The 60,948-nt window shown below is 43.5% G+C and overlaps 1 protein-coding gene across 4 annotated transcripts; it reads right to left on the bottom strand.

Moving 5' to 3' along the window:
* Nucleotides 1-7,427: 7,427 nt before the first annotated feature.
* STUM (stum, mechanosensory transduction mediator homolog) lies at nt 7,428-49,101 on the bottom strand. Of its 4 annotated transcripts, none has more exons than XM_081904529.1 (3): nt 48,565-49,094; nt 11,879-12,067; nt 7,428-8,573 (listed from the first exon to the last, which is right to left on the bottom strand). In XM_081904529.1, exons 1-3 carry the CDS (start codon nt 48,770-48,772, stop codon nt 8,539-8,541), a joined length of 432 nt encoding a protein of 143 aa, XP_081760655.1. In that variant the 5' UTR covers nt 48,773-49,094; the 3' UTR covers nt 7,428-8,538. The 4 variants fall into 4 exon arrangements, with proteins under 4 accessions (XP_081760655.1, XP_081760654.1, XP_081760653.1 ...); XM_081904528.1 differs by having other exon boundaries at nt 7,428-8,473; nt 48,565-49,082; XM_081904527.1 differs by lacking the exon at nt 7,428-8,573 and adding an exon at nt 9,328-9,407 and having other exon boundaries at nt 11,888-12,067; nt 48,565-49,101.
* Nucleotides 49,102-60,948: the final 11,847 nt, after the last annotated feature.

Raw genomic sequence — 60,948 nt, 5'->3', positions numbered from 1 at the left:
GCCACCAGCACCAGGTCTATATATTCAGCTCATCACAGCCTGAAATGCAGAGTTCCATTCTAATGCTGATCCATACTCTGTTCACCAATCTCAGTGAATTTTCCATGAGAGGTGAGTTTTCAGCAGAAGCATCTATATTTCTAGTCAGCTTTGCACAAATTAATGCTATAAACACCCAAATGGCTTTGTGGTACTAGATATTCAAGCAAAAGGAACAAATTCCTTTGCTTAAAGAAGGAAAGAGTGATGTGACAGTTTGACTTGCACCGGGGAAATTAAGTATAAACAGGTAAAATAATGATCTTAAAACATACAGCTCCGTTCCAGCTAGGAGGCATGTTTACATGGAAAAGGATTCAGCATGTGTGTCTCTGGCAGAAGCTGTGTTCACACTCCTGTTTACTCTGCATTCAGTTTCCCCCCCACTGGTTTGGGAATTGGTGTACATATGTTAGCCCCAATCCACGTCTATCCTGTATCTATCCTGTTCTTTCTTATGAAATACAGTCATACCTCAGGTTAAAGACACTTCAGGTTGCATTTTTTCTGGTTACGGACCTGGGTTTGGGCAGTTGCTCATGTACAGAACCGCTAAATCGCGCTTTGCGCATGCACAGAAGCACCGAATCGCAACTCATGCATGTGCAGACGCGGCGCTGTGGGTTGAGAATGCTGTGGGTTGCGAATGTGCCTCCCGCACGGATCATGTTCGCAACCTGAGCGTCCACTGTCCATTTATACCTTTCCCTTCAAACCAGTTTAGATCTGAACTGTAGAAAAGAATGACCTAGCTGCATTTTAAGCCACTAAGGGGTACACAACCTAAGTGAGGGTGGGTGGTACCAATGGCCTGTGAGGAGGCACATTAACGCAGTAGTAGAGAACAAGCATTGCATGATGAAGGCACCAGGTTCAATCCCTGACATCTCCAATTAGGGTACCACGTGCTGAGAAAGAGACCCTGCAGACCCACTGCAAGTCAGAGAGGGAATATTGAGCCGGGTTAATCACCGGAGCTGGTCTAAGGTATGTTCTAAATCCAGGATGGAGGGCTGTGGCTCTCCAGCTGCCGTTTAACAGTCGTCCTTCCTGATCATTGGCTATGACGGCTGGGTCTAATGGAAACTGGAGTACAACTGCATCTGGTGGTTCCCCATCCTTGTTCTAAACAGATGCTGCATGTGCAGGCCTCCCCTGTCTCTAGCTGCTGGCGTGCTGTGGTCTAAACCACTGAGCCTCTTGGGCTTGTCGATCAGAAGGTTGGAGGTTCAAATCCCCATTATGGGGTGAGCGCCCGTTGCTCTGTCCCAGCTCCTGCCAACCTAGCAGTTCAAAAGCATGCCAGTGCAAGTAGATAAATAGGCACCACTGTGTCGGGAAGGTAAACGGCATTTCCATGTACTCTGGTTTCTGTCACGGTGTTCTGTTGTGCCAGAAGCAGTTTAGTCATGCTGGCCACATGACCTGGAAAGCTGTCTGTGGACAAACGCTGGCTCCCTCGGCCTGAAAGAGAGATGAGTGCTGCAACCCCATAGCTGCTTTTGACTGGACTTAACCATCCAGGGGTCCTTTAACTTTACCTATGTGTATGCATTGCTGTCAGAAAATTAGTGATAGGGACTGACTAGCAGTGGCGGAATTTGGACTCTATGCAATGCTAAAATTTGGTGTCCCCCCGCCTCTCGCACTCTGTTCTGCAGAATTGTTTTGGCACCCCCTGCAAGGCAGTGCCCAGTGTAGCTGCACGGTTGGCACCACTCTATCGCCACCTCTGCTGACCATTTATTTGGTAGGGATTGGATCTGGTTCCTGCCCCTTCTGCCACTCCTTCCTGATCAGTATTACTGCTGCTTTTTCTAACAGATAATTCCAAGGGTTCCCTAGTCCCATTATGCTGTATTTGCCACTAGGAAAGAGACAACTTCATTTCATACCAAACTGAGGAATCCACTTGATGACAAGTTCAGGACCAAATACTTCTAGACTTTTTTTTTTAATTGGCATGATCCCACCTATTGAAACGAATATGTATATATAAGTGCAACAGCTATAAGATTAAAAAATAAGAGACTGAAACCACTTGAAAGAAACCCACATCACAACCCCCCTGAGAAAACATCAAACCACCAAAGACCAAAGACCATCAGAAAGGTCACAGCTAAATTTATTATTCATAAAGGGAACAAATGTAAAAATAAAGTAAGAATCGGCATGGATTTTCAATTCCCTTTTAAGCATATGGCATATTTCTGGAATTGGAATAAAATCCAAGATGGATTTGGGTGGTTCCTGCTTAGGCAAAATAATTCAAATAATTTAAAGAAAATAAAGCTAATTTGTAATAAGATTGGAGGGATTTCTTGGGTAGGCTGAGGGTGGGATAGGATTGCAGACCCCAAATGGACATAAATAATTAGTGCATTATGGTTATTGTACAGATGCATTTTTCTTGTTTTCTGTAAATCACTCGGCCACATATGTAGTTGTGGAAAATGTGGCATACTGTATAAATAAACTGGACTCAGCATTATTCCTTCTGCTCTTCTGGTTTTGAATGAAGACGTTTCCATTGATGAAGGTATAGAACCAGCTGGCATCTGTCTGTCTTAGGAGACAATGGAGGAGTGCGCCTTTGGGGGTGAAGTCAATCTGTTGGAAGGTTGGAGCGCCTGCTGTGGCTGCAGACATGTTTTGTTGCAGCTGGGGCAAATGAAGGCGTCTGGCTGTGCTGCTGCAGATGCACCACAGCCTTTTCTTCTCTCTGCGCTCCTCCCCAAACTCCACTTACATGTCTTAATTGTGGGAGCTCTAAGGGAAAAAATCTAATTCTTTTATTTTCCTTTGGCAACTGTGGAGCCTTATTCAAATGGCTAACAGCGTGAGGAAAGATTCAGGCATCATTAATTTAACTTGATTGGACACTCAAATTCAGGCTTATAATTCCCCCCACCCCCACCCAAGAACTACAGGCAAAATCCAATATGCATTGGGCTAAACTATTCCGTAGAATTTTAGTTCGTTCTGTGTTTCAGTCAAGCTGTCGAGACACTGAATTAATACAGTTGGGCTCTGTTCTTCAAAAACCAAACCCACAACAACCCCAAAACAATAGCGTTTACGTACAAATTATACATCCCCGTACCAGTTTGTACTATGCATCACACTCTTTGCCAACACTGTTAAAAGCAATAAAAGCAGCCAACACATAAGCATAATTAAAAGGATGCATTCTTGGAAGATGCAAGCCAGCCCTTAAGAGTTCGCAATTTCCATAGCAACTGTCCCCTGCTTGCTAGAACATACAAAATCACATGACCAAAAAAGAGAGCACCTAATTCTTCTGAAGGCAGGCAAACTCTGTACTCCTGTGCTGTCCTGGGTCATTCAGGAGGTAGCTCTCTCGAGCGCCACACTGCCAGGAAATTCCACAGGTGTATGTGGGGGGGTAGTTGATGGCTATGTTCCAACTCCACTGTCAAGAGGCAGCACGCCTCTCTCTGCATAGTAGTTGCTGGGAATCACATGTGGGAGAGAGCGCTGTTACACTCAAGTCCCAGTTGCAAGTTTCCCCTAGGCATCTAATCCAGGATTCTAGCCTAGTTGGGCCTTTGGCCTGATGCGGCAGTGCTCTTCCTATGTAGATCCATCTCATGCCTTTTAGGAAACCAATTGAAAGTAAGTAAGGGCTCAGTTGGGACACAGGTGGTGCTGTGGGTTAAACCACAGAGGCTAGGACTTGCCAATCAGAAGGTCAGTGGTTCGAATCTCTGCGATGGGGTGAGCTCCCGTTGCTCGGTCCCTGCTCCTGCCAACCTAGGAGTTCGAAAGCATGTCAAAGTGCAAGTAGATAAATAGGTACCACTCCAGTGGGAAGGTAAACGGTGTTTCCGTGCGCTGCTCTGGTTCACCAGAAGCGGCTTAGTCATGCTGGTCACATAACCCAGAAAAACTGTCTGCGGACAAACGTCAGCTCCCTTGGCCAGTAAAACGAGATGAGCACCGCAACCCCAGAGTCATTCATGACTGCACCTAATGGTCAGGGGTCCCTTTACCTTTACCTTTAAAGGCTCAGTAATTGTGAGAGTAAAGGCTCAGTCACACTTCCGTTTGCCCCACCACTTTCCATTGGGAAAACCAGGAATGAATCGGAACAAATGGCAATTGGGTTTCCTGCAGAATGCTGGGCTCCCCCCACCCCAATTTAGCCCTAAAGAGGGGGTTTTCCATGGGAAAGTGGAATAGGAAAGGCAAAACGGCTCAGTCCCATGCCTCAAAAGCACAGGACGAGTGGAAATTGGCACAGTGGAAGGTGTGGGTGAGCCCTAAAGCTCCTTTATCAGATATAGCCTTTGGGAATGACACAATGTGTTTAATGGTTCTTTTTTAAAAAGCCAGTTTTTAATATTTGAAGATCATGATGCAAAAAGCATCATAGATATTCTGAATGTTGAAACCTTGACATTCAAATATTAGAAATAATACTGTACAAGGGAATTGTACCACTGGCTGTAGGAGAGGGGTCGAAAGGAGTAGAGGTAGGGACCAATGGATTGAGGCCAGCTCATTGGCAGAAGACAAGATTACCGAGTTCCTAAAGCAGTGGCAGCACTTATATTGTGGAATTCCCTCTCCGGAGAAAGTCACGAAGCCCGCATGACTGCAACTCTGTATTTTAAAAAATTACATGAAACATCTGAGAACTGGGGCTGCTTCCTGTTCTAATACAATATAAACTAATGGTCATTTATGAGTTTGTGTTGTGTTTTTAATGACTTTTTAATGATGTTTTTGTAAGCCTTTTTGAGCTCAAAAAGCAGCCTATAAAATTTAAATGTAGATAAAACCCTTTTGAAAGTCTCCAAGTCGGATATCACCAGACTCATTTTTTCTTCTTCTACTATGGAGTTGTTCTAACAATTAAAAAACCTGAACCTAAATATTCCACTCTTTACAGCACTGTCAGCCAATGTAATTAAGAGATCACCATATTGCCCTATGTTTACCAGTGCCTGACATTGTCCTTCACGAGAAATTGTGCAGTTAAGTGTGGTGGCATTGAGGTTATGGAACTCTCTACCTAACGAAATCAAGACAGTATAATAAATAATGAGCTCTAGGCACCAATCTAAGAATTAAGTATTTGAGCGAGGCAGCCTTCTTATTAAAATGATTTGTTGTTTTCATAAGCTTCTTGTCAGATGACCCATTTTTGAATTCTCTTTTTTTAATGCATTCTGCTTTGATTTTATTTGTTATATTGTTTTGGTTTTAATTGAGATTCTGCACATAGATATATTTCAATATGAATTTTTGCTATAGAAATGAATAAATAATAATAATAATAAAAGTGGGGACTAAACATATGAGAAAACTATCGAATGCAAGAAGGTAGCTTTACAGAAAAACATTGAGTACAATTTAAAAATAAACCAAACCAGCTAGAACTTCTACATTTTAGTGTTCATCTTTGCACGGTTGCTGAATACAGAGGAGCACCACTGACCACCCTTGTCTTCTGGTGATTGCACTCCAGCCAGGCCCCAAACCAAGGTATGACTGTATGGGAAACCAGCCTAAATTACCCAGGCTTAACTTAAGGTGGAGTAAAGCACACCAGATCCAAACTCCATTCAGGAGTGGGGCTGCTGCCAGATGAGCTGCCCTAAACTTGGCAGAGGGAAACCAAGCCTTGGGGAAAAAAGAGTATTGCCCAGTGTCTAATGAATCCCAGCTGGCAAACTCTTCCCTGTGAAACAGATACTTGGCAAAGTTTACATATACTCTGCAAGGTTTACATTTCAATTCTAGATGTTGCTTTAAAAGCTGGCTAAAAATATTTTAAATAAATATAAATGATATATTCTACGCCTTTTGAAACAGATTACCTTCAGTAATTATTTGTAATGGCACTGGTGCTGATGATCTTACCTACTGGACCTGAAAGGGAGCAGCAGAGGTTGCCTTGAAAATGTGACCTGGGTGCACGCTCTAATGACATGTGTTGTGCATACCTATGAATGCAACCCTAACATAGGATGCGTATGACATCCTTTAAAATGCTTTCACTATCCTTTGGTTCATAATCGGGGACCAAGTAATAACTGCATTTCGGGGCAGGGGGAAGTTTCCCCTTTGACTGGCTACTGACATGACACACCCACACACACACTCCTCCTCCCAGCATTCTGTGGCTTAGATTTACTTGCTTGAATCAGTCAGAGAAACTGGTCTGTTTTGTACCTGTTCCCATCTGAAGGCAGACCTGTTTAGGGAAGCTTTTAACGTCTGATGTTTTATTGTATTTTTAATATTTTGTTGAAAGCTGCCCAGAGTGCCTGGGGAAACCCAGCCAGATGGGCGGGGTATGGATAATAATAATAATAATAATAATAATAATAATGGCGGCTGACTAGAATTTAGATTGTGGGGAACCTTTGGTCCTCCAGAAGTTGCTGAACTACAATTAGAAGTATAGAATCATAGAATTGTAGAGTTGGAAGAGAACCTGAGCGCTGTCTAGTCCAACCTCCTGCAATTCAGGAATCGTGGCCACAGCCATCCCTGGGTGGGCTTGAATCACCAACCTTCTGGTTAATAGCCAGATGCACTGACCCCTTGCACCACTGTAGGTCTTGTTGGCTGGCTTGTGGGCGAACCAGAAGTGTCATTGCTGAGCTGTCAAAGAACCCCCACAGAACTCTGGCTACATTTCCCCTTAGAGCCATTAGTGATTTCCAGTTGCTGAAAGCAAAAAGTATGTTTTCCCACCAGCAGGAAAGTTAACACCATATAAATGAACATCCTTTCATTTAATCATTTTCATAATGGAAAAACACGTAGGAAAAAACATGGAGCCATTTAACAAATCACATGCTTTTCTTGTCCTTCCTCCAAAATCTCAGGTGGCACTCATGGTTTGCACACACATACACTGCCCTTGCCTCTATCTTGTGTTCACAACAACCCTGCGACAAAGACTGGACTGCAGAAAGTTTAACTGGCCCAAATTCACCCAATGGGCTTCATGGCTAAGCAACACCTTATGAGCCTGAACCTGAGATCAGGGGTATTGATCAGCCCTGGCTAGAGGTGACTGAGGGCAAACAATGCCCAAGAAGCTCTAAACAGTGATGGCATTGGTTCACAGATTCAAGGACAGTAAATTTAACTTCCTTTTGAGAGCCAGCGTGGTGTAGTGGTTAAGAGCGGTAGACTCGTAATCTGGGGAACTGGGTTTGTGTCTCCGCTCCTCCACATGCAGCTGCTGGGTTGCCTTGGGCCAGTCACACTTCCCTGAAGTCTATCAGCCCCACTCACCTCACAGAGTGTTTGTTGTGGGGGAGGAAGGGAAAGGAGAATGTTAGCTGCTTTGAGACTCCTTCGGGTAGTGATAAAGCGGGATATCAAATCCAAACTCTTCTTCTTCCTTTTCTCATCTTGGAATGTTGAGGTGCAGGGTTGATTCCTTTCTCCCAATTAATGCTTAAAATATATGTAAGACTATCTGTGTGCACCCTAGGAGTGTTGGGCACATAAGCTAGGAAACAGACAGAAGCCACAGCTCTACTGCACACGGGCTACAGAATGCAATCTGTTGTATATACATGTTTCCAGAGTACAATAACATTTAGTGGCAGTGTCTTCTCAGGGAGCTGGTAGGGGGAGACTCGCTCTTTCTCCACTTACTATACAACAAGACTGAAAGATTTGTTATTAGAATATCTGAGAAACTGTGCCTCCCACTCCCACCCCAGAACAAAGCCCCCACATAAAACCAAGGAGTGATGATGGATCTTGGCAAGAGCCAGCTTCTCCTGTCCTGGCTGACAACAGATCCAAACTTGTTTTCAGCATTCAGCAGGCAGAAGATGGCAGGATGCATAAACAGCTGAGCCTGAATCACCTTAACAATGACATAGAACGTACAAAAGCAGCAAGCAAAATCTCAGGATGGCTGAGGAAAACTGATTGTCAACGAGCACCATTAAAAACTACATACACACACACTCAAGAGAGCAAGAAAGGCCTCAGCTTGAACCTTCCTGCACCCAAGAAATAGTCAAGGGGTGTCTCTTGGGAAACAGGTTGTCCCATCCAACTTTTGCTTTTACATCTATAAATGTATCTATAAATATTTCATTTGCTTCTTTGATATTCACACCAGAGCCGTTTCCTCAGCAAGTCACAAAGGAGGTGAAATGCTTCCAAGTGTTCCCCACCTGCAGATGGAGAGAATGGTAACATCTCTAGCTAGCAGGTCCCTTTCCTTTGATGTTTTGCTCCATTGCCATCCTCCTCGGTGACATCTCAGCTTAGCCAATGGCTCCCCTCCCGCTTTTGGAATGGCTTGCCTGTCACGCCGGAGCATTGGCTGTGCTAGTCCGAAAATCCACAGGGCAGCGCCTTCACAGTGGAGTTGGCTGTCAAAGTGATCAGTGAAGGTCACTCTCTGCCGCTCTGCACCTCCGCTCCGCTGGACAGAGGAAAAAGAAGGACAAAAACGAAGTTATCTTTGTGCTTCGTTGGTGCCAAACCGCATCACAAGTGCTGAGGGATCCTATGTTCGTTGTACCCTGTGAGAGGCAGAAGAAGAAGGTTCCCACAGGTTATTTTGTAGCTGAAACTCAAGTGAAAGCCATCATGCAAAATAATACCAGTAATACTCTTGTGGTCCCTTTGAGCCATAAGACTCCAAGGGACCAGCCCCCTGTGGGATTGCATGGAGCTGGTGTGAAGGTATAAATCAAACAGAGGAAGTGGAAGGCATCTTCAGAGGGATCATTGTGCAAGACGGTGTACATTGCGTAGTTCTGTGACTGCAATGAGTGCACAAATTTTTTGCTTTTATCTGCATGGTTTTGTTTCTTTACAAAGTTTTGTATTAAGACTAAACAGATAAAATTCACATAAGGCTAAATGAGCAAAACATGACTACTACTACTTCTACTATTTCCAGCATAATTCTTTCATGCGCAAGTAATTACTGGATCACTTAGGAATACATTCCAAGTCAGCCAAATGTTACATGATAAGAGTCTTTCAGTGCACTTCTAATGATTTCCTAACGAAACAAAAACTAGTCTGCAACAAGAACATTTGAAACCTGAGAAAATCTTTGGTCGTATAACACTTGAACATATTAGAATAGCTTTTACATTATCCCACAAAAATGTAAGCATTACTACCAGGGAGTAAAATATAACCAAGGGAAGGAAAGCAAAATTACTTCACAGGGTGAGAAATTTGAGCATGTAGAACATGCACATCCCAGTTATAAATTGGGAAGAGGAGCCCATCTTATACTCTAGATTTCTGATGGATTTTACCTTAGAAAACACATTACTAAGTTATCAGTGTACAGTAAAAATAAGAAAAAGAGGTGTGTGGAAGAAACATACCTTGTGAAACTTTTGTTGTTCATTTAGAGAACGTGAAAGAAACATAAAAAGAGAGAAAAGGAAAGACGTAACTATCAGGAATATTCAAAGCACATCAATAATGGAAAAACACAAGCAAGTAAAGTGATAAGCAATTAATCAGAAATTTACTACAATTAGGAATGGGCTTGCAAAACTAATAGAGGAATGGGCTTGCAAAACTAATTTCCCCCCAGCTCCATAAACTGCAAGAACTTACATTTGGTTTTTATGAATGAAGTAACCATGACAAAATTATTAATTTAAAAGCTTGTGCCTACTTCAAGCTAAGACAATAAGACATGGTGCATGGCGCACAACTTACTTAGCAGCACAACTATGTCATGCATGCATTTTAGTTAAGAGAAGTGGACATAAAACAGAAGGTACAGAAGAGCACTACACAAAGTTCACTTTTAAGACCTTGAGCCTATGCACACCTGATTGGAAGCAAGGGCAAAGTGATACACATTAGGGCAAAGAAACACAACTTCACATGTACAGTGATGGTATCTGAGCTGGCGGCAGGGGCACCATCTGGGGTGGCTATGGGGCGCCCCAAATTTTTTTCAAGAAATATTGGAGGTATGTCGTGTTGACTTGCCCTCTCTACAGAAACTGCAAACTTCAGTGTGATTCTTCTTCCCATTTGTAAACAGAGAACAATGACAGCAACACCACTTGGAGAAAAGGGCAAATAACTGAGAAGTGGAGGGTTGTATGTCACAGTATCCAACACGGTTTGAGTTGAAATCACAGAACGCCTTGGGAAGAGAGGGCGCCTTAAATGGCAGGTGTCTCATCAAGCTGAACTTTAAGCCCCAATGCAGAGCTGCCTTTCCCCAGCTCTTAAATAGGCACATTCTCTTAACATTAGGTCTACCTCTCAGACAGAAAGTGAAAACAAATGCATGTGGCTGGAAATTCACACAATGCATCATTTTTGGGTCTGTGCAGAAAGTTGGTGTGAGGTAGGTAGCAAGCTTCAATGCTCCTTCATTTCAGAAACTTCCTGCAAGCAGAAAGCTAGAATGCGCAAAAAAAGTAAGGTCATCTTTCTTGCTAGCTTTCCAGGGGCAGATGAAAAATTAAAAAGTCATTGAAACGTGATATTCTCCTTCTGAAATGGTAGTGTAACCATGTGTGGTGCTACCACACATGGATATCAGCACATAGATCCATATTGCATGCCCCCTCATAGTGGATGCCATTGAAGGCATTTTCTGTGGCAGTTCCTAAACTGTGGAATTCCCTTCCTGAAGGTGCATCTGCTGCCTTCACTGTATAGCTTGTATCATATCACTTTATTCTGCCCCTTGACACCTGAAATACACATTTTTAGGACCCACTTTGTTTTCTCTGATTATAAATTACTTTAACAAGAGTTTAATGTTGTATTTTTATATTGCTGTACTCCACCATGGAGACCTTATTGTATAAAGTGAGTAAGAAGTCCTTTATTCTTATTTTTTCATTATTGTTAATAGCAACAATGAATGCTTGAATGCACAGAGGCATGGCAAAGCCCTTCATTTGCATGCCCTCTAGAGGCCTTCCACCTCCTGTCCAATGAAATGATCAAAATACTTAGAAAGAAGGCAGAAACTGGGTTCACTAATAGGCCAAATTTGTTTTCTGATCTGTTTCTTTCCAGCTGACATATACGAGTGATACAAAATGAACATTTTTCTTAAAAAGAGAAAAAGAAAGATACACGAGCTGCTTGCATACAGAAGGCTTAGTCAGGCACAGTTTTAGACAGATAATTGGTTCTATTAATTCATTGTGTGTCTCTTATCAAAAGTTGCTGTCCACCCACCTTCACACATGAAAGGGTGGCAGACCTGTGTTGCCGTGGCTCTCTGGAAGAACAAACGTGGGCATGGGCTTTTTGAAGCTCCGTACAGTCATAAAAATATAGCAGCCCTGTAATAGCTGTCAGGTTCAGACCTACGATTACCCGTTAGCACCTAGCTGACACTCTAAATCAGTGTTTCCAAAAACTGGATCTCCAGCTATTTCTGGACTACAATTCCCATCATCCCTGACTGCTAGTCTTGCCAGCTAGGGATGATGGGAACTGTAGTCCAAAAACACCAGGAGGTCCAAGTTTGGGAAACCCTGCTCTAAATAGTGGGGAACACAAAGCACGAACTCTTCCCACTCAAAAATTCTGGCCCCACTTTGAAGTGGGGTATGTCCCTCTCAAAAGCAGTTCTGTTAATCCTGATGTTGCACCCGATTGGGAGAGCAGAGTAGGTCAAACCGTGCGCCTTTTATCAAGGAGAAGGGAGAGTGGATGGGGCAAGAATGCAAACCCTATATTTAGCCCTTGCAATCAGATCCCACCAACAGGACAAACTACAAGATAATAGCCTTAGCTTGTTGTTGCCAGATGGCAAAGCGGTTAACTTCCACAAGTGGATGCCCATAAAAAGAATGAAAAAAGAGGCTATTGCAACTGTACTCACTGGCAAGAATGACCATGTCCATTCCCCAAAATATACTCATGATCCAGCCAACCATCACAATCGCTGTGAGGATCTGAATCAGAGCTGCTGCAATGTTCAACCAGAACACACAGCAGATGTGCCTGTCGGGGAGGTCGGTCCGAGCTCCACACAACACCGTGAAGGCAGACACAAACGTCCCTGTGGAAAGAAAGAGCATCAGTGAGGATGTGGAAGGAAGCAGAAGAGGGTCACATGCATGCCAAACAAAACGAGAACATATCAAACCAACATCATTTCATTTCATTATTTCATTTACATACTGCTAGTTTGTTTTATTTTAAAAAAACCCCACCACAGTTTACAACAGTGGTACATAAAATCGCTTCTCGGCCTTTTGGCTAAGATCAAGTGTGTGTAATAAAATCATACCATAAAAACTATATAGAATTGTGGAGTTGGAAGGGATCCCCAAGGGTTATTTAGTCCAACCCTCTGAACTGCAGGAATCTTAACCAGATCATTACATAATAATAATAATAATAATAATAATAATAATAATAATAATAATAATAATAATAAATTTTATTTATATCCCGCCCTCCCCAGCCAAAGCCGGGCTCAGGGCGGCTAACAAAAATAAAACAGTACAAAGTACAGTACATACAACACTCTAAAATCATTCATTGTAAAATTGATTCAAATCAAGCCACTGGCAACCATTGTGCCAGAGCTCCACGAAGATTGCCGAGGGAGGGAGTCAGGCTGTGCCCTGGCCAAAGGCCTGGTGGAACAGCTCTGTCTTGCAGGCCCTGCGGAAAGATGTCAAGTCCCGCAGGGCCCTAGTCTCTAGTGACAGAGCGTTCCACCAGATCGGAGCCACAGCCGAAAAAGCCCTGGCTCTAGTTGAGGCCAGCCTAACTTCTCTGTGGCCTGGGACCTTCAAGATGTTTTTATTTGAAGACCGTAAGTTTCTCTGTGGGGCATACCAGGAGAGGCGGTCCCGTAGGTACGAGGGTCCTAGGCCGTATAGGGCTTTAAAGGTTAAAACCAGCACCTTAAACCTGATCCTGTACTCCACTGGGAGCCAGTGCAGCTGGTATAGCACCGGGTGAATGTGGTCTCGCAGCGAAGACCCCGTAAGGAGTCTCGCTGCAGCATTCTGCACCCGCTGGAGTTTCTGGGTCAGTCTCAAGGGCAGCCCCACGTAGAGCGAGTTACAATAATCCAGTCTGGAGGTGACCGTCGCATGGATCACAGTGGCTAGGTCAGGGCGAGAGAGGTAGGGAGCCAACTGCTTAGCTTGGCGGAGATGAAAAAATGCCGCCTTTGTTATAGCTGCAATCTGCGCCTCCATGGAAAGGGAGGTGTCGAAGATTACACCCAAACTCTTAACGGATGGTGCTGGCACTAATTGCACCCCCGCAAGAGATGGGAGTTGCCCCCCCGATCCCATATCGTCCCGTCCCAGCCACAGGACCTCTGTCTTCGAAGGATTTAGCTTCAACCGGCTCCCACGTAACCATCCAGCCACAGCTTCCAAACATCTGGTCAGTGTGTCTGGGGCCGAGTCAGGATGGCCATCCATCAACAGATAGAGTTGGGTGTCATCAGCATACTGATGGCAACCCAGCCCAAAACTCCGGACAAGCTGGGCGAGGGGGCACATAAAGATGTTGAAAAGCATTGGGGAGAGTATCGCACCCTGAGGTACTCCACACACCAAGGAGTGGCACGATGACAATTCCCCCCCAAGCGCCACCCTCTGTCCCCGACCAGAGAGAAATGAGCGCAGCCATTGAAGGACTGTGCCCTGAATCCCCACGTCGGCAAGGCGGTGGTCCAGGAGTTCGTGATCAACCATGTCGAAAGCTGCTGACAGATCTAGAAGGATCAGCAGCCCCGACCCGCCTCGATCCAGCTGTCTACGAAGATCATCTGTTAGGGCAACCAGAGCCGTCTCGGTCCCATGACCCGCGCGGAAGCCGGACTGGAATGGATCCAGAACCGATGTTTCATCCAGAAACCTACCAAGCTGTTCGGCAACCGCTCTCTCAATCACCTTACCCAGGAAAGGAAGATTCGAAACCGGGCGGTAATTGGATAGATCTAAAGGATCTAATGATGTTTTCTTTAAGAGCGGGTGCACCACTGCCTCCTTCAGTTCCACAGGGAATGTCCCCGTGCCAAGGGACAAACTGATGATATCCCCCAGGAGGGCCCGCACCTCGTCTGGACACGCTCTAATCAGCCAAGACGGGCACGGGTCGAGAGGACAGGTGGTGGGCTTTCCAGCTCGGAGGAGTCTGTCCACATCGGCTGGGGATATCCGGTCGAAGTGGTCCAATACTGGACCTGAGGACAGTCGAGGGGCCTCCAGTTCCTTTATTGTATCCAAATTGGCAGGGAGGTCATGGCGGAGCAGCAAGACCTTCTCCGCAAAAAAGCTCGCAAATGCCTCACAGCTATGTGCCAAATTGTTATTTAAATTTTGCTGTCCCTCAAGGGACGTTAAAGACCTGATTATACTAAATAATTGTGCCGGGCGAGAGCTAGCGGATGCAATGGAGGCCGAGAAGTAAGACTTCTTAGCAGCCTTCACCGCCATCTCATAGGTTTTCATAAAAGCCCTATAAGATGTTCTTGAGGCTCCGTCACGGGCACCCCGCCATACTCGCTCTAGCCGTCTGAGGTCCCGCTTCATTTTCCGGAGCTTTTCGGTAAACCAGGGAGCCCGGTTTCTGCGGGGTCACAGAGGGCGCCTAGGTGCGATCTCATCGATGGCTGCCAGGAGCTGGGTATTCCAGCCCTCAACAAGCTCAGTCAATGAGTCGCCAGGGGGAGCAAGGTCCCGCAAGGCTTGACGGAATCTATCAGGGTCCATCAGCCTCTGCGGGCGAGCCCAAATTGGCTCGCCACCTAAGCAGGGTGGGGGTGGAAAGTCAATCCTGGCTTTCAGAGCGTAGTGATCAGACCATGGCACTTTCATTGAAGGAGACATGATCACATCTATACCTACGCCAAAGATCAAATCCAGCGAGTGGCCTGCTTGATGTGTGGGGCCCGAAACAAATTGGGAGAACCCTAGTGTCGCCATGGAAGACACCAGGTCCAGAGCCTGTGAGGAGGGAGTGGCATCAGCATGGATGTTGAAGTCCCCCAATACCAATAGTTTAGGGAACTCCAAGGCCCAGCCAGCCACCGCCTCCAATAGGCCTGACAGGGTGGCTGCTGGTGCGCTAGGTGGCCGGTACACCAGCCAAACAGCCAAGCTCTCCTCGGAGCCCCACACTAGGCCAACACATTCAATGCCGGGGATCGATGGTGATGGTAGAGCCCTGAAAGGACAATCTTCCCGGATTAATAATGCCACCCCTCCCCCCCGGCCCACAGTCCACGACTGGTGGAGGACGGAGAAACCCGGGGGCGCCATCTCTCGTAAGGTAACTGTTGCCCCTTCGCGCACCCAGGTCTCCGTCACACAAGCCAGGTCGACCCCCTGCGAGGTAAAGAAATCTCGCAGGGTGGCGGTTTTGTTGCCTATAGACCTGGCATTGCACAACACCAGTGACGGAGGTGAGTAATCCTTGCTCACCCTACCCTCGTCCCTAGGGATGGGGCGCAGATTGGAAGGGGTACGAGCATATCCATATCTCGATCCCCTTCGCCTATTACATCTGCCCCCACCGCCATACCTCCCTCGCCCCTCCACGGTAGCAATCCCAAGCCTCATAGTAGCCTCCATTGATGGCAATTGATGTTATTCTTTCGTAGCCCAAAACAATAAAAACAAAAACAACCCAGAAAAACAATAAAACAATACAAACAAAAACTACAAAAATTACAAATTCATCAAAATCTAACAAATTCCCAAGCCCACCCACACATCCCTCCCACCCCATATATAAAAAATCTAAAGGAAAAGGGAAATTTTAAAACATATTAAAACATGTTAAAAAGAACTCTGCACCCCTTCGGGTCCTCCTGGGCAGTAGCAGCATCAGTGGCATCAACCGTCCTTGTGAGGCCCCACCCTGGGCCAGATAGTAAGTGGCAGGAACAGTCCTTGTGAGGCTTCAGGCCCCACCCTGGGCCAGATGGTGAGTGGCAGGAAGGAGCAGGGCCCTCAGACTCTCACTCAGGAGAATCCTCCTGGGCAGCAGAGCACAGCAGTCCTTGTGAGGCTTCAGGCCCCACCCTGGGCCAGATGGTGAGTGGCAGGAAGGAGCAGGGCCCTCAGACTCTCACTCAGGAGAATCCTCCTGGGCAGCAGAGCACAGCAGTCCTTGTGAGGCTTCAGGCCCTGCCCTGGGCCAGATGGTGAGTGGCAGGAAGGAGCAGGGCCCTCAGACTCTCACTCAGGAGAATCCTCCCAGGCAGCAGAGCACAGCAGTCCTTGTGAGGCTTCAGGCCCCGCCCTGGGCCAGATGGTGAGTGGCAGGAAGGAGCAGGGCCCTCAGACTCTCACTCAGGAGAATCCTCCTGGGCAGCAGAGCACAGCAGTCCTTGACAGATGGTCATCTAGCCTCTGCTTATAAACCTCCAAGGAAGGAGATTCTGCAACCTCCTGAGGGAGTCCATTCCACTGTCAGGCAGCTCTTACTGTCAGAAAGTTCTTCCTGGCGTTTACTCGGAATCTCCTTTCTTGTAACTTGAAGCCATTGTTTTGGGTCCTACTCTCCAGAGCAGGAGAAAGCAAGCTTGCTCCATCTTCCATGTGACAGCGCTTTAGACATTTGAAGATGGCTATCCTATCCCCTCTTTTCCAGGCTAAACCTAACTACAGTAACTCCCTTAACTGTTCCCCATAAGACTTGGTTTCCAGACCCCTGATCAGCTTGACTATCCTCCTCTACCAGGGAAGGCTGGCGGGTACAGGGAATGGAAAACTTTTTTGCAGGTAAAACTGAATCCCCAAATGTGTTTGATCATGTTAATAAAACACAGAGCTCTGTAGCTGGATTATATGAAGAACTCTTTGTCACTTGGTCACAATCAATTTTAATTTTACAGGTAGGTAGCCATGTTGGTCTGGCGTAGTTGAAACAAAAAAATTCCTTCCAGTAGCACCTTAGAGACCAACTAAGTTTGTTATTGGTATGAGCTTTCGTGTGCATGCACACTTATCTGAAGAAATATCTGAAGAAGTGTGCATGCACACGAAAGCTCATACCAAGAACTAACTTAGTTGGTCTCTAAGGTGCTACTGGAAGGAATTTTTTTGTTTTGTTCCTTCACAAAGGTTAATACTCTGCCCGTAGAAGATACATTTTACAGGAACATGTTTTTGATATGGTGCATTTGATACAAGTGGTACAAAACATACAATAGGTTTTTTTAAAACAACAACAACCCTGAAGAAATTGTTGGGACACCTTAAACTTCTGGGGAAAGGAAATGGAAAAGCAGAATCAATGGACTGGAAGGGACACCCCTGCCTCCATAAATTTCAGCCATGGCAAACCCATGAAATCCACAGTCTACTGTCTACTGATATCATGAATATCTAAGCATCCAAGGAACATACACAACATTAGGTTGAAGACATGGACTAATCTAGCGCTTTAGGTTCTTTATTGCTGCTATGACTTTCGGTTATCGTTGTTTTAATTCAACTGTCCTGGAAAAATAGTATCAGAGGCGGCTTCAATCTTCTAGTGCTCATTTCCTAATATAGCAGAGAGGCAGGTGGATGATCAGGCAGAGGTGAAAGCAGTGTTGGATGTGAAGCTTCAAGCACTTTAGTTTTGGGGGAGGTGGATGCTCGTCTCCCAGGCCTCTTGAGAAAGACAACCTACCTAAGAACTCCCACCAGCGAGAGGGGGGAAATTGTGCCATCCCTGCCCATTTAAAAAACCCCCAAACCTTTTGCAAACTCAAATTAAGTTGCTTTCTTCTATTGTATAATATCTCAAGACACTCCCCCCCTCTTTTCCTGCTGTTGCCTTTATTTCCAACTCCCACTTTCTCCAAACTCTCCTCAAGCTAGTTTAGAAGCACTGCAGAGAAAAAGAGTGGGTGGGAGCCGCTGAGGTCGAAGAAAGCAACTCTATATTGAAGCTGGAAGGTGGTAGTGGGAAGAAAAGATGGGGAGACTCTTCTTTTAATGAGACAATATCCTTGAGGGCTTCATTTTCACAAGACTGAACAGCTGTAGAAGCCCAAGGGTGAGATGATGCATTTTATAAGCAGTGCCTGCTTGTAGGCGGGGGGTGGGGGGAGGAAGAAATTCAATTCACTTAATATTAAAATATGAATTTACTTAATTCGCACTTCCCGAAACAATAAGCGAATCAAAACACAGCCGTTCTTTGAATTCCACCCATCTCCCAATTTTGCGGTGCAGTTCTCCAGACACATAATGTGTACAAAGAAATGCACATACTAGGGTAAAGTGTGCATAAAAATGCGTGTTTTAGCAGAATATACATATGAATGTGTTAACTGTCAAAATCGTTTTGCAAAATTAGGCAAAATTGCACACAAACATGTATATAAGGGGAAATGTGCACTAAAATGCAGGTGAATTTTCATGAGAAAAACAACAACAAAAAGCAGAATTTTTAAAGGCAGAATCAGGAATTCAAGACAACCAAGCTGCTTTAAACTGTGCCCCTAAATGACTATGTGTGCAGGCTGGGAGTTTATGATGTCATATTGTGTGATGTCATATTGTGTTTTTACTACTTTTTGTTGGGAGCCGCCCAGAGTGGCTGGGGCAACCCACTCAGATGGGCAGCGTATCAATTATTAACAACAACAACAACAACAATACTTGAAATTCAGTGATCAGTGAGTGAAATCAGAGCTGGGCTTGGTAAGTGAATTGTTTGGACATCAGGCAATAGGAAACACAGGGGTCCTAAAGATGTACCCCCCTTTGCACTTTAGTGCACTTTCCCTGCTTTCATTTTATTTTCAAGTCCTTGAAATCTCCATAGCTTGCTCCTTGTTCCTAGAAGTTATTTTTTTGCACAACACTACACAACAGTAAGTATGGGTGGGTTAAAGTATCCCCACCACCACCACCAAAAGTGAAATGTGAAAACTTTGCAAGGAGGCTTAGCCATGTGTCTCCTGCTGTGGATAAACCAGAAGAGTTGCTGGTTTTATATTGCAGAAGGCATGGTTCATAGTTTATCTCATGCCCCCCACAGCAGCCATTTTGTGACTGATGCCCACAGCACTCAAATCAAAATTTGAGATATACTGTACCTACTGGCCCAAAAATATTGTTGATCCTTGTATAGAAATTCAGTCTTAAAAAATGTGTCCCATTATTACCAACCTCATAAACAAACATCTGTTTATACCTTGGAGTGGGGGAAGGGAAAAAAAGTCATGGGGAGGTTTAAAAAGAATCTTGTTCTTGTTTGGTTCCAGTTAGGCAACATACTACTTCACAAATTGAGAGGTTATACCTTTGGAAAAAGAGGTAAATGAGATGCAAAATGCAACACCTAATTGCTAACATAGTGGTAGGTGTTACTGAATGACTCAGCTACTGGCAGTGAGCCAACTCCCTGGTTCTTTGACCCAGTGCTGCAGTTTCTACTTGATACCATGTTTGGTTATATTGCTGTTCTAAATGTTCGTGTTCTTACTTCCCCACACGGTCACAGCAAGCTAGAATGACAAGAGCTGGTGCAGACTTTTCTGAAAGGCTTCACTCATATAAATAAATGTTTGTTCCCCTAACCTCCACAAATCACAGAGAAGGAAAAGTGATCTTCCACGAGTGTCGCCCTTACACAGCTCATGTAAGCAGACTCCCTCCCAAGAGGAGTTATTTTCTTGGGTATGCTGGCTCCAGCTCTAATGAACTTTTCAGACACCAGCACTTCAAATGTTATTCTTATCGGTATACTAACGTTAGCTGATCCAGAGCCAAGCAGGGCATTCTGTCATTCCCACATAACGCTGGAGAGTAGACTTGCAAATGTTTTAGCACTAAAAAAAAGTAGCTTCATAAGCACACACACACATATTGTGTGGTACAGATGAGCTACACTTAGCCTCTGAAGAAGTAATCTTTCAAAAGGTTGGACTCACCCACGTTTAATGTGTAATATTGTGCAAAAAAAAATAACTTCTAGGAACTACCTGATCACAGATGAGCCCACCTCAGGAAAGATTCTTTCAACTATCAGCTGTGATGATACGGTAAGGGCCCCTTAAGATGACCTGTTTATTGAACATTCATCCCTATTTGCTTGCAGAAAGCTTGTGAGGTTATATACAATGCACGTTCTCTGAGCACCTGTCCCTATTTGTTTTCAGGGAGGTTATACAACAGGGAGCATTCATCCAGATTTGTGTACACGGGGGTTGTTTGGCTTTCCATCGACTGATTATTTCCCCATCATATCCAGAATTCTGTTCTCGGAGTGGCTAACCTAACATTTCCAAGAGCCAGACATGATTGCAACCCCCCAGCAAGTGGTACTCAGAGGCACACTAGTCAGAGTAGCCATATTGCCTTCCGTAGATATAGTACATTTCGTCTCTGATTCTGGAGGCAACATGGCTGTCATGACTAGCAGTCACTGGTAGCCTTATTTCTACCTATTTGAGGATTTGGCTAATCCTCTGCATCTTGTGGTAGCAAGATGTAAGCGTGGTGTGAAGCCACACTTACTTTTGTCTGTCCTGAATTGCCTCAGTTATTGTTTTTATTAACTTACCATATAGGAACATCCCCTATATTTGCTGTTTCCTGGCTACTTATGGCTGAAAAAGGATGTCCTAATAACTATCACTGCACTGACAGACAGATCTCTCAGGTATTATCTACAGTGGTACCTCCGGTTACGAACTTAACTCGTTCTGGAGGTCTGTTCTTAACCCGAAACTGTTCTTAACCTGAGGTAAAGGTAAAGGTACCCCTGCCCGTACGGGCCAGTCGTGTCCGACTCTAGGGTTGTGTGCCCATCTCACTTAAGAGGCCGGGGGCCAGTGCTGTCCGGAGACACTTCCGCGTCACGGAAAGCACATCACAAACTGAGTTAAAACATTAATAGCTCAGTCAGCAGAGCACGCGACTCTTAATTTCAGGGCCATGGGTTCAAGCCCCACATTGGACAAAAGATTCCCGCATTGCAGGGGGTTGGAATAATGACCATGGTGGTCCCCTCCCACTCTACAATTCTATGATTCTATTATATCTAAGAGTCAGTGCCATAAGAAATACAGATAAAAATAAATTATTAAGTGAAGTGGAAAGTGGGGAGGAACCCAAGAAGAAAAAAGTACCTGAAAAGATTTGATGGATTCCAGGTGTTGATACTAAAACCTCTTTCCGGGGGTTTGTTTGATATAAATCTAGGTGTCTTTCTTAAAACAAGATCAGTCAAAAGTAAACAGAGCACAGTGGGGGTTTTTTTTTTTGAATGGAGCCGTACCCTGTGCCTCATTGTCTCCTCACACACAAGCAGCCTTGAGCACTTTTTAAAATAAATACGTAATGTAAAGGTGAAAGAGAAATGCTAGAAAGAATTAAAATAAATAATCCAAAGTTTGAATGAAGATTTCAGAATTTATGCTTCTGCTGGCTTCATCCCTATGTCCCTTCAAAAAGCAAATATTGATATTGAGTTATTTTGAATTGCCTATTAATATAAGCTCTATAGCAGAAGCCTTTACACTAAATGTCAGAACTGAACATACTGAATACAGGCATCCACCCCACTTACTTGCGATTGACTTGCACAATGATCATGTATATGCGTGGCACTGGGGAATGAATGAATGAATGAATAGATCCAAACCAGGAAATAGCAGGAGAGTGCTGGAGAGTCCTTGTGGCTCACGAGGAGACCTTCTACAGAGCCCAAAGAGGATTTCAGTGAGAGCGGAGCAAGCCTCAAAGACACCAAAGGCACAGCGGGGCTTTGTTTAGGCTGCTCAGCCTCCCTGCCCAGCAGCTGATGCACAGGATAGCGCAGCAGCAGCAGCAGCCGTCGCTTTTCAGCATGACCTCCAGCCTCCAGCCTGCCCCAGAGCTTCAATGGAGCAAGAGAGAGCAGGAGAGCAGAAAAGAATGGGCATCTAAATAGTCCTGGAGTCAGCAAATTATCCATCCCTGAAAGAAAATGGCACGAAGATAGTTCTTTGTTGTTGCTGTGGTGGCGATCCATCTGCCTCAAGCGACAATGGAATGCACCTCCTGGGGTGAAGTCAAACAGCTGTACTAACAGCACTGAAGTGACCTCCTAGGCAGTGTGTATGGAGGTCCTGGGCAGCCCGCTCTGGGCCTTGCTGATGTGGTCCAAAGGAAAGCAGAGCAATACTCCAGCTTGGCTGCAGGAGTTGGTGGAAGGAGGCATATAAGGCGCCATCCAACCATCTTAGGGTCTCCACTCCAGATTTGTGTAGGCTTTGCTCCTTAGCCTTTTCTTCTCCAGTGAGCAGTTGAGCTGCCAAATTTTGTTCTAACTGCAAAAGTAGCCCCACAATGCTACAATATTCATTTTAAAATGCCAATAGAATACCACATTATTTAAAATAAAATGTTGGTACTATATGAAAAAGTAGCATGTTGTGTTGTCCGGCAGACTTGGTCACTGCTAATGTGCGGCTGACTGATTACCTCTGTTGAATGTTGACTGAGAATGGAGAGGCCACAGGTCCTGACCAGATTCCCTCTGTATCTCTTCCATAAGAGATGTATCTCTTCCATAAGTCTGTATCTCTTCCATAAGTGCCACAAAATCTTTTTATTTGAGCTGGCTTCCAACAAATACATTTAACCCCATAGTGCAGGATGGAGTACCTTTTTCAGCTCCAGGACCACATGGTGATCACATGCCGGGGGTAGCTGTGACTGAAGGCCAAAGTGACACATACAGTTGTATCTTGGTTGACGAACGCCTTGCAACTCGAATGTTTTGGCTCCCGAATGCCGCAAACCCAGAAGTGAGTGTTCCAGTTTGCAAACTTTTTTGGAACCCCAACGTCCAACGCGGCTTCTGCTGCTTCCGATTGGCTGCAGGAGCTTCTTGCAACCAATCGGAAGCTGTGCCTTGGTTTTCAAACGTTTTGGAAGTCAAATGGACTTCCAGAATGGATTCCATTCGACTTCCAAGGTACCATACTTTTGTTCAGGAGGCTACAGTCCAGCCATGAAAAAAACGCCAAATATAAATCAGAGGTTTATATACACACACACACACAGCTGGGAAAGTAAGACACATTATGGCAGTGCAAGGGCACACGATGACAGGAAAAAGCATTTGAGCAAGGTGTGGGGCAGGCAGGGCCAATGTGGGCTGCCCTAGAGGAGGGGTGCTGCTGGGACAGAGTCCCAAGGGTTAGATAGAAAAGTCTGGAGGGCCACATTCAGCACCCAGCCTTGAGGTACCTCACCCCCATGGCAGTGATTTCTAGATGCAATCCGTTATCTTAAAACCTAACAATGTTCTGAGTTTCTTCACTTGAGATAAATCCCAAATCCATATGGTGGGAGAATTCCAAGTCCAAAAACAAGTACAACCAAGAACTTCCAGCCAAAATATGCCACCTGGTGACTCTTCCTTTTTTCTACGTTACCAAGGAAAAACATGGGTTAAAAGGAAAACAACAAAGATGTGGGTATCAGGCAGGGCCATGGACTTTTACAGAACCTGCATCAGTTTGTTGTTAAAACAAAGCTTCTTCTCCCAAAAGTCAATAGCCCAGCTGGCAGCAACAATGAAACACAGAAGAATTAATGATAGGAGATCCATTTCCAGAGCATGTAATCTAAAGGATAGTTCCTGTATCTGCTTTTCTGCATGAGAGAAATGCCTTCCCTGCAGCCCCTTTGTGGTTATTATCAGCCATCTAAATGTCTCTGTTTCATGAAACTAACAGCCCAGATGACATTCTATGGCTTATAGCCCATCACAGCCATCAGATCCCAAAATGTCTGTCCTATTACAATTCACTGCTGATAAAGGAGCTTGTTTCTATTTTCTCCCTTTTTATAGCCCACAGACCTCAATCGTTTTCTACTGACAGACATCCCACTGCTCTGATTATGAGAACACTGTTTTACAGTTTTGCTCTAATAGCCTACTTGCTTTAAAAACAACCACACTTACATGCCCCCTTCCATTTAACAATGCTCAAAGCTGCTTCCAAAAATAATGTAAGAGCCATTTAAAAAAAAACCCTTCCAAAAATGTTAACAAAAAAAGCAGAGCCAGTAAAAAAAAAAAATTGCCAGCAACATTAATATTTAATTTATTATTTGAAATGTTTACAGGCCACCTTTCAGAACTGAACTGTCTCAAGGTATAACTGGATGGCATGCTGGAAGGGCTGGGGAAATAAAAAAACATTCACCTGGCACTGTAGGAACATCAAGTTTGGCACCAGTCAAGCCTCCCTAGGGAGGCATTTTGCATTCAGAGCACCGCAATTGAAAAGGCCGTCTCCCCAGTGCTGCCCTGTCTAATGTCAGAAGATGGGAAGACTCGAGGCTTCCAATGAAGATCTTTGCATCTAGGTTCATGCGGGTAAAGGCAGTCCTAGAAATACTTTATAGATAAGCACTTTAAATGAGGCTTTTTCAATGCATTGGACAACCAGTGTAATGCCCTAACCCACCCTGGTTGGGGAAAAGTCAACTCACTAATATAAAGAATATTAATACACACTTTAGATTCAAACACAGGGTGTGACCTATGTTTCCACTGTGCTAGCTTATGTTTACTTTTAATTTGTACAGCAATCTACTTTTGTGTGGACCTTCCAAGACCTTCTACATCCCCCATGAAACTTCTCAATCTTTTTTTATCTTAGATTCTCTGTCCCCAATATTGGTTTTCATCTTTTACAGGGAAGAGTCAGAAAAGAAAGGTGGGCAGATGCATTCTGCTCTTGAACAACTCACCTCTGGACTTTTGATTCCTAAGAAGTATGAGTAGATGCGTTATTTTAGGGTTACTATATTTCACAAAGTGAAAATCTGAACGCAAAAGTTGTTGATTTTTTTTTGCAAAATCGCAAACAAGACTGACTTTTAGAGCTATTTTAAATGAAAATCTGCAAAAACGACACTGCTGACATGGGTTGCCATATGTCTGGATTTCCCCCGGACATTTTTGTCACTTTCTGCCCAGACAATGCTTCCAACTGCAGTATTCTGGGTATGTCCAGAAAATTCCAGATGTATGGCAACCCTGATGGCCCGTAAGATCAGAAAGACTTGGAAGTGAACAGCCTCAGGCTTAGTAACTAAGCCTAGGAGATCAACTTTTAGAGATGAAAATCTCAACGCATTATCTGGGTCACATCAGTTTGATTCTGGAAGATACTAGGAACTGTAGTCCCAGTCCTTCAAAACTGTAAAGCATTCATTTATGTTATCAGTACTGGAGTTCCACTTATCTTATAAAGGCTTTTATTTTATGCAAGTACTTTTTAAAAAGTGAAAGTTAATTTCTAAGGTAAAAGGGCATTGGAAAAGGGCATTCTTAGAAAAGGATACAGGATCAACATTAAAGTGTAGATTTAAGAAATTGCTCAAGGGCAGAACTTTATATCTTGGCAAACACATGCTGTGTTTGCAGAAATGTCATGTGAACTGGGGATAGGGGCTTGCAAGAGAAGATGCTTAATCGTTTCTACACCAGGAAGTCTTTCCTGCAAATAACCCCCAGCCTCAAGAATCAGCAACACAAAAAATAAGGTTGTAATTCCTTTGTTTCTTCCTATGAAGGATCTGCTTTAAGATTGCCTGAATTAATTACTGACTGTGAAATACCCTATAGGATACTCAAAGATTCAATCTTGCCTGTAGAATAGTGGGTAGACATGGCAGACGACACAGCGATTTCTCCAAGCAGCTCTTTATTTTGTAAGCTGGAACAGAAGACTGAACAGCAAACAGCTCAGCCGGCCTGCTTTTATAGGCAGCTGGCTGTCAACATTGTAGCAAGAACAACCCAGGGTTTCCCGCCTAAAATAACTGACGTGGACCTGAGTGAAAACTACATACACAATACTCCTGGTGGCCAGGGTAAGAACTTCAATACATAACATTGCCTACAAAGCTTCCCCTCCACCCCCAAACAAAAAACCTATATATGCAATCTTTGTAGGAGTTCTATCCTGTGCACTGAGAACCCTTTTTCTGCTGGCTATTCCAGTGTGTATCCCATTCCCCCTTAGGACACACTACACTGGAAGCTCAGAAATTATGGAACCTACACAAACATTATCTTAGAAAAACCCATATATGCTTTGTTTTTAATACCGTGCCTAAAACGTACTAGAAGCTTTACAGCTTTAGGATCCTGCCCAGGCCACTTGAAAGGCAAGGCAGATAGTAAAACATGAGACTAAGAAAAAAATATTAATGTACAAAAATACACCCACACACATGGGGAAAGTATATGCTTTCTTGTTAGGCAGCCCAGTCTAGAACTAATCCATGCAACATATTCCAATATAAACAAACAAAAAAAGGACAACCCATTCTAGTGGATTGTCCTGAAATGAAGATTTCCTATTAGGGTTAAGGAAACTCAAGCAAAATAAAGGGGGCAGATATTTATCAGTTGTTTTCTTTGTTTAAAGCCAGAGGTCATTATAAGCCTGACCTTTAATCAGCAGCACCAGACAAACTGTACATATTCATAAATATATCTGGCTTGACTTCCTGGAAGAATTTCAACACTGAATGGAAACTGATTAATGAAAAAATTAAGATATACTTCGGGGTCCATTGTTGGGCATGCTAAAAAGAAAGAAATAATTGCAGCTGTAGGAATGTTCCATTTGTATGAACATTTAACAGTATACAACTGTTTAGCGGTAAAAACAAATGTCTGGAATAGAAATCCATCTTGCAGGATGCAGACTGAAATACAGATATACAACTTTCATGTACCTGGTTTACCTTCCTTTCATTTGAATGGTATATGCCTGGGGGTTTTTTTGCATAATCCAGGGCAAATGTGTTTTAATATTTGATATCACTTCTCATTCATTAACCTCTTCGTTATCTAAAATATGACAATTAGACTTACATCAAAGTTACCAAAAGTAAATCCAATTGGCCAGACTGCCCATAGTGCTTGGCAGCTATACAATGATGTCACTGAGGACAAATTATTATTATTATTATTATTATTATTATTATTATTATTATTATTATTATTATATCCCACCCATCTGGCTGGGTGGCTTGCAGCATATTTAAAACATAGTAAGATATCAAACATTTTAAAAACTTCCCAATACAGGGCTGCCTTCAAATGTATTCTAAAAGTTATGTAGACTAATAACCCTCCCACAGTCCCTCATGTCCAAGTATGGGTGGAAGAGCAGAAGGAAGGCATTCCCAAAGCCCAAGAAACTGGGCTGTTTCTGTTAGGATATTTCCGTTCCACCTTAAAAGGGAGCAGGCTTTGTGAGTCACAGAGTCCCTGCCATGCTAGATTATAGAGGCAGTTTCAGTGCCTACTCTAGTCACACATAGTTATCAACCAGTGACAAGTTGAATGAAATGAGGATGCACATCCCATTGAAAGAAAAGCAGTGCAAATGAGCAACTTTCAGATGTATATCCCCTTATCATTTTGATTCAGCTAGTCAACTAAATACAACTAAATAAGGTGAAGGAGAATCAGCTTAGTTGCATCAACAATGGGGACACATTCCACCTTCTCTACCCTTAGACACCTGCCTCTTCACAAATTGTTTTGCTCCCTTTCCAAAATAAACTTGTGAAGTCACCATAAAAGGGGACACATTTCACAGGGAGACTGAAAAAAAGGCGTGGCATGCACTCCTGTTTTGGCTCAGATCTACACACATAGATGTCAAAGGTAAGGCAGCATCAGAAAGGATGTGGCTACAAATACCAAGGGTAACATGTGAATCTGGCTATTTTCCTACATACTTTACAACCTGAATATTTATTATTATTCTTATTAGTCCTTTTTCTGGGGTTATGCAGGAGTACGCATACCCCTAAACATTTGTGAATCTAAGTTTGGCCTCAATGAGGGGCGGTATTTAAATGTGAGTAGGAAAATGAGAGTATCCCTAAACATTTTTTAAAGGAAAAAAGCACTGATGATGATGATTAATTTATTACCTGCCCTTCACTCTAAGGTCCCAGGGTGGGTGAGGGGGCTGGAATTGTTCTGCAGTTACTCTAGGGCTGAATGGAAATATCAAATAACCATGGCGCTGAAGTTAATTCAACGGCGTTTTCTTTCTTGTTCTGTGAACAGAATGGGGTATTTTCTTCCCATCTGACTACCACAACCACACACACACAAACACACCAAGTAGACTTCTACTCGTTATATTAGATGTTTGACACCATGGAACTGAAGACACTAAATTATAGTTGATGTCAGTGGGGCTTCTGAGACACAGATGACAAAGAACATCACTCAAGGGCTAGTCCACTCAAGGAGGCACTTACCAATAGCTCAACACCCACTTCTTAATTCCTTTCCTTCTGAATTCATAGCACACACCAGAGAACAGTTGGTGTGCAGAGCAATCAATTAGGAAGAACCATGAAATTATACATCACTAAACCAACGCACAACTTCTGTCATACCTGACCATGTCATTCTAGCTGGAGCTGACGGGAGCTGTAGTTCACAACATCTGGAGGGCACCAACCTGGGTATCTCTGGTTTAGTGCTTCAGGCACAAGCTGTAACAATGCCTCAGCCTCAAGGACTTTGCTAGTGTTTGGTTTCACTTTCAAAGAATCCCAAATAGTTACCAGAGATCATGCTTTATCAGAGTTAAATAAGCCAGATTTAGAAGCCATGTTTTGAAGTTGTCTTGTTTAAAAACGGCGGTTTATTACAAAATCGGGTCAATCTCTGATTTGTATGTAGGAAGCCAGGAATAAATTTAAATGCTAGCAAAGTGCTTCTCCTGGCCACACAGGAATAATAAAAATATAATAATAATTTATTATTTATTCCCCGCCCATCTGGCTGGGTTTCCCCAGCCACTCTGGGCAGCTTCCAACAGAATTAAAATACAATAGTCTATTAAACATTGAAAGCTTCCCTAAACAGGGCTGCCTTCAGATGTCTTCTAAAAGCCTGGTAGTTGTTTTTCTCTTTGACATCTGGTGGGAGGGTGTTCCACAAGGTGGGTGCCACTACTGAGAAGGCCCTCAGCCTGGTTCCCTGTAACTTGGCTTCTCACAGTGAGGGAACCGCCAGAAGGCCCTCGGCACTGGACCTCAGTGTCCAGGCAGAACGCTGTGGGTGGAGACGCTCCTTCAGGTATACTCAGACCGAAGATGAGATGGGAGTGCACAAACCCAGTGCTTCACTCAAAATTGTTGCAGTTTGAACACATAGCACTGAACTAGGGTTTAGTGTTACATGAGAATCTACAGTTTTAAATAGTAAAGGTTGTGTCCATTATCTACCGCTTCAACGGTCTCAGGTAGCAGCAGTTTGAATGATAATTATGACCCAAATAATATTGTAACATTTTAAAGATTTGTCCCCCACCCTTCAAAGTCCTTAATTCCCTTCGAAAAAAAGATAAAGTTTTTTAAAAAATAATTTTTATTCATTTTCCAAACAAGTTTTATACAGTCAACAAATTATTTTACACTCATGCTTCAATTTTTGACTTCCTTTTGTTTCTCTGTCAATCTTTCGAAAAATTTCTATTTATTAACGCATTTCTAAACATGATATTGCCTTTCCCCACTCCTTTTCCTCTTACTCTCTTTTTTTGCAGTATTTCTTACTATTTCACAGAATCTCTTCAAAACCAACAAGCGTTGTCTGTGTATCACATATATTTTTCAGATATTCTGTAAATTTTCCCCAGTTCTCGATAAACTTTTGGTCTTTCTGGTATCGAATCTTCCCAGTCAATTTGTCTAGTTCTGCATATTCGGTCAATTAAAAAAAAAAGATAAAGTTTTGCTTGCCAAATGCTGTGGATTATTAGCAACCAATGTACACAGCTATTTATAATGTTTGGACTTTTCTGTATCTAAATTCAGAAACCTCTGTAGCAATGTATTTTCCCCTGATGAGCCAGATGAAGGTAGTTTGTGACCTCCTTTGCAGCCTAAAAGAAGAACTGTAACCTGGCTAGAAACTCGTATCAGTGTCTACAAGGCAAGTGGATTGTAAACCTTTTATATCAGCTAAGTTGGGGGGCCTTCTGTCAGTATCCTCTACTCCCAGCCCACAAATATATTTTTGCATGCAATTTTGACAAATGTGTACATTTCTGCAAGCATTTCCCTCTAATATAATGCATTTGTATGCTATTTTCCACCAATAGGTTCATTTTTTTGATCATGGATATATGCATTTTTCTGAACAATGGTCGGTCGGAGAACTGCACCGCAAAATTCGAGTAAGCGTGAATTTGGAAGGATGGTTGCATTTCAGCTCTCACGTTGTTTTGGAAAGTTCAGATTTGAGAGATTCGCCTTTAAATATGAGCTGAATTGAATTTCTCCCACATCCCTACCTCCCACGGAGTTTGCAACTCAATTCACATTTCGTACACCCCTTCACCGTACACTTGCAATAGCTGCAGTGAAACGTGAACAGTGCTGCAAACGAGGAGCTCTCTACTTGGTTTTCACAAAGCAGTCCTAACCCTTGCCCTTTGATAGCTGGCCTTCTTAAATCACTGTTATGCAACTATAACCATTAACACAGGTGATAATATAATAGTTGTGCAACACCTGAGCTGTAAGATCTTCACAGCACTGTTCTCTACTTTTGTACAGTGGTACCTTGCAAGACGAAATTAATTCATTCTGCAAGTTTTTTCGTCTTGCGAATTTTTCGTCTTGCGAAGCACGGATTCCCATAGGAATGCATTTTTAAGAAAAAGGAAACAAACTTGCAAGACGTTTTCATCTTGCGAAGCAAGCCCATAGGGAAGCAACTCAAAAAACGAAAAACTCTTTCATCTTCCGAGTTTTTTGTCTTCCGAGGCATTCGTCTTGCGAGGTACCACTGTATCAATATCTATCTCTGCTTGTGGCCTTCTCTCTTCAGACCCCACCCCCCCTCAGCTGTCTGAAGCTCTCCTTGTTCTCAAATGACTCCACACTTTCATTTGGAAAAATTACGTGAGGCCTCCTCTTGCTTCTTTTAACTCCCTCCTCAAAGCTTATGCCTTCCATGAAGCCATAACGCAAACCCCTAATACCTACACCCTGTAATTGTGATTATATATGTACTAACTGAAATAAACACACAGCCTTCTGTTGTTTGTGAGTTGTCTGGTAGCTTCCCATTTTGCATTGTGTCTGTCAGTTTGCATGCTGTTATTTTAGCTTATAAACCGCCTTGAACACATTGGCAGAACAGTGCTATATACGTTTATTTCCCCCCAATTTATATCCCGTCTTTCCTCCAAGGAGCTCAAAGTGGTGCACTTGGTTCACAGATAAATGAATGCATCAAAAAGAATATTCGCCAGTGGCAGTTCCAGTCTTGAGGCACAAATGTACACCACAAACAGAAGCTGTAGGCTCTTTGCACCACTGCAAGCCAACTTCGGTGTGAGGTGGGCAGCAGCATGGAAGCTGCTGTTCATGGAGAAGGAGTCGCACGGCCTGCAGCCAACAAATAAGAAGCAGGCGCCAACTGGGGCAGTTCAATGCAGAACGTAAGAAAAGCTCTGTGTGATCGGGCCAAATACACATCTAGCACAGCTTCCCGTTTTTACAATGGCCAACCAGATGCCTATGGGAAGTCCACAAGCAGAACCTGAATGCAGCACTCTTCTCACATGGGTTTCCCAGCAACTGATGTTTAGAGGCATATGGCCTTTGGCAATGGAGGTATATAACATAGCCTTATGGCTGGTAGCCATAATGGTTGTGTGAACTGGCTTTCAGCTGCCTATTAACAAGTAATACTCCTGTCCTCTCTGCATTGGCAGAGCCTGTCAAACTCTGAGAGATTCTCACAATTACTTGTACCCTACCAGCTTTTTTCCTAGCCTCCTTCCCTTCGCTTTATTCTTCAGGGCAGCTTTTTTACAACGTTGGCATCATTCACAAGGATTAGATGCGAACCGTTGCTAGGGAACGAGTCCCAACTGTGCCTTTAAAACTCAAATTTTAAACATTGCGTTTAAAATTATTACTTTTTTTCCCTCCAGTAAAATGCTTTGTGTGTGCACATTTATCTAAGCTTCATTTTTATTCTCACTAGACAGGCTGAAGGTTGCATTGACTTTGCAGCCTTCTAGAGAAGGGCCAGCTATTACTTGGGCTAGCTGCGTGTTGCTGTGCACACCAATGTCACACACAGCACAGGAACAGCCACCAGAATTATAATTAGGGAGGGGGGAAATATTACCCCAACCCCATAATGCTCCATTTGCCTATTCAGTAGGACTCTTGTACAGGTTAAGGAGAATAATAAAGATTATCCTGAGAGCTTATTTCTTCTTTTTTTATCCCAATCTTCCCCTTTCTTTTTGCAAAAGCACGATATTCTTTGATCCTCTTCCAGGGCTAAACTGTTATGACAATAGGAAGCAGATCTAGAGAGCCAGTGGGGTTGGAGTGTTGGACTAAGACCTGGTAGACCAGGATTCAAATCTCCACTCAGCCATGAAGCTCACAGGGTGGCCTTGGGCCAGTCTCTCGCTCCCAGCCTAACCTACCCTCCTTGCAGGGTTGTTGTGAAGATAAAATGGGGAGAAAGAGAAAGCTTGTGCACACTTTTGAGCTCCCTGGAGGAAAGCTGGGATTCAAAGACAATAAATAAAAAATAAATCTACCAGGGCTTTTGACCTGACAGCCTAGCAACTGGGGCCACGCTCATAAACAAGCCGGGCAGGGATGGAAGGAGTCAAGTAAGGCTCCCCTTTCCCTACTTGCTTATGGGTTGCTGTCAATTAAAGCCCCAAACAGGCTTTTTTCATTTAAAGCCATTACAAATATGGACACATTATCAGTGCTGTCTGTTAAGTTGTAGGTGAACATATCAGATGACACAGCTATTCTTCAAACAGCTCTTGTTTATTCACAGGCCAGAACAGAACAGAACTTAAGCGTTCAGCCAGCCTGCTTATATAGAGCTCCAGTACCACGCAACTGTAACAACTTTCTGTAACTATCCAATCACTGAACATCACTTTCAATCCCTTATTTGTATATGTGGACCTGAGTGAAAACCATCTACAGTATCCCCCTGCTGGCCCAGGGTGATAACTTCAGTTCATAACACTGTCAATGGGCTCTGTCAGAGCCTTGAAAGGAGACAGTGCAGGAGAGCATGGACAGCCAGTGTGGAATGTAGCACATTGCTCCTAATGGTTGCCCATCCTAGGCCCTTCCCAGTATTTCAGAAGTGTGGTGGGGAAAGGCAAGAAGAACATGAGGCCTCTGGTAAGCAGAGTAGGCAACTCCTTAAACCAGAACCATTTTAAAAGAGCGACTGCGGTCAGCACTGCCCGCCTTAGGAGACCCACTTCTGCCATCTTACCTCTGGTGAACAGATCTCATGAACAAACTGGAGCTTGGGCACACTGCCATTCTACGCACCTTGATAAGGTCTGCAATAGTCTGCAGATTAAGCCTTTGGGGGTTTCGAGCAAAGCATGTGTGCTTTGCATCTCTTGGCTCTGGTGTCTATGCTCCATTCTACCTGAGCAAGCAGAAAGCAAAAGTAGTTGGTGTAGCTGCTACCCACGGAGTCAAAACTCTGGAGTAGGTACCTTCTGCATTAAAACAAAAAACCCGAGGCAAGAAACTGAGAAAGTAATTGCTTATTTTGCAGAATTTATTTTGCTTTTGCTATACAAGAGATGGGCAAAGGCCTAAGGCATAGCACTGAACTCTAACATCCTGGCCACTACTCTCCTGCATTTCTTAGATAAAAATAGGTACAAGTTTGAAACTCCGTTTTTGTAAATATAGCTTCCCAAGACTCATTATTATACACGGCTGAAGGCTCTACCCTGCCTACTTTATTCATTTATTCTGCAAAAGCCTGTCTGCCACCAATTTAAAAGGCAAGATTATGTCCCAGCAGCTAGAGAGTATGAAATGGCATGTTGTGTACTGCATGGTGACATACAAGTTTATCTGCATGCATTTATATGCTCATGACCTGAAAACAAGATGGACCCCACTTTTTCGCTGCATAAATTTTTAAGTTCTGGGGACCTTGAGGAGAGAACTCAGCCCCGAATAATGACCACTCACACTAATCAGCCTAGCATCTCATGCTAACTCCCCCCCCAACCCATTTATTTATATGTATTAGAAATACCTAACATGTGCTATATGATTTTCACAATACAAATACAGGCGTAGAAGAATCTTGGTTTCGTTTCTTGAGTACGAAAAGTAATGCCTCGGGTTTGCCCTAAAGGAACAAAATTAGATGCGGGTGTTTATCAGAAACAGCTTCCACAAAATGGCAGTTTCTAGTAAGCATGGAAGTTAGGAGTAGATGTAGCCAGCAAATAAATGACTTATCTAGATTTTGAGTTTCTAACTAGATACCACCATTTTCCAAGCCTTTATTTGCAGCCCTGTCTTTATTTCTGTCTTTTTTTTTTAATTACTGATACAGCAAGAAAAGAAAGAAAGAAAAAACACAAATACCAAATTACACACAGGAATAACCATAGACACATAATTTTCTTAACAATCAATAAAACATAAATTGGTCTTAACACTAAAGACCCAACCTCCCATCTATTCCATATTTGGATTTCATATTACTTATTGCCAATTTGCAGCCCTAAGGATTCCAATACCTAAGCTTCTCAGGACACTGCGTTCTATGCAGAATATCTACCTCATTTGTCTCTCCATTACCAATCCCCATAGCACAAAATTTACTCAGAGTAAATTTCAGCATGCTCAGTGGGGCTTACTCCCTGATAAATGTGTCTAGAATTGCAGCCCCCAACTATTTTAATTTTAAGCACTGCAGGTATCTGCACTTACTTGGGACCGTCATCTGCTACTATATAGATTAATTATCAATAGTAGAAGCCTACTAATCCACCTTCTTTGTAACTCACGACTTGCAACTGGCAGTTTCTACCCACTACCTAGCAAACCTCCTGTCAATCACTGGTAGAAGCCTAATGTTGCTAGGATTCTATTCCCCCACCCAACCTCCTTTACACAAATTATTCTACAGAACAGTTCAATGCAAGGTACCTAAAATAATAAAAATTAAGCTCTTCTTGTTAGGTGAAGAATTAGAGTAAATTTTGCAGTACATTATTTTAATTCTGTTTAATTTATTTTAAAATATTTCTAGGCTGCCTTTCGGGACAATGCAAACCCAAGGTGGCTCACAACCATGAAAATATGAAAAGCATCAAAACCTCTCAAAGTAAAAGCCAATACAGTCAACCAACACTCCCCCACAGCAATAGTGACCATAGTTCAGCCAGCTAGTCCAAAATCCTTGAAGCATAGCAGCCTATGGTAGATGCACTGGCAGGGAGTGCCAAAGATGTGAGGCAAAGAAATTCTGCTTCCTTGTGGCTACCAACCTCACAGATACACAAGAAGGGCCTCCATTTTAGGCCTCTATGTGCAAGAAACCTGGTACATGTGCAAGTGATTCAACAAATAGCTTGAGCCCAAACTGTTTAAGGTGCTAAAGGCTGAAATTGAGCATTTTAAATTGTGCTCAGAAAACCACAGGAAACTATTGCAACTGGTACAAAGGTGTTAGCAAAACCGACCACCTCACTCCCATTATGTCTGTCCTGATTGTAGTGGCGTAGCGTGGGGGGTGCAAGGGGGCCGGCCGCACCGGGCGCAACATCTGGGGGTTAGGGTTAGGGTGCGCAAATTACTTCCCTTGCCCCGGGTGCTGACAACCCACGCTACGCCACTGCCTGATTGGCAGGGGCTCTCCAGGATTTCTGCCGGAAATACACTTTCTCCATCACCAGTTACATGATTCTTATAACTTGGGAGATTCAGGGACTGAAACTGGGACTTGAGTATGTGCTCTATCACTAAACTATTCTATTGTGAGAAACTACAGTTTCACATTATGTTTGTCTTAAGAGAGGCATCTTCATCATTTAGCAAACGGTGGCTCTGGGGGACTGACCGCTTAACAAACTATTGTATCAGAGCTTTCCCCCTGTCTTTCATTCCATTCCATATTTCTCAAGACCCAAGTACTATTTCCTCCTGTGTTGGGGTCATATTCATGTCCAGAACAGATGGCTCTCTAGAATAGGGTTTTCCCGTCCCCCTTTTATGGTCATCATCAATTCATGAAGTGGTAAATTTGCCTCAGCTCCAGATGGAGTTTGCTCAGCCGTTTTCCATTTTTGCAATATTTTAGATTCCATTCCTCCAATCTTGGTACAGTTTTGTTTTCTTTACAAATGCATACACAAGGAAGTCTGGTTTATGCTAACCACAAGTTTCTGGCTTTCACTGTTATTAAGATAAGACAGCTGTTAAAAACTTACAAATGAAAAAAGGACGGTGTCTGTCTGCAAGGAAATTTCTCCCATCCCTTGTTTAGTACTTACACTCCAGAGAGGGACCTGAGGGGGAGATCACCATGGTAAACAGAATATGCTAAGAATCATAGGAACCACCTCCTAGGGTCCAAGGTCCCTTTGCCCCCCAATAAAATATTTGAGGGGGTGAGCCCTCCCCCCCCCAGTTCATGGGCATAGCCATTCAAATGGTGTGTGTGCCCCGTTTTGTGATCAATTATGTGGGGCAGGGCTTACCTGGGTTCCTCCAATATTTTATTCAAGTTGACCCCCTTGGTAAAGATGTCCCACCATATTTAAAAGGGCTATTATTTCAAATGTAGTTGTGTGTGGGCAAGGGGCTTTAAAGAGCCACGTTTTGGACCTTGCTGTATTTCAGCATGAACTGTACGTTTTAAAGCTCAGTAAACTGTGCTGAAGAAAGCCTTTTGTTTCTGTGTGGTCTTTGCATGGTAAAAGCTCTCCATGCGTCGGCTAAGCTTTCAGTCCTCTGCTAATTCATGGAGACGGGAGTGTCTCTGGTTTTTGAGCACTGCACCTTGTCACATTTAACAAGGCTTAGCTTTCTCTTTACAGCAGCAGTAGGGAAACCAAGGGCAACATTCCCTCATGAACTACATGCTGGGGGGGGGCATGCTAGTGGGGGTCAGGGACAGGGGCAAAAATGGGTTTGGATAGGCATACAAAACAAATGCAACTCTTTGCCCAGGCTGCATTCCAGCCATGGGGTTTCTACAGATACACATATCTCCATTATCACATTCCAAATCAGTAAAAGTACTTGAGCAGGGTGCAGGGCAGAACTGGTGAGAGTTGAGGCCTGTGGAGAGGGACCTGACAGAGAGGCAGTCCCCCCCCCCCAGACCTGTGGTTCCCTTGCCCTGAGTCTATACACTTAAACTGTTCTGCTATGAAAATAGAAGGGTGGACTTTTCTAGCTGCCTCAATGCTTACATGAGTGACACAGTAAATCAAATCCAAGACAGGTATTAAGTATATGAGGAGGTGGTAGCAATGATGGAATTTGATGGATTGTTGCCTGGGGTATCCTTATGAAACAGTTTTGAGATATTAATATTACTCATATGCAACTTTGTTCACATCATTGCTTATTATAGGCCATTTCTGAATACTTCGCCTGAAATGTTCTCATCAGAACATCTAGAATAGTGAACAATTTGAACAGCGGCAGGGAACCCACAGCAGCCTAATTTCATGCAGCCCTCCAGACTCTGGGTGTGGAGAGTGCAGCTGAATAGGACACAGCCTGAGGAAATGCCATCCACCTTGGGCCTGTCCACAAAAAGAAAGTCTAGGCTGATGTCTAGGGAGACTAGGGTGATGTCTGCCATTTCTGGGAACTCTCCTTGCTGTGAGACTTTTGTGGATGAGCTGAGAGTTTGTTTGGAGTTACTGGGTGAGAACCTAGAGGCTGAGAGGGAGATACAATCCCAAACTCATCACAATCTACTTCACACAGCCACTACAAACATTCGCTACCTCAAACATTGTCTCTATCAACCACTCATACATTAACCACTCACACTCAACAATATTACAATCCAAATGCAAAGAGCTACTGCCAAGCATATCTCTGAAAGATTAATGGACTCATGCTCCACACCCACTGAACTATGTAATGCTTCTTTCCTATATATCACTTGAAAGGTATAGGAGAGAAATGAGGCAGCCAATTTTATTGACTTGTGGCAAGAATAAAAACAGAATTGCAAGGGTAAATGGGCAGCTAAATAGCAAGAGCAGTTTAATATACACCAAGTGACACATACTGGGGCAAAAAAAAATCCTAATTTCACATATACTCAACTGGCAGTGACTGGACAGATGGCAGGTCCTGAAGTCATAATTGGTAGCTTGACAAAAATACTGTGAAAATGGTGGATTTCATGTGAGTGACCATTAGGAAAGAGAATGAAAATAAAACTGCTTATGCCACAAGGCCATCATACAAATCTATGGTGCAACCACACATGGAAAACTGGGCACAGCTATGATTGCTGCTCTCCAAGGAGCTAGAGCAACTCCCCTATGAGGAATGGTTGTAACATCTGGGCCTTTTTTGTTTAGAACAGGTGGGGAACCTGTGGCCCCGTGTGCCAAATTTAGCCCATAAGGGCTTTCCCCCAAACCCCACATACCTGCCCCACCCTTGACATAACATGTGATGTCAGCTGTGGGAGAAATGGAGACACAGCAGGTTCCTGCAGCTGGAACTGATGAGAGAGGAGTTAAATCCTGCTTCGTTTGGATGCCGGAACAAATTCCCCACTAGGAACTCGCTGACACATGCTGTCAAAGTTGGCCCACAGGATGGGGACATAAAGATCTGGTCCACTGGACCAAAAAGTTCCCCCAGACCTGTTTTTTGTTTTTTTTGTGTGGGATGGTGGTGGAGGTAAATTGAATGCCTAACTTTATGAAGAAATACTAGGACTTGGAAACATCCAGTGGAAGATTCAGGACAGACAAAAGGAAATGATCTCTTCAAATGGTGCATACATGAACTATGGAACTCATTCCAAGAAGATATAGTGAAGGCTACCTTTTTGAATGGCTTTAAAGGGGGAATGGACAAATTCATGAATAAGCCTATCAAATGGCCACTAGTTATGATGTCAGCCTACTACCTCCAGTACTGCAGATGGTATGCCTCTGAAAACCAGTTGCTGGGGAGCATGATAAAGAGAGTGCTGTTGCACTCAGGTCCCGTTTGTGGGCTTCCTATAGGCATCTGGTTGCCACTGTGAGAAGAAGATGCTGGTCCAGGTGAGCCTTTGGTCTGATTCAGTAGGGTGCCTGTATTCTCATCAAGGAATGCAAGATAGGTGCACAAAGAGATACACAGAATCATGTTTATGGAGAGGAAATTGTCATGGCAACAGGAAAAGTCTCACAAGTATTTTTAAAAATAGCAAATTAACAAGACCCATTTATGAAATCCGAAATCCATTCTTTTATGAATACACTTAAACACTTGCCTGCCCCCCTGCATGCAGAAAAACACAAATCTGGGTTTGATTGACAGTTTATCAAATCTCTGGCTGAGATCATTTTAAACTGTTAGTAAATTTTAGAAAACACGTTGCATTAGACCTATTTTGTTTACAAAATATCTTCACACCATTATGTAAAATAGTTTGCAAAACTACAACTATTCTACCTTTCAGCCTAGTCTAGAATAGTGATTCACATTGATTAGTCCTGAAATTTTATGTGGGAATTTCCATTAAAACCCAAGTTTTTGTGTCTTTCAACAGTCCTATAAATCTGCAGTGGGATACACTTTTCTGCTTAGCAGCCCTTTTTGTTATTGAAAACAGTTAACAAACCCAGTCCAGTTCTTGGAGACGGTCCAATAATCCTATCCATGCTTATGTTGCAATAAGCCCTTCCGAATACATATTATTTTTGAGTCAACATACATAGGTTTGGCTAGAATGTTCTTATAATTCTTTGTTTTTAAAATATACTTAGATTCATGAGATGATTCAAACTGGAAGACTGGCTCAGCCTAAAGTTAGCCGGTGGCTTTATAATCCTGCAGCTAAGAGTTTGTGACTGTTACAAATGTATGCTGACTTTTACCATCCTCAAGAACTTGTCAAGATACTGTTCCTAGTTCTAGTAATAATTGCAACATATCGAGGACTTGTAGTTGCAATCTGCCATACTTATGAAAATAGCCAGCAAATTTATACAAACAGATTTGCAAAACAGAACAGACACCATGCTCATAATGTACAGTACTCCAAATGTGGCTCTCATTGCAGAACATCCCTGGTATTAGAATCTAGTAACTAGATTCCTAGATTGCTATAGTAGTTTTATTTTTAACAGCTTGTCTGGTAGCCTCAGGCAACCAGGAAGTCCACGAAGACAAGCAAGAAGGCTAGCAGAAGGACAGAATTCTCCATTCCTCCTTCACAAGCCTACTCAGCTTCCAGGCTAGCTGTGTTTGAAGTGAACCCCATTTCTTAGTTTAGAGTATATGAGCACCACTGGGCCATGACAGTTGTGTGAACATTTTTCAAAACCAAACTTTAATAAAACAATCCTCTCTTTCCCTACTATTCATCCTCTTTCACCTTCACTTTAATCTTTGTAATGCATCTGGCTCAATTAAATTAAAGGATGAATTAGATTAACAGATACCCAGCAGTGTCTTTTCCCACGTGTGTTCATTCTCTAATCCACATCAACAGCATTCCATTCATTAAAATTCACAATTTAATATTTTATTTCCAGATATTTAAAGTTGTTATAGTTACAATCTCTGCACAATGTGCAGCGAAACAACTACAATACTCAGGTTATGCAAAAACATGGCATGGAACTGATCTTTTAAAAAGTCATTATACAAACTCAGCCTGGAAAGTAACAAGCAAGTAAATACCATAGGTTTTACAGCATCATAAAGCAGGAACTTGGTTATCTGAAACTCAAAGTTTGGTTCTTGCCTATCTACAGTAAAGGGTGCAATATTTGGACACTGAGGTCTAGCGCTGAGGGCCTTCTGGCAGTTCCCTCACTGCAAGAAGCAAAGTTACAGGGAACCAGGCAGAGGGCCTTCTTGGTAGTGGTGCCCACCCTGTGGAACGCCCTCCCATCAGATGTCAAGGAAATAAACAACTATCTGACTTTTAGAAGACACCTGAAAGCAGTCTAGTTTAGGGAAGTTTTTAATGTTTGAAGTTTTTAGTATTCTGTTGGGAGCCACTCAGAGTGGCTGGGGAAACCCAGCCAGATGGGCAGGGTATAAATAATAAAATTGTTATTGTTGTTGTAATTTTATTCTCATAACATTGCCCAAGGAAGATTAGCCTGAGTTATTATGACTCCCTCATGCCTACCTAGAAAGACTCATGGCTGAACAGGGTATTCTTCACTGAAGACAACATGTTTTATACATGTAGGTCAATAAGTGAAGTTAAACCCTTACATACTTGATTAGAGTCAAATGGATCAAAGCTTTTCCTGCTGAAGGTGATTGTAACACCACAGGGGAGGAGGGCTTGTTACCTCATGACGATGGCCTAATTCAGTTCCATGTTTAAAAACTGAGGAGGGGTACACCAATTGCCACCCCTAGCCAAAGAGAACTTCTATGCTGCAAAGTAAGTTGCCGCTTAGTTACAATATTTTTGAAAGGCATTGTCTGCAATGTGTCCATGGGTGAACATACTTCAAGGAACAGGAGGGTGGGATAGGAGGCAAAAATGTAATGTATTGGCTCAGAAGCATACTAGGGTGCCAAATCTGCTTCCCACAATGACTGGCGCAAAGCATCTCTATTGGGCACAGTCAAGTCTTCTTCTCAGTTCCTAGCTGGGTACAAACTAAAACTCATTTCACATATGAATGGATGGGGTCCAGGGCTGGCAGTGGCTTACAGTGCAATCCCTACATGACTACTCAGAAGTAAGTTCCTCTGAGTTCTGGGCTTTATTTCAAAGTAGGTAGGTGTAAGATTGCAACCTCAATCAGGCAAGAGACCTTCAATCCATGGTGGACAGTAAAAATGTCAGCTCAATGTGCAGTGATGATAAAATATGCCAATTGTATAACTAGCACAATTCTACATAGTATATAGCATAGTAAGAACATATATAGGGTATGTTGCGTGTCCTACATTTTCTCCTAGGTCAGGATTCTTTCCCCCGCCCCAAATGTAGAATGATGTGTTCAACATAATGGAAGAGATTTCAAATTTAGCCAGCGGCCAGAAAAAACTTTAAGAAGGGCTCTGTTTAAAACATAAGTAATTAAACTAACTGAGGAGAAGGTCACACCACTGAGTCATTTAAATTCACACCACTATGCCATTAGAGGTAGAATAAAATAAAGCTCTCATCCCTGGAGTTGACATTTTTTATTGAAATAATTTTAATTAACGTTACATTCTGTCATAACTACACACTGCTGAGCATCTTTCATCACAAGACACTCAAGTCATATTATATGTACATACATAATTTTATGTAAATTCATGGGTGGCTGCTTTTACTTTCATAAAGACAAGAGCTTTGGTGTTAAAATCATTGCCAGAACAAATTATGATGTGAGTGTGTATTTATCTCTTTATTTCACAAGATTTATTCACTGCATGGGTGTAATAAAAACATCAACTATTTACAATGTTTTTTTTAAAAAAATTAAAATCAGCAGTAATCTAAAAACCAGATTAAAACACATGTCAACATTCCACTCTTTGCGAAGAACTGATCTAACTAATCCGTGTCATCCAAGAATACATGCAGCTCCCCCACCACAACCCTCTCCACCAAGTAAGCATATAAAAGATTACACCCTGAAGGTATATTAAGACTGGGATACACACCTCTTTAAAAGGGATAGGAGCCAACTCCCAGGGGCCAAGGTCCCTTCTGCCCCCGCAATAAAATATTTTAGGGGGCCGGGGCCCTCAAAGTTGATGAGCATTGCCATTCAAATGGTGTGCATGTGCCACATCATGTGATCGATTGTGCAGGGCGGGGCTTACCTCCCCCCCCATTTTATTCAAGTTGGCACCCCTGAAAGGGATTATTACTCAAGTGTTCAGACAGCCTTCCTAGTTCCAAAGAAATAGCATCTTAACATTCTTAGCCCTGGGCAGCAAGTCTGTAGATCACCACCTCCCAATTGGGAGCTATGTAGACTATGTGTACTTCTGCCCTTGGGGGTGAAGTGGGTTTATTCATTAGATTCTACTTTCACTTTTCATCTGAAATCCTCAAAGCAGCTCACAACATTAATAAAATGGAGCTGAATACATTAGAAGCCGCACACTTCAAACAAACACCTGATGATTTCTTCATCTGCCTCCTCCCTCCCTCCTGCATTGCAGAGGAGATTTCCTCTTAGATTGGAGAGTCACATGTCCCTATTTTGTCCATTATACAAGAAGGACAAGAAGAAAAGTCACTTCCTCTATCAGCCATTCTTTGCGAATGTGCAATAGCTAACTTTCTCAGAAATGACTTGTCACCTCAATTTTAATATCCAAAGTATGTGCGATCAGATTCTCATAGATTTCTTGTTTCAAGATGCAGAGAACACAGTGGGTTCAGTTTATTGCATATTTTTAAAAACGCACCATACTTTAACAGATTACCATTTTGTAAAAGGTTGGCTTCAGTGGCTTAGCAGAGATAGCACAAATGAAAAACTGAAACGAACAATCCACTCCTCGGGATAGCTCAGTTGGTGCAGCATGAGACTCTTAATGTCAGGGTTGTGGGTTCAAGCCCCACATTGGGCAAACAATTCCTGTATTGTAGGGGGTTAGACTAGATGACCGTTGAGAACCCTACCAACTTTACAGTTCTATGATTCTATTTTAGCCAGACCTCTAGTACAGGTTTGACGCTAGAGTACACTGAAAAGAAAATGTGAGAATTCCTATATACTTTCTAAATTATTATTACTGTTCTATTATTTATTATTATTATTATTATTATTATTATTATTATTATTATTTTCATCAACAGAGGACAAGATGGTTGGACAGTGTTCTCGAAGCTACCAGCATGAGTCTAACCAAACTGTGGGAGGCAGTGGAAGACAGGAGTGCCTGGCGTGTTCTGGTCCATGGGGTCACGAAGAGTCGGACACGACTAAACAACAACAACATTATTATTATTGAATCACCTCTAACATGCATCTGGAGGTGATTTACAAATATATGATAAAAGCAGCTAAAATAGTAGAAAAACATACTGCTAGAACACAAAGGTTGTTTTAAATGACTACAGCTTCCACAATTGGGTTCTTGTATTGGCACAAATTCACAAGAGAGGTAGCTAGATATGACAAGAGCTTTGGCTTCATTTCCCAGACACTTTAAATATTCACATTGTGGCATTTCCATCATTACTTTTAAAAACAAGTGAAAGACATTGAGTAAAGTACAAGCTATTAATTCCTGTTTCAGCATATGGAGCATAAATGTGCTTTTACTCCAAGAGGCGGAAAATTTTGATGCAACTAAAGTGACATTCTGTTGCTTCCTTCCCTGTGACTGTGCTCAGAGGTGAAAAATGACAGAAAAGCAAACAAGTATTGCTGATTCAGTCTGTATGGTGCAGTGTGTGTGTGTGTGTGTGTGTGTGTGTGTGCGCGTTTTAAGGACACCTTTGTAAACATACAAAATAGCAACAGCATTTCATTTTGTAACAGAATTAAGAAAAACACCAGATCAAACAAAAGGTGAGTCATGTTGAAGAAGGTAAGGCTTTAAGGCAGTGTTTGAAATCAGCCAGGTGTCAGGTGCATTTTGTACCTGGCTATCAACCACTTGCGACCAAGTGAAGATGCCTGGGTGTCAGGATAGTGCCTGATATCTCCACCATCTGGAGGTGCATGCCTGGGGATCATTGGATCTTGGCAGTTTTCACACGCTAATACCACATCCTGGAGAATTCTATCAGTTATATTTTAGCTGCACAATTGGAATGAATTTCAGGAACCTAAATGCTTTTTCTGTGCAGCCTGAGTAAGAGCAGTGAACAATGTTATAGTTAATTGTTACAGCTTGTCTTCGGTTACCCCAACCCACTCCCCTGTTCACAGTATATATATGGACTGTCCTTGGATCACGTAGTCATCTGAACTAGCCAGCTGTTTAATCGATAATCAGTCACAGTCAGTCCATCATTTAAAAAATAAGATTTTAGAGCTGTCTTACCCCCAAACGGCAACTAGACATTTCGTTTTGGCGACTGTAACTTTGCTTTCCGGAACCATTTGGTGCCTAGCTTATATATCTGAGAATCTAACACTACTTTAAGGTGGCAATCTTATGCCCAGTTTCTTAGGAGTGAGTTTTCAATGAACACAATGGTGATTACTTCTAAAGCACCATGCACAGGATGGGGCTGCATGCCCCCTCACAAGAATATAAACCTTTAAATATCCCTGAAAATTAATCTTACATACAGGGGGGGAGCATACAGAAACAGATTTTAGACTGTGATAGAAAAATGAAACTGTTTTGACCCTTCAAGTAGGACAAACACATAAATAGAAGAAGAGTTTGGATTTGATATCCCGCTTTATCACTACCGGAAGGAGTCTCAAAGTGGCTAACATTCTCCTTTCCCTTCCTCCCCCACAACAAACGCTCTGTGAGGTGAGTGGGGCTGAGAGACTTCAGAGAAGTGTGACTGGCCCAAGGTCACCCAGAACTGCATGTGGAGGAGCGGAGACGTGAACCTGGTTCACCAGATTACGAGTCTACCACTCTTAACCACTACACCACACTGGCTCTCTAGGGCGCATCTCCAGTTCTTGATAATGGAATTTGTCTCAAGCTTAGTCTACATCACAGGGTCATTGTGAGAATAAAGGGGATGGTGTAGGATAAAAGGATAATGGGTGCTAATGCACAATGGATTAAAGAGAAACAAACTAAGACCCATATAGGGTCTTAGCCACTTGCATTGATAGGTGCATCCCAAGCTAAAGACATAATGGTAGAAATCCTTTAATACTGTTACTACCAGCAAATAATAATAAATAATAATAATAATAATAATAATAATAATAATAATAATAATAATAATTTGTACCCCACCCATCTGTCTGTGTTGCCCCAGCCACTCCGGATGACATCCAACAGAATATAGAAAACACTACACAACATCACACATTAAAAGCTTCCCGATACAGGGCTGCTAATATTATTGCTGATAGTGTGCTGTGGAGAACCAATTACCGCTACATGTATTGCTTCTGTAGAATACAAACTGGATAAGTGAGAGTTTCTTTTTTTCTCTCAGTTCACCATTCAGAGACCAGTAAAGTTAGCCAGGAGAATGTATTTGATATCTCGGTAGGTCCAGAGTCCTCCAAAATCCACCCACAGCTCAAGAGAACCCACAGAGCCTATTCTGCAGCAACATCCTCTGGCTACAAAGCAATTTACAAGGTGGCAACACACCACACACACACAAAATATATATAATGCAATTTTAACAACGCCAACTTCTGTTAACACCTCGTTTCGCTCAACACTCTACAACTGAATGATAGCTGGTCACCTCGCAATCAGAAGGGGCTCTGCCAGCTCTCAGTTTAGAAGGGGTTATTTATCATTTATGCATTCAGTCATCTTTTTGACTATCACTATAATTTATTTCTCACTTATTCGGAGTCAATCTAGATCAGCATTGTCTACACTGACTGGAAGCAGCTCTCCGGGGTTTCTGACCAGGGTCTCCCCTGCTCTACCTGGAGATGCTGGGGCTTGAACCTAGAATCTTCTACATGCCAAGCATGTGCTCTGCCGCTGAGCCACCATGACCCTGCCCCACTACGCAGCATCCTTTTCAGTGTACTGTTTAATTCCCCACCACATATTCTCCCCAAAAGTATATACAAGTGGGTTTACAAGTCAAGGCATCCCAGCTGAGAGAAAATACAGGTGAAACTCAGAAAATTAGAATATCGTGGAAAAGTTCATTTACGCCATGATCATCACAATCATTACAAATAAAGGCTTGACATATCTCACTTTGCATGTCTATCTCATATATTAGTTTCACCTTTTAAGTTGAATTACTGAAATAAATGAACTTTTTCACGATATTCTAATTTTCCGAGTTTCACCTGTATGAAACTGCATGCCTACAGGTGTTTGGGGGAAGAAAACAGTTCATCCTGTTGTCAGATGCTCACTTTTGTTCCAACCACAGGTAGAAATGCAGTTTACTGCATGGATAGAAATCCCCTTTCTGCAGCTCCATATCAGGAAAGCTAGTTTTCACTGAATATTTGCTCCTGTGCAGCTATAAAAGCTAGTAGCTCCTTTCAATAGCCTCACCCATGAGACAGTCTGAAGATTCTTCAGTTTTGCTCTTCCCTCAGCCCTCCGTTTTCTGTTCTGAGCTGATCAAAGAAGCTATAGGGCTCCTTTTCCCACTCAAGAGGAATACCGGTATGTTTCACCCCTTGAAAAAGTTCTACCTCTTCCTCCCTGCATACATAAAACCTTGCAGGCTATCATTGGAAGAGCGGCCGCTTCCTGCATGAGAATTCAGCGAACAAACAAGCCGGGAAGCCGACAGTGAGAAGTTTGTCCTGCAGGTAGGGGATATGCTAGCCCAAAGTTGCTTCCGCCTCCCTTTGTCTGTAAATGTCCCAACAAGATTGGCAGACATGGGGGTTGCAGAATCAGTAATGTTATCCTTGCGGTTTCAGGATTACGTCCTGGAATGCAGACTACAGCCCTGAGCTTCACACTCAAAACACCAATACTGTATTGATGATCATTACCATGGCTGCAGGCATAAGAAGAAACCGATCGGCGGCAGCTTCAGGCTAGACAAAAGAAAGCACTTCTTCACACACGCTCGCGTCGTTAACTTGTGGAATTCAGCGCCACAAGTTGCAGCGACGGCCACCAGTTTCGATGCCTTGGACAGAATTTTAAGACCTATTCCTAATATGGAGGGCAAGCGCTATCCATGGCTAGTAGTCAGGATGGCTATAGGAAAGCTTCCGTGTCCAGAGACAATGTACCTCCGAGTAATGCGCGCGCGAGTGAGTGTGCGTGCGTGTAAAAGGTGGCAAAGAGCAACAAAATGAGATTGTACAAAATGAGATCGTGGGCTTCCAGAAGGCATCCGCTGGGTCACTTTGGGAAAACAGGATGCTAGGCTTGGACTTTGGGTTCGATCCAGCAGGGTTCATCTTAGGCTGAAGAAGGGGCAAAGAAGCCCACCCTGTCCCCGATCCCAAGCTGCGAAAAGGCAACGTTGTCCAAGGAGGCTAACCTATCCCTATGTGGGTTCATTTGCCCATATTAAGTACTTTTCTCCCCGCCAGCTTACTTGCGTCTCCCTCTGCCCGCCGCTCGAACAACTTGTTTGCGATCTCACACCCGCGACCCACTTTCACATCTCCCAAGTAACCGAGAGCAGCAGGTTGCAGGGAATTAATTGGCCGCTGCTCGTCAATAAAAGTAGCGGCGAGGGCGCGAAGGCGGGTGCCTACTCCCAGGCTCCGCTCTCCCGAGGCGCTGTGAGGCAAGCAGCCACCACCCCGACGCCCTTCAAGGGCAGCCCCTTGGCACATGGCGCTCGCCCGGAGAGGGATCTCCCCCGAGCCGCAGGAACCCTCCCACGCCTTGGGCGCGTCCCATTTCCCGCCCAGAGCGCACCTCCCCCCCCCCCCAGGCTGAGGCTGAGGCGCCCCGCGCAGGGGCTGCTTACCTAGCCCTGGCACGAAGGTGTTGAGGAACAAGCAGATGACGGCCACCGGGAAGGGCATGTAAGGGATGGCGGCGCGAAGGGGTCCTTTCTTCTCCCGCACTTGCACCACCACGCCGCCCGAGGAGGAGGCAGCGGCGGCGGCAGCCCCTCGAGCGGCGTCGCCGGCAGCTGCCCCGGCCGAGTCCCCTTCTTTGGGGCCGTGGTCCATGACGCCTGTTGAAGCGAGGGAGGGGGCAGGGAGAGAGGCTAGAGAGCCGCGCCCCGCGAAGGGTCTCTGCCGGAGCAAGGAGCCGGAGCTGCCTGAGGAAGCTCCCCTATGCGAGTGAAGGGAGAGCGGAGCGGCGCGCCAGGCGAGGCGCCGCGCTCAACACGCGCCCAGGCTCCCGAGTGAGCGGCTTAAAGAGACGGCGCGAGCGCGCTCCCCGTCTCCCTCGCTCACGCACTTTGCGCTCCCCCTTCTCACACACGCCGCCTCGAGCACGCCGAGGGGTCTGGCCGGCGCCACCGCGCACGCGCTTGGCCTTCCCGGCGAAAAGCGCGCGGTGCCGGCCTCGCCCGCCGGTTCCCTCCCGCCAAGTCCTCAGGCGCCTCACCGCGCAGAAACTCACTAGCGCGCGCGCTCTCCCCCCCCTTCCTTCAATCCAGCGCTCAAATGATAGAAAACATCTTGCGATACCCACCCGCTACAGTTTTTTAAAAAGCCACAGGGGAGCCATGAGTTGTTTAAAAAAAGAAGGGGAGGGAGTCAGGGAAGGGTTTATGGATTTCATAAAGGCAACTTTAATACATTTCCCGCCATAGCCACCTAAGCATTGCCGAAAGAGAGAGGCAATCCATCACCAGATATACACAAAATTTGTATAGGTATTAATAGCTAAATGTACATATAGATAATGTGACGAACTTTGCAGCAGTGGCGTATAGGAAACATAGAGCTTGCTGCAGGGCAGTCTCCATGTGGCAGCAGGTAAATTAAGCAGCTTCTACTTCCTTGTATGGGTTTGTTGGAGCAAAGCAGGACAGTAGTAACAGGGCTGGCCCAACCATTGACCAGAGTAAGGTGACTGTCTCAAGCAGAGGTAAAGGACCACTGGATGGTTAAGTCCAGTCAAAGGCATCTATGGGATGTGGCGCTCATCTCGCTTCAGGCTGAGGGAGCTGGCGTTCCGGGTCATGTGGCCAGCAGGACTAAACTGCTTCTGGCGCAGCATAACAGAAGCAAGAGCGCATGGAAATGTCATTTACCTTCCTGTGGTACCTATTTATCTACTCGCACTAGTGTGCTTTCAAACTGCTAGGTTGGCAGAAGCTGGGACAGAGCAATGGGAGCTCACCCTGTCATGTGGATTCGAACTGCCACCCACCCCTCTCTGTTGCAGGACAGAGCCATGTGTGCCACACAGCCTTTTCTGTACCTCCTAAGCTAGACTGCTTCCCTTGGGTGTGCTGGAAGACACCGTCCCATTGCTAGTATGGCAATGTGCAAAATAAAAAGTAGGGTATGGCTATGCCACAAGGTAAATGAAAGCTGCAGTCTGAAGCAACAAATGGGAACACACCTTAAGGTGCAGCAAAATGTGGACAGCTATCAAAATTGCCACAGTAAAGCAGATATCCTAGGGATGGGATTGACATCTGAGTAAACAAGCTTTTGATTGTGCTGCAAATTACTGGAAGTAGCGGTCCTTTGTAAGGTGGTACTGGGTCAGCATGTGCATGTATTCTGAACTAGGGTGGAGAGAAAGAATTTGAGCCTGGATATGCAAGCACCTTAGAGGTGTCTTTGCCATTATAGTGTTGTAGGCAGCTTTTTAGTCACAGAGCAATGTTGTGTTCCTTATAGCAACATAGGATAATGGTTGTTGCCATCACATTGCATGGGGTGAGTAAAAAGGAATATACTATTTGCTCTGGAGTCGCACACATGCTTTTTTCCCTGGCACATATTAGAACACAAGCGTGGCCCACCTACACTTTTGCACATGAATTTTCTTGGTTTTCTCCCACACAGCCGTTCATCTCAATGCACATATACACCCACAAGGGCTCTCTCAAGGCTGTTTCACACAAGGTGGGTTTCCTATATAAATCTCATATTTGCATAAAAATTATTGTTACCTCATATGTGTGCAGCCATGTGTGATAAGTGCACATATGTCTAGTTCACTGTGAGCACATGCTTCCTACAGGAACCCACTGCAAAACTGGCTTTCCACTGGTCCCGAGGCACCAATGATGTAATGCAAGATGTTTTCTGATATGGAGGCATGTGTAAACAAAATTTGATTCCTCTATTTAGGCTCAACAGAACATGCATTTGGGGGAAAGAGCTGTTTGGCAAGCACATCCTTGCGCCCATACTCAGAGCGGGGGCTAGCTAACCAGTATTATTAAATCCTTTGAGCCATTTTCAGATATTGTATATGTGCATGTAGGTGGAGTGGGATCACATGCACTGTACATATGCCAAACTTTCATTTGTTCATCTTTTTAATATATATACCGTATTTTTCGCCCTATAGGGCGTATTTTACTGACCCATAAGGCGCACCTAGTTTTTTTTGGGGGGGGGGGAATAAAGAAAAAAAAATTATTCCCCCCCCAGGCGCAGGGCTGGGGCGGGGGAAGCCCGAGCTTCCCCCGACCCCAGCCCCCAGAACAGGCTGCTATCCGCAAGCCTTCGGAGCCCGGCGGGGAACTCCCGCGGGCTCCAGAGGCTTGTGGATATCTGCCCGAAGCCCGGGGTACCACTGTATCTTAAAACAATAAAGAGTCTAAACTTGACAGCCTCAGACCTCAATTTTAAGGTGTTGGTCTGAAGTAGAGCTTGCATACAGTGGTACCTCGGGTTAAGTACTTAATTCGTTCCGGAGGTCTGTTCTTAACCTGAAACTGTTCTTAACCTGAAGCATCACTTTAACTAATGGGGTCTCCTGCTGCCGCCGTGCTGCTGGAGCATGATTTCTGTTCCCATGTTGGAGCAAAGTTCTTAACCTGAGGTACTATTTCTGGGTTAGCGGAGTCTGTAACCTGAAGCATATGTAACCCGAAGTACCACTGTACACACAGAGCTCTTTCCATGCAACTGTAACCTTTGGCTCCCTGTTGCAAAAAGAGAGTCCTCTGCACAGATTGTTGAAAACGCATCTTTTCCAACCTTAAGAGTAGGCACAAATTATGCAGTCCTTTGCACCTCACTCTAGCTTCACAGAAGAGTCCATGTCAGGTTTAGCAGAGGCACTGGTGGCTTCCCGGAGTGGTAAGGTGGCCATTTGAGCACTGTAGAAAAAGAAAGGAAATGCAATAAAGAGGACACAGATTTGCGTGAAATGTGTATGTGCTAAAGGTATATCTATAGGTGCAGATTCAGAAATAATTACTGTAATGTAAATAGAAAAACAATAGCTCTCATCACAGTAAGGAAGACTGTCACCAGGTGATCTTTGTGCCTGCTCAGTCTGTTGTTGTGTTTCCAACAGCTGATGAGCAATTTTAACGCCTCTGCTCTCCCTTCTTATTTTTTTTTTTTATGGTTAAACTGGACTTGCTCACTGGAAGGACAGATTGTGAAGCTGAGGCTCCAGTACTTTGGCCACCTCATGAGAAGAGAAGACTCCCTGGAGAAGACCCTGATGTTGGGAAAGATGGAGGGCACAAGGAGAAGGGGACGGCAGAGGATGAGATGGTTGGATAGTGTTTTCGAGGTTACCAGCATGAGTTTGACCAACCTGCGGGAGGCAGTGGAGGACAGAGGTGCCTGGCGTTCTCTGGTCTATGGGGTCACGAAGAGTCGGACACGACTAAACGACTAAACAACAACAACAAACTGGACTTGGAGCTAACAGCTCTTCAAATAGAGGATGTTTAGAATCATAGAATTGTAGATTTGGAAAGGACTCTGAGGGTCATCTAGTCCCACCCTCTGCAATGCAAGAATCTCAACAAAAGCATCCATGTCTGTTGGCCATCCAACCTCTGCTTAAAAACCTCCAACGAAGTCCTAGGGAGTCTGTTCCACTGTCAAACAGCTTTTACTGTCAGAAAGTACCGTATTTTTTGCTCTATAGGACACACTTTTTCCCCTCCAAAAATTAAGGGGGAATGTGTGTGCGTCCTATGAAGCGAATGCAGGCTCCTTGGCTTCAGCGATAGCAATGCAAAGCCTCCGAAGCGTATAGGGAGCGATCCCTCTGCGCTCCGAAGGCTCCGCGTTGCTTTCGCTGAAGCCTGGAGAGCAAGAGGGGTTGGTGTGCACCGACCCCTTTCGCTCTCCAGGCTTCAGGGATAGCCGCCTGAAGCCTTTGGAGTGCAGCGGAAACTCACGCTGCGCTCCGAAGGCTTTGGGTTCCTTTTGCTGAAGCTGGGAGAGCAAGAGGGTAGGACTCAAATCAATAGATTCAATTTACAGGAAAGGAGATTCAGACTAAACATCAGGAAGTACCATATTTTTCGCTCTATAGGACGCACCCGACTATAGGACGCACCTTGTTTTAGAGGAGGAGAACAAGAAAAAAAATTATCCCCCTCTCTGCTCAGCGCCCCTTCAGAGGGAGAGCTGCTCAGTGCCCCTTCAGCGAAGCGGGAGGAGAAATGGAAGGGTCTCCGTTTCTCCTGCCTCTTCGCTGAAGGGGCGCTGAGCAGAGAGGGGGAGAATATTTTTTCTTGTTCTCCTCCTCTAAAACAAGGTGCATCCTATGGTCGGGTGCGTCCTATAGAGCGGAAAATATGGTACTTCCTGGTGTTTAGTCTGAATCTCCTTCCCTGTAAATTGAATCTATTGCTTCGAGTCCTACCCTCCAGAGCAGGAGAAAATAAGCCTGTTCCATCTTCCATGTGACAACCCTTTAGATATGTGAAGATGGCTATCATATCTCCTCTCAGTTTCCTCTCATCCAGGCAAAACATACCCAGCTCCCTCAACCATTCATCATAAGGCTCGGTTTCCAGACCCTTGTGGTGCTCAGAACTGGACACAGTACTCCAGGTGTGGTCTCACCAAGGCAGAATAGAGCAGGACTATGAATTCCCTTTATTTTAATGTATTTGTTGGTTACCGTATTTTTCGCTCTATAAGACGCATCAGACCACAAGACGCACCTAGTTTTTGGAGGAGGAAAACAAGGAAAAAAAATATTCTGAATCTCAGAAGCCAGAACAGCAAGAGGGATCGCTACGCAGTGAAAGCAGCAATCCCTCTTGCTGTTCTGGCTTCTGGGATAGCTGCGCAGTCTGCATTCGCTCCATAAGACGCACACACATTTCCCCTTACTTTTTAGGAGGGAAAAAGTGAGTGTTATAGAGCAAAAAATACGGTAATATACAAAGAAACAATAATTAAATTGTTTCTCCCAACCCCTCTCTCCTCCCCACTCCTTGTGTGTCTGGCCACAGGAACATTATTGAGTTCGGAATTTTTCATTAAATTGTATATTGCCATTGCAATAAGTGAGTACATTATAATAGTGACACTTTTAAGACACTGAATAATGCAAAGTTTACACTTGGGGAGAGGAAGCAGGAAAATATAGGAAGGTATTTTATGTGATTTCATTGTTTTTGTACGTGAAAAGTGATTGCAGTGCATGAAAGCAGCCCCTCTTTGGGAACAGAGGCTTTGATGTATGGACTTAAACCTGATGAAGCACTCCCCTTCAGCTTACCAAATGTGCTTTTGCTGGTTTCCCCAACATCTATGGACACTAGGCACACCTATTGGTATCATGAGATATAAAATGAATCCTCCCACTTGATGGATAATTATAATTTACTACACTGCCTGCTGTCTAGAATGTTAATAGAAGACAAAAGTGTATGTTATTTGAAATGGTGACAATGTTGGTGGCAGAAGATGTGGCTGAACTTCTAAAACAAAAATCAAAGGAATTATTACAAGCATTAATCACAAACATGAATAATTGTGTAGACATGACACAAATTTTGAACCTCTCTGGTAGCAAACAGTGCAAAATGAATTCAGGCCCTCCATTCAACTCAAGGCAGTTTTGACTTAAATCATCTGCTGTGAATCCATTTAACCAATTTAAAAGATTAATTTACAAAAGAGTGTGATGATGGGAACAATTTTACAGAAATTAGAGGCTTTGTGCTCAAGTTAATTTTTGATATGGTAAAGTCACAGGGATTTTGTTAGCGCTGTACACAATCTACATGCCATGCGGTGCAGGAACAAGTCTTAGGCTTGTGCCTGTCTTTCCTACCACACAGTAGCTGCACATCCTTCTTTGCCCTGCCTTGCCACCTGCCTTCACCACCGCGGGAGAAGTGGCACCAGCATCAGTGCTGATTTGGAGTGAGATCATGTCAATTTCTGGTGATATCTCATGCCCTCCCCAACATCACATCAATTTCAGTGAGATCTTGCTGGAAATTGGTGTGATCTCACCAGAAATAGGTGTTGATGCTGGCATTGCTTCTCCACCAACAGCAGTGGTGCTGGGGTGCCAATAGGGGCACTGCTTGAGTCAGCGGCCTCACCCTGCCTAAAGACTGTGCCCGCCCTGCTACCACATGGCATTACAGAGTGTTATTCTAGCCAGCAGGCATATGTTTGAGTATATCCATGTCAACCTAAACTCTGTCCAGACAACCCTTCCATCCATTTCTTCTAGGATGGGAAGAGTATACAGATAATAGATTATTGTTCTACAAATGCGGAGCAAAAGTGAAACATACTCTGGTCTGGGGATAGCCAAAATTGCACCCTCCAGTTGTTGTTGGACTCTCATCAACCTTGACCTTTGGCCATGCTGGCAGGGCAGATGGGAGCTTTCTTCTCCTGCCCTAACCATAACGGAACTTACCTTCAACTGATGGTTCCCCGGGACTGTAGAGCTGAAGGGAAGTACACACTGGGTTCATCACTTCACTGCTGAGTTGGGGGGGGGGGTTCTGTGTGTGTGTGTGTTTGTGTGTGTCTGTGTTTGTGTGTCTGTGTTATTACAATTTATTGTGAGCCACTTTGAGGGTCATTCAAACAAAAGATGGTATATAAATCTTATAAATAAATTAAAGCTATATTAACTACCGTATATCATTCGCTTTTATGCCCAGTCTCACAACAATGTCCTTACTGCATGAGGCATGCACAAGACTGAGTCCTGCTTCTGTCCCTCACCATGTCTAGCTTTTTCATTCCAGCCTGTGTGTGAACCAACTCTAAACAGTGTCTGTGGTGCACATTTTGTCTTAATGTGCATTCATAGGGTAAGCCCTGATATTCAGGGTCAAATTAGATATATTAGCCACCCCCACATAAATATCCCTTTTCCTGCTCTGATTACATTTTATAATAATATTCTTACAGCTGTTAAAATATTGGCTTAAAAACTGTAAATAGCAGCATTGTGAATTTTTTTTAAAGACTTGGTGACAGAATTGCAGATGTTCTATCAAACCACAGCAGACTTTGTACATGATCCATCCAAAATTAACCCATTTTAGGTCCCATTGATTGAAGGGAGAGTGCATACTTAAGTCTCTCACTGAAATAAATTAGACTGAAAAATGGCTAATCATGTCTTAGCTTGAATTAGAATTGAATTTTTAGAGACTAGTTTATAATTAATGTGTAATTCAGCCAAGCCTTGCGACTAATTTATTTTTAGGGTTTTTTTATCAGCTGCTTAGAGGTCTTCTATCAAGTAAGCAGTATTACTTATTTTGTAAAATAAATACATAAAAATACATATGGAACTAGATTTTTCTCTATATCAGAGCATGCAATTATAAAAATGGACTTCCCCTCTAAGCGGTTCTGATTTGTAGTAGAAATGTGTCTGAACAGTTGAATGATATGGAATTAGTTTTGAAATTAGAGGATTCTGGGTGGAAACTGTGATGTAATCCACAAGCACCGTTAATTTGACTTCTTCTGTCCCTTCCTGAACCTGCCATGACAGAAGAAAAGTGTTTTTATCACAATTGCCAAGGGTTCAATCACGACAACCAATAACAGTGACTAAAATGTATAGGCTCCAGGACCCCATAAGGCAATCTAAATGATTCTGGCAACTGTTTATTAATATTCCAGCAGATTGATATTTATATAATGAGATAATTCATTAGGACATGCTATTTTTAAAAGTCCATTCAATATGATTGGTTGCATTTTCAATATGTAGAAAGTAAAACAGGCCTAGAGAGACTTTAGGATTCTGGGATCTACTTTGGTTTTTTTTAATAGAAGCCTGGTGCAAAAGATATACATTGTCTCTGAGCACATGCTCAGGAATTAGTTTTTAGTATCATAAACTGGATTTACAATGATTTTGCTCCAAAATCTACTCCTGGTCTCATCCTATCCCTGTTTTTTTCATTTCAGCAGACCAATTTGGAGGGGTTGAATGAAGCCTTTTGTTGTCATTTTTAAACAAAAGGGAGTCAGAAAGCCTTGCCAGTCACCTGCAAATTATCTAGAGAGCTACCCTTTTATTTTTATTAAATAAAATTTTGTCCACCCCAGAAGTAAATGACAGCTGGAATTCCATATTATTGGCTATGTTAATAAATCATATTGTATTACTATAGAGCTCCCTGCCTTTTAATAAACTAGCCCCATCCAGGCTCATATAATTGTCACATGTGCTGTGCAATCCTGGGCATGTTTATTCAAAAGTAAACTCAACTGTGTTCAATGGGGCTTATGCCATTTACAAATATTAGGTCTCGGGAGTGTGTGTCAGTATAGTAAAGGCCTTGGTTTGTCTTGCAACTGGCTTTATTTTCATTATAATTCAAGAGATGTTAGAGTTTTCTGGGCTTCAAGAGAACTCTAGGTTTCTCTAGGTATGAGAGTGGCAACATCACGAAGGAAGATGAGATAGCAATAAGATGACACTTGGCAGAGCCTAGTGAAGCTGCACTTGTTCCCCAGAAGATCTGATCACATACTGAGTAAGCTGTTTTGGCTTGCAATGTTATGTTGCCCACACAGTAATTTGGTTCACCTTGTAAATTCTGCCTTGATGGCACAGGAGGTAAGGTGCTGACCTTGAGAATCTGAGAAATGGTAAGTATACGGCCCCTAGTGATTTCCAGGAAGAAGGAAACCTTCAAAGATGATAGAAACTGAACATTGCAACTAAATGTCCTTTGGGACAGCACAGTTATCACTGCACCAAACCAAAGCAAGACTGCTTGCTGCACAGATATGATTTTAAACTGCAAGCAAACCAAATAAATTACATTCATTAAATGCAAAGCTTAAAGTAAAAGCATTTCCCAAAATAAGAGCTGCAAGGAAATGCAAATAACAGCTAATCCAAATCTAAGAAGTGAAGTGCCTTCCTTTTTGTTAAAGGCACAAGGTAAGCACCTATCCTCTGTTAAGCCAGTTGCTTGCAAACTGGTCAGCATTCCCCCAATAGGAGATAATTTGTCAAGCTGTTTTCTAGGAATAGACAACTTACCTGTAGGGTTAAGTATGAAATGACTTCTTCTAGAAAAGATGGCAGTTTACATCTTCAGTTGAGAGCAGGGATAAGAGGCAGATAATTTTTAGTTGGAGCAGGCTAAAACAGGCATCTATGGGATGCAAGGACTCTTTTTGGGAACTTGATGCAGAATTGAAATCTCATCTGCCTGCTTTTTAGGAGCTCATTTGTTCCTAATAACCTTTAGGCATGCTAAAGGCCCCATGGGTGGAATCCAACATAATGCTAAGTGTCTCCTTTCGTCAGTGCAAGGATTTCTTCTTGTGCAATGACAGTCCCCCCCCCCAAAAATCTGTTCTAGAGGTTCCCCCAGCCCTCTAAAATTGATTTGGGGAGGACATGGGGGTCCATGCAGGGGTGAGTAGGGGGTACAGTCTCATTGTGCAAGTGGAAATCCATGCACTGATGGGAAGCCATAGTTGAACACCATCCCATAAGTATTCAGTTCTCTGTTTTCTAAAGGAAACTAATCACTGGAAATCCTTCTGAATTTCTTATTGCTCAGGAATGTAGGGAGTGCCAGATACAAATCAAAATAGCAACAACTGCATAGCGCAACTAGAGCACAAAAAGTGCAAGCCCTCTTAAGGCACACATATCACACAAAGATCTTTAATTCTTTCCAAGGCAGATTTACATAGTTGAGAAAGACCAAAATAGACCAAAATACAGCACATAACAAATTAGGAATGCTATTAAGTGGGGGGGGGGACCAGTAAGTGGCATATTTGCTGACCAACCCTTAGGGAGCTACATATCCCATAATATCCCACCTTCGTTTGCATATCGGAGTCACCCCATTGCTAGTATTTTTCAGTCTTTGTTTACATGAGTGATCTAATTTCCATAACTTTAGATTGCTTTTACTGCAGTAAGTTAATTATTTCTGTTCACATGGGAGCAAGGCAATCTTATAGATATATATAGTAACATAGCCATTACAGCATCAGCTGTGAGTAACAAATGTAGTTGCCCTGGAGAGAAACTAAAATTAGGGACTTCTGTTTTGCCCTTCGAGAAATGGATGTTCTTAGTTGAGGAGAAGGCTCTGCATTTCATCACTGTGGAGAAGCCAGCACAGGTTCAAATAACTTGTCCATAAATAAAATGAGACCCCTAAGATTGTCATATTCCATCTGATACAAGGCCTCTGTTCCTTTAAGAACTCTTGAAAGGGGAGGGGAGCTATGCTGCATTGGGCAAGGTCTCACCACTTCTATAGGTTTACAGTGGTACCTCTGGTTAAGAACTTAATTCGTTCCCGAGGTCCGTTCTTAACCTGAAACTGTTCTTAACCTGAGACACCACTTTAGCTAATGGGGCCTCCCGCCGCCACCCCACGATTTCTGTTCTCATCCTGAAGCAAAGTTCTTAACCCAAGGTACTATTTCTGGGTTAGCAGAGTCTGTAACCTGAAGCGTCTGTAGCCTGAGGTACCACTGTATTTACAGGAGGGTCAGCTTCCATCTGCTTGTGGCACTGGAGCAAACATTTTGTCAGGGTTGGCCCCACCATTTGGCAGAATGATACAGCTGCCTCAGGCAGCAGAATTTGTGAGGAGGGAGAGGTGGACAGACATATAGCCTGCTCTCCAAATGCGTCAGAGGGCACTGTCCTTTTGCCTGTATAGAGGTTAGAACCAGGAACCAGTCCTTTGTCTCTAGCAGCCAAGGCACTTGGCTTGCCACTGCCATTGGCTTTTTAAACATTTCCATTGAACTGGATGGGGGAATGAAAAGCAGGAGGAATGAAATAGCAACAGCCTTCATTTAGCTGGTGAAAATCAACTTTATTTTCAGAGAAGATAAAGTTGATTTCTTTCCTTTTCCTTTTGATACTGTAACAAGCCCCAGTACAGTGGTGCCCCGCAAGACGAATGCCTCGCAATACGGAAAACTCGCTAGACGAAAGAGTTTTCCGTTTTGGAGGTGCTTCGCAAAATGAATTTCCTATGGGCTTGCTTCGCAAGACGAAAATGTCTTGCGAGTTCCTGCGGTTTTTTTCCCCTTCCTCCCCCTTTTTCTAAGCCGCTTATCCGCTTATCCGCTAAGCTGATAAGCCGCTAAAAGCTGCTAATAGCGCTAATCCGTTAATGGGCTTGCTTCGCAAGACGAAAAAACCGCTAGACGAAGAGACTCGCAGAACGGATTCTTTTCGTCTTGCGAGGCACCACTGTAGCACTCCCAGCCCAATCCATGACAACGCCCCCCCCCACTTTCCACAATACCTTTACAGAAGGATGCCACAATGTTATATCCTTCAAGTTGGCATTGTTGGGGAAGGTGGCAGATTGCTGTTTGCAATGACACATTGCGGAGAGAAATGGCCCCAGAGCCATCTAGGAACACTGCCACTGCATGTCACATTGGCAAAAATTTAAACAAACAAAAAAAAAAGTGAAATAAGTTGCCTGTGCTATGTTGTATTTGAAAGGTAAGTTCCCCCACTTGAAAATAATATTCACTTTGCCTGCCTGTCCTTAAAATTGGCCAGAGATGCCTTCGCACTTTGATGGCAGTAAAATTGAGCTATGAAACTTGGGGGACATCCACTGCACCTCCACTTTGTATTTCATTGGGACAGATCTGATGCCACAGTATTTAGTTTGGGCCTGAGTATTTTCCCTTTTCCTTTTGGGTTTTTTAAAAACAAAACAGATTTCCAAAGGCAATGGGTTTTAAGTTTTGTTGTTTGGCTTTTAGCACATGAAATGCACACTTGCTCTTGATTTTAATAGGGGATCCAGGCTTCTCTATCCAAGACAACATTTTCATTGCTGAGATATACCATTTTCCCAATACACCAAAATACGCTGTAAATACAGTGGTACCTTGGTTCTCGAACTTAATTTGTCCCGGGAGTCTGTTTGACTCCCGAAACTGTTTGAAAACCAAGGCACGATTTCTGATTGGCTGCAGGAGATTCCTGCACT

The sequence above is a fragment of the Podarcis melisellensis genome (genome assembly GCF_964234715.1).
Source record: "Podarcis melisellensis genome assembly, chromosome: 3".
NCBI lineage: Eukaryota > Metazoa > Chordata > Lepidosauria > Squamata > Lacertidae > Podarcis > Podarcis melisellensis.
Note: the sequence above shows the minus strand (reverse complement) of the source record. Positions and strands in the feature narration are given on the sequence as shown.

Excerpts from the sequence above, each read along its gene's own strand:
- STUM (XM_081904527.1), bottom strand. The coding sequence starts at position 48,772 with ATGGACCACGGCCCCAAAGAAGGGGACTCGGCCGGGGCAGCTGCCGGC. Across the intron at positions 12,068-48,564 it reads CACCTTCGTGCCAGGGCTAG|GGACGTTTGTGTCTGCCTTC; the intron begins GTAAGCAGCCCC and ends TTCTTTCCACAG. Across the intron at positions 9,408-11,887 it reads GGACATGGTCATTCTTGCCA|TTTCACAAGGTATGTTTCTT; the intron begins GTGAGTACAGTT and ends GAACAACAAAAG.